Source organism: Dreissena polymorpha, chromosome 11 (genome assembly GCF_020536995.1).
Source record: "Dreissena polymorpha isolate Duluth1 chromosome 11, UMN_Dpol_1.0, whole genome shotgun sequence".
Lineage (NCBI taxonomy): Eukaryota > Metazoa > Mollusca > Bivalvia > Myida > Dreissenidae > Dreissena > Dreissena polymorpha.
The window spans coordinates 21,218,029-21,290,117 of record NC_068365.1 but is presented as its reverse complement, the minus strand read 5'-3'; the positions used below and the strand labels follow the sequence as shown (position 1 = coordinate 21,290,117).

The 72,089-nt window shown below is 35.5% G+C and overlaps 6 protein-coding genes across 7 annotated transcripts in view; 2 read left to right on the top strand and 4 right to left on the bottom strand.

Annotated features, from left to right (window-relative positions):
- LOC127849675 (tryptophan--tRNA ligase, mitochondrial-like) overlaps window positions 1-8,087 on the bottom strand; it is a 15,726-nt gene extending 7,639 nt beyond the window's left edge. Inside the window, exons 1-3 of the mRNA XM_052382421.1 lie at window positions 8,080-8,087; window positions 7,590-7,753; window positions 1,005-1,037 (exon numbers count right to left, since the gene is read on the bottom strand). Coding sequence (XP_052238381.1) covers window positions 1,005-1,037; window positions 7,590-7,753; window positions 8,080-8,087 — 205 coding nt within the window. The remainder of the gene's footprint in view (window positions 1-1,004; window positions 1,038-7,589; window positions 7,754-8,079) is intronic.
- A 4,910-nt stretch (window positions 8,088-12,997) lies between these two features.
- Window positions 12,998-15,598, top strand: LOC127849674 (uncharacterized). The gene is made up of 2 exons (XM_052382420.1): window positions 12,998-13,034; window positions 14,326-15,598. Exons 1-2 carry the CDS (start codon window positions 12,998-13,000, stop codon window positions 14,886-14,888), a joined length of 600 nt encoding a protein of 199 aa, XP_052238380.1. The 3' UTR covers window positions 14,889-15,598.
- A 7,706-nt stretch (window positions 15,599-23,304) lies between these two features.
- Window positions 23,305-37,549, bottom strand: LOC127850300 (tryptophan--tRNA ligase, mitochondrial-like). Of its 2 annotated transcripts, none has more exons than XM_052383241.1 (7): window positions 37,413-37,549; window positions 34,554-34,747; window positions 33,482-33,563; window positions 31,299-31,379; window positions 29,138-29,220; window positions 25,711-25,829; window positions 23,305-23,800 (listed from the first exon to the last, which is right to left on the bottom strand). In XM_052383241.1, exons 1-7 carry the CDS (start codon window positions 37,470-37,472, stop codon window positions 23,343-23,345), a joined length of 1,077 nt encoding a protein of 358 aa, XP_052239201.1. In that variant the 5' UTR covers window positions 37,473-37,549; the 3' UTR covers window positions 23,305-23,342. The 2 variants fall into 2 exon arrangements, with proteins under 2 accessions (XP_052239201.1, XP_052239203.1); XM_052383243.1 differs by having other exon boundaries at window positions 34,554-34,759; window positions 37,413-37,521.
- On the top strand, window positions 37,496-58,002 carry LOC127850290 (HIV Tat-specific factor 1-like). Its single transcript, XM_052383228.1, has 11 exons — window positions 37,496-37,577; window positions 37,855-38,016; window positions 41,880-41,981; window positions 44,417-44,549; window positions 46,705-46,956; window positions 47,975-48,058; window positions 50,022-50,140; window positions 50,796-50,965; window positions 52,415-52,511; window positions 53,703-53,792; window positions 57,200-58,002. The coding sequence occupies exons 2-11, from the start codon at window positions 37,864-37,866 to the stop codon at window positions 57,869-57,871; spliced, it is 1,872 nt and encodes a 623-aa protein (XP_052239188.1). The 5' UTR covers window positions 37,496-37,577; window positions 37,855-37,863; the 3' UTR covers window positions 57,872-58,002.
- A 1,324-nt stretch (window positions 58,003-59,326) lies between these two features.
- Window positions 59,327-66,741, bottom strand: LOC127850295 (uncharacterized). Its single transcript, XM_052383236.1, has 4 exons — window positions 66,282-66,741; window positions 65,322-65,445; window positions 62,635-63,113; window positions 59,327-60,602 (listed from the first exon to the last, which is right to left on the bottom strand). Exons 1-4 carry the CDS (start codon window positions 66,533-66,535, stop codon window positions 60,140-60,142), a joined length of 1,320 nt encoding a protein of 439 aa, XP_052239196.1. The 5' UTR covers window positions 66,536-66,741; the 3' UTR covers window positions 59,327-60,139.
- LOC127850296 (uncharacterized) overlaps window positions 59,327-72,089 on the bottom strand; it is a 186,849-nt gene continuing 174,086 nt past the window's right edge. The window contains exon 5 of the transcript XR_008035190.1: window positions 59,327-59,710. The gene's annotated coding sequence lies outside the window, so the exon portion shown is untranslated. The remainder of the gene's footprint in view (window positions 59,711-72,089) is intronic.

Here is a 72,089-nt window from a genome sequence, read left to right as displayed (position 1 = left end):
AACTAATATTTAGCATGCAGACACTATTTTTGACAAAAAAACTAATGTGCATTATTTTTCAGCTTTATCATGGACTATTTACCTAACCTATTTGCAAACATATATCAGCAAATAATTATGGTTCTAAAGAAGTTGCGTCCATTGGCATTTTCCAAAAAGAAGTTCTGAAAGAATACAATCTATAATTGGTTTGCAAACTTTTGCCTCACATTGCTTTGTTTCTTTTGAAAATCTATAAATTGACATAGGTACCTGCATAATTCCTTGTTAACAAGTGCAGTTGTTTTGTTTTTTTTTGCATTTTTCTTTTAAAATTTCCAGGGTTAACATAAATGTTAATTACAGAATACATAAAAAGATAATGTCAGGTTGCAATTTAAAATAGTTTTAATTGTATTGTACAAATGTACTTGCCAAGTTGGACTAGCATATGATGAATCCATGGCAAGCGGGTGAGTATAATTTTATACTCCTGATTTCAGCGCATACATGCACTTTGTGTTGAAATAAAAACAAGAGCTGTCTCCATAGGATGACATATACCCCCCCCCCCCCAAAAAAAAAAAAAGCTTTTTCAAAACCGAACGCAGATTTCCAAACCTAAGTTCAAGGTCAAAAGGGTCAAAATTTGTGTGCATATGGAAATTAAGGCCTTGTCCATATACACATGCATACCAAATATGAAGGTTACATCGGACGCGACATAACAGTTATGAGCATTTTTCGAAACCTAAACGCAAAGTGTGACGGACTATCAGACAGACAGACGGACAGAAATGCGATCACAATATGCCCACTTTCGGGGGCATGAAAATTAAACAGCATTTGTGTGCATTTCATCCGTGTATTATCATGAAGGAAAATGTTGTCTTATTTATGTATAAATGTTTTTGGCTCCATTGGGCAACTGGGCACTTTAAGCTTAATTTTACAATAAAGTTTTGAGTAACAGGGCCCCTGGATGATAGTGCTCACCCGCTACTGTGGGAGATGATAGTGCTCACCCGCCACTGTGGGAGATGATGGTGCTCCTTGACCTGAATGAACAGGGGATAGTGTGTCATTAAAGCAAACTCTTACAGACAGTCACAATCTGAAAAAACGGGACTTAATGCATGTGCATAAGTGTCACACAGGCTTATCTGGGAAAACACTTTCTGCCTACACTGGATTTGCATTTAGACTTCCTTTAACCCTTTCCCACTCATTCATTTCATTTTAAAATAGTTAATAATAATTTATAATCTATTTATAATTCTTGGTTTATATTAATTTATCTCTGCAAGAAAATGCTGACACAGCTTTGTCACAGACGTGACGAATACCCCCACATGTCGCATTGACACATAATATTTTGCATGTCGTCTTCACAAAAAACAGCGAACACCATGCTCAATTTTGAAAACGCACTTAGTGACCCCGTGACCTAGTTTTTGACCCAGAAATGCCCATATTCTAACTTGGGCTAAAGATCATCACCATAAAACTTCTGACCAAGTTTGGTGAAGATCGGATGTAAACTACTTGAATTAGAGAGCGGACACCATGCTGAATGTTAAAAAACGCATTAAGTGACCCCGTGACCTAGTTAAAGGCCCAGAATGGCCCATGTGGAAACTTGTCCTAGAGATCATTTAGATAAAACTTGTGACCATGTTTTGTGAGGATTGGATAAAAACTACTTGAATTTAGTACAATTTATTTATTCATAATTAAATTCATGAGCACTGTTTAACGTTTATGTCCAATCGTTGTGTATGTTTCATGTTTGAGTGAAAGGAAGATAGAGAGAGAAAGATCGCTATTGGTTTGTTCGTTCACCCTTTTCTTCCTTACCCGCCAAAATCCTTCCTACCACAAAACCCTCAATAACTTTCGCAAGTTAAGTTGGGAGAATTAATTTACTTTTATTGACTTAAAAGGATATTTATAGTTTATAAGTAATCGGACACTGTGGTAAGCAATTTTATATTATTCTTTATATTGTTAATGTATATGTATTGTTTTCCGCAGCGCGTCTCATTACGTTTAATTGTGATATTTAATATGTGTAATCTTTGTAATGCGTGTTAATGATAGATTGTTTTTATATATTTCTAAAAAGATGTTATATCTTTTTAGGCCTGTTTTATACGGTTGAATTATGTTTACGAACTACGCCAGGACTTTGTTGTCTAACGAAAAAAACACCTGTGACATTTCTATTTTTAGTAACATACCATGTGCTCAAGTATTTTCAATTCAGAATGACATTTCCCGGTATTTTAAATTATTCTTGCTTGTTTTGTAAGCAAATTGTAGTGTTAATACAAACTCAAAGTAAAAATTATTTAAAATTATCTGATTCACTTTGAAATCAGTCTTTAATCCACCAGACGTATGTTGTTAATCACAAATAATAGATTTCAGAAAACGAAAGTAATGTTTGCAATTTCAGCAAAATGAAAACTTGTCACGTTACAAAGCGACAGGCTGATGAGAGTTATTTTCATCTATTGTAAGATGCATTTGAAATATTTGAACCCTAAAAAATGCCCCAATGATCATGATGTATTTTTATTTATTCACCAATATGTGTAGAAATGTATCCAAGAAAATGAACTGTCTTTGATTTATAAAGTGACATAAATATGTTACGTCTCTGGTTTACTTTTGCTATGGGGTTCGCTTCAGCGTACACGGTACAGGTCTGTCAATACTGGGACGACACTTTACGCACATGCATTTTGTCCAGTTTTCTCAGAGTGAACACGACTCATGTTACAATCAATGAATACCGATATATAAAGCAATATTCAGATATTAGCTCCGTTATGGCCCTATGAAGTATGGCCCTATGAAGCAAACAAAGACATGTTTCACTTTCGTTACATATGGGACTCGAACATTGTAACTCTGGAGTGATGAAACTATATACTACAGATATGATTTTTTACACAATGTTGGAACATCCGTGTCTAATGGACACATGTCGATTAATTGCGTCGGTTATTATAGATTATATTAACCAATTACCTATAGTTATTGTACAGCCAGTCACACCGAACGGCATTGCAACAGCGCTTGAATGGCGTTCCAAAAATCAGGGACATATACAACAAATTTGTTACATAAACCTGTATGTCCCTGCAGAATTCTATCAGAACGCCGTCTGATCGCCGCGAATTAGGAAAACATTTATGGTGCTCACACAGCGTTCTTCTTTATTGCATCCCCATCGCATGACATACTCCAACGCACGATTTATGTTACCACCACAACGTCCCTACATGATTTTCACAGCATTAGAAGTTGTCTCAGCACCTAAACGACTCGCTCAGAGCGCGCAAACCACGTGCTCACGGTAAGTCGCCATGCAAACGCCGCCCACCTTAAGAGAACCCGCCATTTTAAATTGCCGAGCAAATTGTATTCATATATTGTAAATGTCAACGTAAATTACTTGATTATTCGTGTATCATGTATCACTAGCAAAATATGGATCATACGCATTGGATGGGTTTATTCAGGGCATGCATTTATGTGTTATATGGACCTCTGACCCCTTACACTTATACTATTTTAATGTAAACAAACGCAGGTATAAATATCCATTGTCTTTGTCTCATTTTTAGTGGCCAATATGTTTTTTTCTGGTTTCTACGGTGTTTCGTTATGACTATTTGTTGTTTCGCATTGTCGTGTCCTCTAATGGTGTTTTCGCGTTCTCTCCCTTGTGTCTCCAAAGATCGAAATCACGAAACAGGATGGGAGATCTCAATCTCATAATTGTTCAATTGTTTCAATATTTCGCGTCGTATTTTTGCTCCTTTGTGCATTTGAGAAACCAATTTCATAAATATTAAATTTGATAGTGCATAAACATTGGTTTAAGGTGCGAGGAAAAACTATATTACGGGTTTGGTTGCATTCTTGCGGTTTTAAGTGCATGTTTTGATCGCTTGATTTGACGGTGGTAAACAAAATACATTATATTCATTAAATCTATCGATATCTCTCGCAACTGCGTTCAGGCAATACATGCATAAGATATGTGGGTATTTTGCGCTCATTTAATAAAGATGTTTACATGTTTACTTTCATTCAGCACATAAAATGTGTGACAAGACATGGCCTGCTAATTTATTCTGCCTTAAAAAGATAACGATGTATATTTAAATACACCGGCAGTCGTAGGTTTAAGTCGCTTTGGAATGTACTTCGATACATGTACTTATGTGTTGCTTAAAAGTAACATAGAAATAACATAGAAAATGTTAACATAGGTATGATTTGAACTCAAATGGGGAATACGAAAAATAGATTGAAAAGCGAACACAAATCGATGTCTGTCCTTCCTGATTCATAATGCATAAACGAAAATTTATTTTCATTTCTTTTTTGTATATTTAAGTGTTGAGTGTCGTCGCGCTTATTTATCTATTATGATGTAAAATTTATATTCGATATAGAAAATAAAAGGAAAATGTCATTTTAGTATGTCGTGTTTAACTACATCTTTTGAAATGTTTGCCTAACGACTAACATTGAAAGGTCAAATCCCTTCAAATTTACCATTCTATTTGCCTCTCATGCCATTTAAACTATTCTTCAAATACTGTTTATACACCAAACAGATGATACATTGTCAAGGTGAATTCAGGTAACAAATAAAAGTCCATAAACCTCGGAAAATAGCTATAGGGTCCATTTAATTATAAAATCAATATTCCGATAAAATCGCTGGCAAATCAACAGGTTTCACTGCCCCTTTTCTATCCCTTTAGGCCCTTGTAATTACTTTCCAATTGTGTGCTAATTGCAAATTCATGACCCATTCGCTCACATGTTTTTGTCTCAAAATGTTTACATGCTTTCCATTTATAACATCGCTTTCAACGACACGGCAACAGGATATACATGTAGCGCGAGCATAAACATATTATTGTAAATCCGAATAACAACTTCGATAAAAAAAAAATTAAAAAACCGCGACTCGACTTAAAAACAGGATAAGTTGATAATGTACTTATTTTTCTATGCGTTTAAAGGCCCATAAAAGGTGACACATCCAATTATTATGCATAGCCTGCAACCCGGGAGAGTCGCGGTACTTAAGGAATATTCATTTGCGTCTAGAAACCATCTTCAAATATCAGATAAATAATTTATAAGACAAACATATCTGACTTAACTTCATTGGAAAATAGCCTTTTTATGACGAAAATCCTTCAATTTTAACTGCGGTATCAACAAAAACAACACCACTGTCCGCCATTGTTGTTTATTTTCCCTCACGGTTGACTCGCGGTAAAAAGGTTAAACGACACTAATATTAAATTTAACATGAATAAACATAAAGATTTTACATACCATTCAAAGTAACAATCAATAACGTATATAACAATTAGAACATATGGAATTTAAGACATCAAATAAAATAAATATCACAGTTATGTTCAAGTAGTGTCTAATTTTAATTCTCAATATTCAAATCACTGTTCATGTTCATTCATTCTTCTGCGCAATGGGGACCCCTAAAGAAGCTATCTCGCCTCAAAAAACGTACATCAATGCAGAGACTCAGATGTACCAAATGTGCACACACACTACATTCACGCCATTTCACAAAAACAACCGAAACATACTTCCTCAATGCAGGTGGACTACTTTTCTTACACACACAGCATACGTCATCTGTCACTTTTGAGACATGTTTCTGACTCAAAATCAACGAAGTGTTTATAGAGCCTGACCTATCGAAATAATTTAAAAATCGGTGGTGTGTATCCCTTCACAAAGAGAATAATATTGGTAGTGTCTGACCTAAGCAACCGCAAGCAGACGAACTAAAAAAGTGAAAAAGTTGAAAGGTAATTTCATTTTAATATGGATTTTTACATAATTTTGGTTTAAAATGATGTTTTAAATCGTTTTTGGGTAGATACTTACCAAAAATTTATTCTGCTGGCAGCAAAAGATGTTTTCTGTCAGATTTCAAAAGTAGGTCACGCAGGTTTGTTTACAAACACAATCCAGAGGGCGCTAATGAAATACCGCGAGTCAAAACGACCCGCGACTCAACCGGGTTTGAGTGTACAAACAGGTCTAATTTTTACCGGATTTCAGTTACTCTTGGATACAAAATGATAATAATACAGCTTAGGTGCAACGTTGTCAAGAATTATGGGAGATATACCCGTTTCATAATTGTAAGAAATGTTTACAACTTTGCAACAAACGTTGTGTGTAGCCTCAAAGCGGTGAGGTATGCTAAAAATAGCCAAAAGAAAATTCAATTTTAATTCTATTTGAAACAACTTTTATACCAGCAGAAACTAACTTATTAGATCACTACAAACGTTTTAACCATTTAAAAGAGACCTACTTTGTGAGTGATACCGGAAAACGTTGAAAATCAACGTTATATTTTTGGTGACCTAAGTCAATTTCACTTTCACTTTCCCGAATAAACAGCAATGTAAATAAACTGATTGTTTGTAAACACATATGACTTGGAGGACACTGTATTTTGAGCTCAAAACAAGTTGTATTGCTCTTTTTATGGTTATGTCCAATAGCATATACATATTGTTTTTGATAACCTTTATAAATAAATAATATTAAAAATCGGTAAATAATTACGGATCCTCACCTTGTATGGGCCTTTAATGGATAACAGTCTGTATTTTGTTTACCGAGACGCAAGTTCGGGCGATTACGTATTTGCGCGTCACCGCTATAGAAATGAATTCTGGCACGTGCTATTTCATACTCAAGTGACTTAACGACTCGCTATCTACCGGCCAGGATTTTTTGACGGGGGGCCCAAACGGGGAGATTGTTTTTTATTTGGCACTGTTCAAGGTGAATTTTAATGCGTATACAAACCTTATTTTGTGATATAAAGTTATGGTACTAGTATATTACAAGTAAATCAACATCTTTCTGAAGTCTTAAGATTTCATAAATGTATGATGTTTGATGAAAAAGGAAAAGCAACCTTTGAAATTCAAAAATCTTTATAAAGAAATGTAACATAAAGTATGACTCTAGATGAGGTTTGATTTCAAAGATAAAATACTATTATGGTTATATGTCAATAGTGTCGTGTAGACTCTACACGGAATTCTAACAATGCCTGTAAGTTGCCACAGTGTATGCCTTTGTTCTCAAAGTATTTGGAAGAGTTTTTGTCACCACGAAGTGCCAAGTTTTGTCGTGCACACAACAGCACAGTTTTCGCAATAAATTCAAGAACTGTTTCGTTTTTCTTTTCCCGGGCCCGTAATGCAGTGTCAGTCTGCTTAATCACTGGCGCATTGTTCTTGTGAACACCAAGGAACCGCTCCGATAATGTCCTGGAATTACTATGGGCCTGATAGCCTGCTCCAACGTCCTTTGCGTGTTTCTCTCCGTCAGGATTGAAATGTCCATTTAGTATATCCAATGCATTTTTCCAATTTAGGAATGGTTCTGACACCAGTTGTCAATGGGTTTTGTTGCCAGGAAAGGTCACACAATACGCTGCGTCCTCTTTGACACTGTATGCGAGTCCACGAAATTTCTTTAGCCATGAAGACTGAAAGGAGCGATTGTGTGTTCCTGACCGTGGGAACACATGCTGGTCAGGCCAGCATGTGGACTCCAGTCCCATGTCAGTAACTTGTGTTTTCCTTCATCTGTCAACTTGCCGTGATGTCTGGCATAGAGGCTGATGTCTTCTGAGGTATGTATACTGTCTGAGCCCTGGATATGAGGCGGAGGAGTTGACCTGAAATCAGACAAATATAAATATATACCGGTATATATTTGCAAGAGTTTGTTGGCAAAGAAATTCAAACATACAAGACATAAATCAAAAATAGTTGATTATGGTGACATTTTACCTGATATCCACTACTGCGTCATACTTTATCAAAATTGGCTGAGAAATGTCGTCATCAGTTTTTTGTTCAGATACGTCTCTAATGTTAACTGTTTACGCTTCATTTTAGAAGTGATGTCAAATATCATAAGAAATTTCGTATTGTTTTGAGTTATTGTCGAGTAAAATTAGCGCTAGAATATATTTTGTCTACCTACCTTGTGTTTACCTACGAGAGCATTATCATAAAAGTGCCGCTGTTTTAGTTAATTGGCAATAATTTGTCAACATTTAGGGATAAAAAAACACTAACAATAGAAGGAATGGAACAAAGAAACTTACCGGTTTAAATTAGTGACGATTTTTTATATCACCTCTCTACTTGACATGACGCCTTATCAGTGATCGCTCCGCCCACTTAATCACGTGGCTCAGCGGGAAGAAAACCTAGACAAGCTAACACCAAAATGGCTTCTTTGCCTATAGACTGCATAAAGATTTACGCGATATTCCGGATGATTTTAGCGACTTGTTTAACACCATATTACACTTGTAAAGGGGTTGATGCCATTTAGTTATTCTGCAAATGCAAAACATATACGATTAAAGAGAACATCAGCTATTTATAACGGGTAAATCGGTACATTAAACACGCTCTCAAACGCTTGCGCGCTTACCGAAATCGAACCCGTTATTACGTGTAATGGTTGTATTTGCAATAAATTAACACTTCACCGGTATTTACCCGCGTTATTAACAAAATTATTACCGAAACATTCCCCCTACCCGTGTATTTGACACGAAATAGCGCTTTATAACTGGGAATTCGGTGAAGTTTTACGCGCTTTCTGACGCTGGGTGGGTACCTCAATTCCACATGTTATTGCGTATAAAAGTGATATTAATCATATTAAACATTGCTTATGGGACATTTATTAATCACTATAATTTAAAGCGCAAAAACAACACAGTAAGTTTGCAATTGTCTAATATAAAATTAGCGTTGTACGAAATGGAATACGGTCAGGCTATTATAAATTAATTAGGCTACCAATATCAGACGCTCGCGCAGGTACCGACTTCCCCGAAGTTACCGCATTTATTGGTTAACTAATATCAGTAATAATAACTCTTTTACAATAGCATTTATCGATACGTCTTTATCAAAATAATAACAAAATGGTTTTCACTTGGTTCTGACACACACAGAAACGCGATTTTTAACGGGGATTTCGTAAAGTTACACGAATTGGGTACCAAAATTCTCAATTATTTTACATGCACACGTGACATAATACATAACTTAATAATGCTTAGTTATTGCTTATATGACATTTCAAGTTTGTGAAATAAATTAAGTGCATTACTATCAGAGTAATAAAACACAGCATGAATTAGGCTTCATGCTGGGTTTTATTTCTCTTTAGGCCAGCATTTTTTATTTATTTGTTTTACGGGAAATTTTTAAAAAAAAATTGAGTCGGGGGGGGGGGGGATAAATAAAAATAAAAATAAAATCATGAAAAGTGAGCAGTCTACCAAAAAAATAAAAATAAAACTGTCTAAACTGATTTTTTTTTGTTTTTTTTTGAAAATTTAAAATTAAGCCAATTTAACCTTATGTATACTTGCATTAACCTTTAAGTGTTTTATATATCTTATTACACTGTTATAGAAGCTTTTTATAATAATAGTAAACATATTTTTATATATATTTATATGTAAAAGCACCTTTCACATTTATTATACTATATTGCTTCAAAAGAGACCATTAACCACGCCAGGCGTGTAGTGTATTATAGTGATCGTTAAACTTTTGATGAGTGTTAATCATATGTATGTTTATAACAAATATAGCATGCATTTGACTTAAATAAAAAAGAATTGAAAACTTTTAAATTGTTTAATAGCTTTAAATAACAACCAACTTTGTAACTTTCATCCATGGGTGGTATATGCACACTCAAAAATACTATTTAATATACAACAGACTTGCTTTATATCATGATAATTTGTATCAATCATGAGAAAAAATGAGCCACATAACAGAAAATTGGACCTTAGGGCGATTGCGACCATTTTGGCTCCAAAAGAGCAGTCTGATCAGGATCCAAACTGTTCAACATAATTGTCATTCAGTCAGTACTTCTAAAGATGTTAAGCGAACACTTTGGATCCTGATCAGACTGCGCTTGAATTGATCTTGATCCAAACTTTGTGTAGTGAAAGTTCTAGTACATAAAATGTGAATATTTTATTTAAGAAACCGTGAGTTATAGACTTATAAAAACATGTGCTGCATTTCATTTTATATTCAGAGAGAGTTATGGTGTTTATATATGTAAAGTGAACACAAGAGGCATGACTACAATATTTGGTGTGTAACATCGTTATGAGGTTCTCTTTGAAGTTTGTTCAAATCATGTAGAAAATTTGCCCTCCCTAGGGGTTACTGTTATGATTATAAATATAAACTATATAATCATTCTCTGAAACCGCAAGGCCCTTTGGTTTGTTGCGTTGCATGCCAACCATATAGTGGTTCTTTGCTAAGTTTCCTCAAAGCATGTCTCCGTGGTCAAAACTGTTTGCGCTTTAGGGGTCAACTGATTTATATAGATTAATGTCTTTGATAATCCCTAACAACACAGACCACGCAAGGGTCAGCGGTTCAATATTTGGTGTGTAACATGTTAGTGTTTTCTTCTTCTAGGTGTGATCAAATCATACATTTGGAGTTTAAAAAAAACCGTCCTTGTTTCGCATGCTTAATATTTACTTATATGATAAAGAGTTAAACAATATTATTCTCTCAAAACGCGTGGGTTAGGTGATAATTATTTTGTATGTGACATTGTATGGCGGTAATCTTCGTTGGTTTTGTACCATGTCCATTGGCTTCACATTAGCCCCAACAAAATATTGAGGTAAAAGACACAATTTACCTAGAAACCAAGATTTATTTCATTGAACATTTTCTTACATGAAAGCCGTATAAAGAATTAAATAGCACAAGTAGCAAGGATTTAAATTGTTCTAGTAGAATTACTCTGCTGACTGTATATAACTTACTCGCAAGATTAATTATATATAGAACACAACTTTTGAACTATGTAGTTGTATATTTTAAAATTGTATTTTATTTTAAAAATTTCGTAAAAGACTCGAAGTATTGTCAAAATAAAATGGTGTAAACTTTTGCACACATTATTTTGTTCCTCTCTTATTCATAGTTTAAGTTCAAATGAAAATTTCTATGGAATGTGTTGTCTGTATTATATTTAGGAGAAACAGCAATAACATGTTTTGGATATATAATAAACAGAGAGAGCTATATAAATGTGAAGATAATAATAACCCTTGGAACAAATACATAGAGCCGATTGAGCACCAGGGCCCTTGCTACACTTTGGGGGATTGGGGCCGGGACCCTTAGAGGGGGGAATTTCAGGTCGTTTTCGGCGAAAAGGGGAATTTTACAAGATCTTTTCACCAATCATTCAACACTTAATATTGCTCTATTTTAATGTAATTTACATAAATATACATTTAATCAAAGGTTTATAGCAAGATACCAGCTGGCAACATAGGTATGAAAGTAAAAAAAATATTTTTTTTTGTTTGGGGGGGGGGGGATTTTTAGGTGTAATAGGGGAAAAAAGTATACTATTTTAAGGTGGGAATGGGGCCGAATTTCGGCCCAAAAAACGGCCAAACGAAGGCCCTAAGCACATTTATCAACAGAGCTTGAGGTGAGATAAATTAATTTGCATTCCTTGCAGTACAAATCTTGCAGTATGAAAACATTATTTACAGTTGATAGAAAATCATATTTCGGCTAAATAATAACTAATTTTTGAAAAATAATATCAAGAAAAATAAATAAAACTTTCTTGTGACTTTGACGGACATACGAACATCGGGACCCAATGTTATTTTCTTCAGAAGCTGTGTTGCATACTTTTTTTCTAAATAAAGAATATATATGGGTGGGTGGGGAATGGGATTATTGATGCAAGTACCTGTGGTTCAGTCCTTATGTTCATTATAAAGAAACGAAAAGTAGTACTTCTTGGACATTTTCCGGATGTTGATTTTTATCTATAAAAATAGTACAGGATATGCATTTTAATAAAAACGCATATTTATTAAACCTACCCAAACATTTTTAACACACCGAAAGTTATCGATGGTGACACCTCTGCATCATCTGCAAAAGCTCATTATTATTTTGAATTTCGTATCACATAATATGGAAATGAGGTCAACAATGGTGTTCTGAAGATTATCTTTCCTAATTGAAATTGTTTCTGCTCCGTTTTTAATTAATTTGATTTTAAAATATGCTACATTTGTCTCGTTTATGTTAATGTCCGCCATTTCGGAAATGCAATATGAAAATCATTTTTTAAATACTCACCGATTGCCTAATAGTGTGTGGTATTGGCTGCAATAGCCAATGAAAGTCGCTGACACTTTACAAGTCGAATTGGCACAACGAAACAACCCGTATTATAAACACATTTTGAACAACACTTTCGGCAATCTGCGCAATTTTTTATCTAGTTTTGGATAAAATACCAGGTCAGCGGGTGAAATGTAAATAAAAAAAACGAAATTGACTTTTATTTTTATTTGTATTTGTCGAAAAATAGGGTCGGTCGCTCCCGTAAAACAGATAAATAAAAAATGCTGGCCTTAAGTAATGCAGATGAACCTCGCTTCTGACCTAGTTACTGTCTACGTCTCTGATATTTGTCAACATGTACCGGACACATTTTTTCAATTATTTTACAGTTCAAAATAGTACACGACGTAGTTGTCATTAGTTTTGTTAACACCTTTAGCTCTATCATATAACATGAGAGGAAATTGATAACTGTCAATTTGATGGGAAATCTGGAGAGTGAACATGGCAATTTATTTCAAATGTTTTCTCGTGGTCGCTGCTTGTTGTGCATATTCAGGTATGTTTTATTATGGTGTATTAACATTTGTGCATGAATTTATTATGTCATATTATCACTGGATATACATTTGTTATAGTATATTTAATATTGTGTTTGGATTCATTATAGTACATTTTAAACACTGTCAACACATATTTTTAAAATAGTAAGCTTTGAATAAATCGTTTTTAGACTTATCAAAATGGCAGTGACCAAAACACGCATTGAATTCGGTAAAGGTACAAAATATTGGAAGCTTAATGCCACAACAAATTAATCAGTTTACACCAAAAATTGGAGCAAGCAAGCGCTATAAAAATTAAAATATATTTGTTCCATTTTCTATATAATCAGAGTTGAATTATATATTGTGTCCATAAAATTGAACATTTCTGCCAAACACATTCAACTTTTTGAATATTGCCAATAGTGGCCTATGATAACAATTGTTAAGAAAACAATAATCATCCCAAGTTGTTGTCCTTTAATTTTGTTAGTGATACTTAATTTAAGACTATCCAGGACTTGTGCTCATTTGTACTCGAGGATAACAAACTTAGTGCAGTGTGAACAGCTGTTTACCTGTTCTACAACTTTGTAAGATTTGATAACTGGAAGCCTATTGTCAACAAACTTAGCTAGTATCTGCAATATATTCAAAAAATATTTCTGATCAGTAATATATTTTTTGTTGTTGCTTTTTTGGACTTGATTTTTTTTAATTGTTCGTTTAAGACACCACGGCAAAACTAAGTACTGTCGCGAAGTTCAATTAACCGTTAAACATTAACAATCTATGTCTTGATCAAATGTAAGATTACCAACATGTAAGAAAAATATATCTTCTATGAAAATATTTGGGTGTTTAAGTTAATATGTACACTGCGGGAGAAATTAAAACAAAATTCAATTTACGATTTTAATGTGCGGCAAATCCTACGGTAAATTATATATATGGGTTGGGGTTAATCGTATTTTCTGTACATACACAAGCTAGCGATGCCTCGAAACAAAGTCGCCATGTACATAATTTGTTTATTTCGTCCGTGCTATCAATTTTGAACATAAAAACAAATTCGATCCTCTTCTCATTGATTACCTTTAAATGTTCAGTGAAATACAATTCATGAGCATTTAAACAGTTTAAACGTTTTATGAATACAATTCTAGAATAAAAGATCATATGTAATAATACCAGAAAACGAACGAAAATATAGTTTAAGACAATTGCAAATACTTTTCTTTAGTACGGTCGCACATTTGTACATGTAAAACAAACCCATAAATATGGTTAGAACACCCAATCATTATACGAGTCTTTTTTCAGCAGCTGTTAATAAGCTTTGCAACGTCGTAACGTAATGAACTAAAATTGATTCTGTTGATATTGACTGTCGTTTAAACGTTTACGTTACTGGAATCAAATTAAGGCAGACAGGAAATATAACAATTCGTTTATAAAAAAGGAATACAAGAATAAGCGAGCCTGTTTAACATGTTTCTCATTTAAATATATTCTAATCCATTTAGGAACTGCTGGTGGATCAACTTACACCCGATGGGGAAGAACGACGTGTTCCGCAACCGGGACACTAACCGTATATTCGGGTTACGCGGCAGGAAGTCATTACACGCACCAAGGAGCTGCCGTGAACTACCTTTGTCTCACCAAAGAGCCGCTGTGGAGCAGATTTGACGCCAGCCTACAGCACGGAGCGCCGGTTTACGGGGCCGAGTATGAGTTTGATGGGCGGAACAGGGTCACTTTCTTCGATAGGGAAATAACCGATCACGATGCTCCATGCGCCGTGTGTGAGTCTCCTCGTTCGCAAGTGCTGATGATTCCGGGTCGCAACAAATGCCTGGCCGGATGGACCTTGGAGTACCAGGGATATCTCGTGGCAGGCGATATTGATCATGTGGCCGCTTCAGAGTTCATATGCCTGGACGCCAATCCCGAGTCACTGCCAAATGACTCGGGAAATACTGACGGGAAGGTGTTCTACTTTGCAGAAGCGAGATGTGGAGGGTCCCTGAAATGTCCGCCGTACGTCAATGGGCGAGAACTGACGTGCGTTGTTTGCACGAAATAAACAATATCATGTTTATCTCTTATTCGCATGAACCTTCAGACCGTAATTTTTCTGTGACATAGTAAAACAATTTGTAATTTATTCGTAATCGTTCATGTTCATAATACACGAGTTTGAGTTTTAAATCTCAATATTCAGGTTAATGTTGAACAGTAAAAAGCAAACAAATTTATTTTACAGTTAGAAAATCAATGAAATATATGACAATATATAAACTATTGTACAAATTACGATACTGTCATAAAGTAGCACCCTTCTTATACAAACGGATAAAATAAATGCACTAAATCAATTTGCCTCCCCCCCCCCCCCCCCGGTGAATTCTATGTAAATGTTTTGATAAAGATTACATGGGGGTAGAAAACGTCCATAAGAACAGTTAATCCAAGATACTTTTTGTGTCACTGTATTATAGATTGATTATTGATTCCAACTTAAACTGATAATTTGGAAATGTACTGAAATGTACAAATTGCCCCCCCCCCCCCGGTGAATTCTATGGAAATGTTTTGATAAATATTACATGGGGGTAGAAAACGTCCATAAGAGCAGTTAATCCAAGATACTTTTTGTGTCACTGTATTATAGATTGATTATTGATTCCAACTTAAACTGATAATATGGAAATGTACTGACAAAATTACATGGGGGTAGATAGACTACATTAGAACAGTTCATCTCAAATATACTTCTTTGTAGTCACTGTATACAAGATTGGTTATATATTAAAAATTTGAATGATAATAGTGTTTTTCTTCATAGAAATCTGTTTCTCAAATGGGAAAATAAAATTAAACGATGTTACATGTTCAGAAAATGTGTGTAACACTAATCTTCATTTCATTCCAAGTATATCTAGGGTAGCGGATCCGTGGTCTAGTGGTAACACACTGGCTTCACAATCCAGAGATCGCTGGTTCGATCCCCCGCTGCACCTAACCTACTAACTCGTCTTTCGCATGAGGCGTTAAACCGAGGTGCAGTGTACTGGGTGCTATACACCGGGCACTAAAAGACCCAGGGGGTGGAACGGGGTATCCTGTATCTTGCACTATCCCCCGTAACCAACTAACACGTCTTTCCGGGGGCGATTGCAATATGGGAGACAATCCCGGTGCTCTCGATAAAAAAAGTATATCTAGCAGATATTCACATACGCACTTAGACCATCACGTGACCTTTTAATGTGCATACTTAGATCTTGTACGTGCTCACGCAGACATTCCCGTGCAAGCGTAGATCTCTCACGAGTGTACGTAGACCTTGACTTGCGCTCTAAGACCTTCACGTGCATACATACACCTTTCATGGAAATATTTTCACATTTCAAGTGCTCACTTGGATCGTCACATGCGCACTCATATATAGCACGTATGCACTTAGACATTTCTCGTGCGAATTAAGCTCAGCGCGATAAACAGCCCAGTGCACATTGTTCCTCATTGAATTTCTACTGAAATGCATTTTGAACACACGTTATTTATTTCACTAATTATAATACCCCGGTACTTATTTTTCAATGTATTGATATAATTCTCAGTGCTATGAATGAAAGAGACAAAGCCTTTTACAATTATAAAAAGGATATAAGTGTAGATAATTATAACATATTTAAGACTCTTAGAAATAAAGTTCAGTTACTTGTTCACAATGCTAAAAAAGATTATTTTAACAATGTACTTGATCAAAATAAAAATGATTCATCATCCTTATGGAAAACTCTTAAAAATCTTGGTTTGCCTTCCAAGAAAGGTTCAGCAACATCTGGCTCCAACATGTGTTTAAACATTGATAATAATATTTGTTTTGAAAAGAAACTTATTGCTGAAACATTTAAGGAATTCTATACAACTATTGCATGTAAACTTGTTGCAAAATTACCTGAAAGTGTACACAAATTTGGTGTTAATTTTGTTAATTCTTTTTATGCAAATAAGGGTGTTTATGCTAATAGTTATTCTTTTTCCATTGTAACTGAGAGTAAAGTTCTTAAATATTTAACTTCACTTGGCACAAAGAAAGCTACTGGCTTAGATGGCATACCTTCGCGTTTTGTCAAAGACGGGTCCTCTGTTATTGTTAGTCCCTTAACTCACATCATTAATTTGTCCCTCATACAAGGTCAAGTCCCCGATGATCTTAAGACGGCAAGAGTTGTTCCCCTCTATAAAAAGGATGACAAATTGTCTGTAGGTAATTACCGGCCTGTGTCCATTTTAAATGCTATTTCTAAAATCCTTGAAAAGGTAGTTTATGACCAGGTTGAATCTTATTTTAAAGATAATAAATTATTGTATAAATTTCAGTCAGGTTTTAGAAGTGGCTTCTCCACGGATACTTGTTTAATTCACCTAATTGATTTTATCATATATGAAAATGATAAAGGTAATATTGTTGGCATGGTTATGTTAGATTTACAGAAGGCGTTTGATACAGTCGACCACTCAATTCTTCTCATGAAGCTTCGTGCATCCGGTCTTAGTGATAGCGTTTTAAACTGGTTCAAATCATACTTGTCGGATAGAAACCAGCTTGTTGATGTCTCCGGTACCTTTTCTTCTAAGGCCAGTATAACCTGTGGTGTACCCCAAGGCTCAATCCTTGGACCCCTTCTTTTTCTAATTTACGTGAATGATATGTCAGCTGTGGTTAAAAATAAATTGTTATTATATGCTGATGATTCTGGAATCCTTGTTTCTGGTAAAAGTGTACTTGATGTTGAAAAGGCACTAACAGATGATATGAACTTGGTTAGCCAATGGTTGATCGACAATAAGTTGTCATGGCACTTAGGTAAAACTGAGTCAATTGTGATTGGGTCCAAGCAAAAACTTAGGTCACAATCTAGCATTGATATATCTTGTAATGGTACACCCATTGCTTCTACATCATCCGTTAAGTATCTTGGAATTACCCTTGACCAAAACCTTTCTTTCTGCTGAATGGCCGAGTCTCTTTTGAAAAAGGCCAATCTAGGTTAAAATTCCTTTATCGTAAGAAAGATTTCCTTACTTTGCATACGAAGAAACTTCTTGTAATGTCACTGATTCAGTGTCATTATGATTATGCTTGTTCTGTTTGGTATAATAGTATAACTCAGTCTTTAAGAAATAAGTTACAAACCTGTCAAAATAAGTTAATTAGGTTTGTTCTTGACCTTGATTCTAGAGTTCATATTGACCAATCTCACTTTAAGTCCCTCAACTGGTTACCAGTTCACATGAGAGTAAATCAAATAATGTTATGTCATGTCTTCAAAATAAGAAATGGCCTTTTTCCAGATTACTTGAGTGAACACTTTGTTTCCCAAGATTCTATGCATAATTACAGCACTAGGCTAAGTAAAAAGGGTGGGTATTGTTTACCCAAGGTCAAATGTCATGGTTCCAAATCCTTTTCTTTTAACAGCATTAAACTCTGGAACTCTTTACCTGAGTCACTCACAGAGGTCAACAGGTTAGAAGGCTTTAAGGTTGCCATTAAAAGTCATTTAATGAATAATATTTAATTTTTTATATATGTGTATCTTTTCACTTTTAATAAGCAGATGTTAACTTCGTCTCAGGTTTTTATTTTTAATAAGTATTAGTTCATACTTCATAACATACATTTTAGCAATATATTTAATTTAGATAATTCTTGATACCTCATATCATCAAATTACAACTGTCAAAATATCTATGTGTTGCAATAATTGATAACATTATCAATTGATATTAGTTTCCATTCTCTGTCATATTTTCTGAGCACTACTGTGATAATTAGTTTGATCTCTTTTGAACGGTGATATATATTTTGTATTTCATTAAATAATTATTTTACTATGAACATAGTTATGTTTAAGGTCAACATAGTTATGTTTAAGGTCTGCCTCTTTTTGTCATGCCACCAATAATAAGGACCACAATGGAAATAAGGGCTTGCTCTTTTTTGTGTTATCCTTGGTTTGGTGAGCATGTCATAGTTTATTGTACATGATATAGTTTTTAACAATTGCTTATTATTTTATTCTATGTTATGTTGTGAACTGTGTATATGCTTTCTATGCCGAAATAAATCTATCTATCTATCTATAATTACAACAAAAAACGTACACATAGCCCAGTGCCATGGTATGAAACCATGTAAACTTGTATACTAAGGTCATACAATAGTATGTATGTCTGGTCCTTCTGAACAGTACCTTTGGTTACTTTATATTAGGAGCGGTATTCATTTTTGTCAGGTTATTAAAACGTGTGTTTACGTTCCATCCTGGCAGTGGGTAGTGGAGAATGTCAACTGCTATTCCATTGCAATCTATTAGACTGTGTATATTTTTAGTTAGTGCCTTTACTTTCACACCACAAACATATTCATTTTTTTGTCGATTTATGTGTTCATCATCTTGCACATTAAAGCCCGAGTGTTTATTAAATAAATAATAGTTTGTATGTATTATCTGCCATGGTAAGACACCTTCATGTCCTTCGAACGATATCCCAATTGTTATGTCTGCAAAATAATCATAATTTCGTATTATAGCTGTAATACGTCTCATCTTTCATCGCATATTTCCTATTGTTATGGTATTCTACCCCCAAAATCAAAGATTAAGGGAAAACTTGAACAAACAAAAATGTGCACACATTACAAGGTGCCAACCTTCAATCTTTTTCCCCATCGTAAATCTTAAGTAAACATTCATTTAAAAAATAATTTGATTGCAAAAACAGCAGAGGGAGAATAGAAACGTTAAACACAAAAGTTTCATATGATGTATTATGTATTACAATAATAAGAAACTATTTTAGTTTGACAGCAAACATTTAAATTTTCATCTTTACTTGCACACGCCGGGTATGCGGATACTTTGATGACGGACGGCAATTCGATGACAGTGAACAACAAAAGCCACGCGCGAGAGGTGAGTTCTTCAGCTTTTTTGCATTTATGTTCTGTTCATTTGGTTTTCATACACGGAACATTGTTTGGGTGATTAATGGTATAGCACGTCGTATTGCGAAGAAAGGCATTCGCGGAAAAACGGTGAATTATAAAAAAACGATAAAATGCTATCGATAATCAGCATGAATTGGATGATCAGTACATATTTTAACAAAATAAACATACTTGGAAATAAATCAAGAACGTGCTTGCTATTCGAAATAAACGATCGATATATCCATTAATGTTACAACATGTTACATTTTAGTTAACTAACGTATTTGAGGAAATTCAAATGTTTTAAGAGTCGCATGCACATTTTTCATGGGCATTTCGTTTATCGATCATCTCAATGACAATGGCACTTTGATTCTCGATTACTGGTCAATTTTTCCAGATATAACACACTCTTTTTAGTGAATCAAAAATGCAGAATTCGCTGTGGAATACTGTTTTAGTAAGCAGGCTATTAATAAAAATGTATGTACTTACGTAAATCAACAAGATTTTAAGACAATGCTGTTACGACACGTTTGGTAACGTCAACTGCCAAGTATCTATGATTATATGGGCGGTTCCAGGGCCACGGACCCTAATTTTAATCATTTTTGTTAGTGTTGTTTTGTCGTATTTGTTATCCCGTATGTTATAGGGAGATGAATAATTGCCTTAAATAAAAAAAAATATCTTCTAGCGAGCGGACCATATAATTGCGAATTACGTTACACGTGAATTCGAATTCAATGCTATATTTAAAACTTGATTTGAATGTAGCTGAATGCATAAAGTTTTATATGTAACGCTATTATATATATAACCAAACGCATTTTGATAAAAAGTTCATACTAAGTTGGTGCAAAAACACTGTGCATTGAAATCGAAGTCGCTATACATCAAAGGCTTACCTATGTACTCAAGAATTTTGTTCCGTCATCCCGAATATTGCAATATTGCAAACGCCCTGATACTTAATTAAATTGAGTATTTCACTGACCTAAATATTTCACAAATGTATTCTGATCGCTGAAATATACACCGTCACTGAGCCTCGTATGTATGAATTACGTTCAGCCAATCAGTGAATTACCCTGAAAAATATGGAAATCACCCGCTGATTCATGCACACATTGAAAATAATTTCAGCCAATCAGTAAATTAAATTGAGAAATATGGAAATCGCCCGCCTAGTCAAACACGCATAATCAAAACTTGATTATTTCAAGTAAAAAATAAGACCAAAAAAGGCAAACGATGGTAAACTTCTCCCATCCGTGTACCATATTAAGGCAACGTAAGATAAATTGGGACTTGTTGTTCAATGTTCAATGATGATTCATAGTAAGAAATCAAAACACATCAATGGAACTGATTGTGACAATTCATTCAAACAGGCAAATCATTTTAAAATCCATATCAAGTCATATACAATTATATCAAATTTTGTTTCCCTAAAATGCTGTCATACAGAAATCATGTTTGATGTTATGTTCTTTATTGTTGTTAAGGGGATTTTATAGCAAAAGTTTGGCCGAGTTTCCTTGAGAAAGTGGTTCGTGTCAGTAATCTGGGTCTTTAAGATACAAAAATAGCTTCCATTGAAATGCGCATTGTATAAAGCGTGTGTTCGCATCCGTTACAATATATTATAATATTTAATATGTTTATCCACAATTATATATTGCATCAAAACCAGTAAGCCGTTATTTCTGAAAAAGGAAACATAAATGTGTACAAACTCTCTTCCAGATGGAACCCCAGTTTGCACGTTTGATAATTCAGTAGAAATGGCCAGTTCTATATGATTTGCCTATAAACATGACTCATTTAAAAGGAAGTGCGTTACCTTTATTTCAAAACGCCTTTATTATTTCTAACTCAATCGATAAAACAGGTAAACAAAATAACACGCAACCGGATATGAAGCATAACATTTCTATTTACGAAAGAAAAGGTCGCTATACGTAGCGAGTTGCCTCGTTTGCAAAACATGCCAGTGTTATTAAAGTACAAATGCCACGTTTTCAATCTAGTGAAATAAAAACCAGTTTATTACACAAATTTCTAACCGAGAATTCGGATTTTTAAAAATATATAATATTTTGATAATTTAATATTATGTCAAGGCAATTGGTTATTTGACTTAAGTCATGGTAATATTTCTGGAGTTTCAATATTCATTTATATGTAAATATATTTGGCAACCGCGAAATTGCCTATTCAAACAAAATCCACGGAAATAATGTATGTGGCGCCGCCAGAAGAACATTAACGTATGATGCTAGAATATATTTTGAGAGGAATGCCAATGCAATCAAAACAAGAAATAATTAACCAAGCCATATGCGAAACAATCTTTGGGCGGAGAATATTTTATAATTCACAACTAGTGTTTTCGCAGGCAAAACCAATTTTACAAAAACAACATCTAATATATCCTCATCCCAATAGCTTATGTTGATGCAGTCAATTAGTCGCAAAACCCGTTTTGATCAAATGTCAAATAAATCCTTTCGCAATACGGTACATCAAGTTGTTTATTTGAAAAGTGAACTTGTTTCAAAACTTTAAATGATTGTGCAATGTTGCGGTAAAACTAAAAACGCGTTGCAAAACATGATATCAGTTAATTAAAATGTTATTTTAAAGTGGTATATTCTCCCATGAACTCATCTGTGAATGAACATTTCTATAAATGAAGCATCGTCAAAAACGAATTACCGAAACATTTTCTTATCCTTTTGGAACATATTTATGATTTTGTATTAATGTAAAACAAATTTGATGTCTGATGAGTACAGTCTATATTACCATATTTTTTCCAGCTTAATTGTCACCCGACCGCCGGATCTACGCATAGAACACGAGCTAAAACATTTTTAAATAACGCTCTTTGTGGAGAAACGGTTGATATAAAGCATGTATCTCTATGTCCTAATGTAGGTACTACGGCAATTTAATTATATATTAGATAGCATGTCATGAATAATCACTGTGCTTAAACTGCCTCTCAGAGATTAATATCAGCAGCGATGCAGGTCCGACATTCTATTGGAACGTTTTGGCTCAATGCCAGTAAACTAAATTCAATTATGATTCAATTATGTTCCTGATTTTTCACACCTGCATGGACTGGTAAACATCTGTTTTGTTTTGCACTTGCCTGTTGCTATAATTGTTATAATATATTGAAGATGAAGTCTAACATTGACTTTAACTTTAAACTATATTTGTGTATCATTAGAATGAATACAATCTTGTAATATTTTCCTGTTTGCATTTTCACGTAAATGCTTCATTTTGATAATCCACACAAATGACTAATGCAAATAAGTAATATTTTTATATCCAGGTGTTAATTAAACTTCTTAAAATGTTACAATTCGTGACAAAATGTGGATTGTATTTTGTTTAATAACCTTATAGATATTATAGATAATATCTATAGAAATTAAAATTTCAATAGCTTATAGATATATGATAATTCATTAAATCACTTATAATTCTTTATTCACTAAGTAACAACCACTATCATGAAAGTCCCACTAAAGTTTTCACTTGTTTAATTGTCTCTTCTGCAAGGACACTGGCTCTCTCCTGACCTTGCTTAAGTATTGACCTTAAATGACCTCTGTCACTAAGTATTTGTTGCATCTCACTGCTGATTGGCTGAATTGATTCGTTCACAGTTTCAGTAACAAACTCTTTAAATGTTTTCTTGTCCATTCCTTTGTCCTGCGTTAACTTCACAATGTCTTCTGAGCTTTTACCAGTCAGAGCCGAGCAAATGTCAATCAAGTTAGATATCCCAGGTCGAAGTTCGGGGTCAAATGTTATATCCTTAGAAACAGCATCTGTCACTGCTTTGGCAATTTTGTCTCTAACAGTGCTTGATGAATCAGTAAGATCAATTCTTGAGGCAGCGTTATTGTCCGACTTACTCATTTTACTAGATGGATCTTTTAAGGATCTGATCTTTGGTACATCTCCTAAAACAAAAATCCAAATATACTTGCAAAAGTTGGAATACAATCATAAATAATATCAATGTATCAAAAGGTTTGCGTACCTTTAGACAAGATTATCATGGGTTTTTCAATACTCAACCCATAAACTTATTGTGTAAATATATTACAAATCTGGACTCATTAAAAACCCCAGTGAATTTTACTATTGCCTGATTGGGAGATTAGAAGACGAAATAAAAACAATTGTCAACAAGATATGTGTTTGTCAGAAACACTATGTCCCCTTTTGCGCCGCTTTGAAGCTATATATTTGACCTTTGACCTTGAAGGATGACCTTGACCTTTCACCACTCAAAATGTGCAGATCCATGAGATACACATGCATGCCAAATATGAAGTTGATATCTTCAATATTGCAAAAGTTATTCAAAAATGTTAAAATTGGAGCAAACACACACACAAACAAACAAAGAAACCAACAGACCGGGCAAAAACAATATGTCCCCCACTATAGTGGTGAGGGATATAAAAATAGTTCACAATGTCAAACTAGAGATTTGTTAAATAAAACATGACTATTATCTCAGTACTGCTGTGTCACAGGAAATGCAGCTGAGCCATGACTAAATTCAAGGGCACACAACTTAGAAATAGGTGGATTATTGCTCATGAATATAGTGTCTTTCACATCTACACTTCATATTGTTGACATATTACAAGTTTCAAGTCAATTGCTTAAGAAATGTGTACCGTTATTAGTTTGCTCCACAAACTTATAACTTTTTAAATGGTAGCTATACATAAGACTACGTTCAAGGGCTGTGACGAAACATGAAACTCAATTTTACCATAATTTCTTGAAAAATGTAAAAGAAGTTTGCTCCACGAATTTTAATCCATTTATGCCTAGCGTCTTGGAAAAAGGACTTGGCAAACAGCGTAGACTCAGATGTGATGCAGCGTCTCATCTGGGTCTGCGCTGTTTGCTTAAAGGAATTTCTGTTAAAATTGATATTGCAGCCATGCCCATGGATAAAATCAATCAAACATGACTAAGAAATAAGTGGAGAATTGAAAAATATGTCTTGAACATGTAAACTTCATAGAGGTGGCATATGACTAGTTTCAGGGAAATAGCTGAAGAAATGTAGAAGTAGATTACTACACAAACTCATTAGATTTTAAGCAGACAGACCAACAAACCATCAACCAATAAAGTGTTGTAATACACATTTTTTTTAAACTTCTTTGCAGGATGTACATAAGTTGGCTTTCAGGGGTCAACATCATCGATGAACTACAGAGGCTTTCTATTCTCATTGTAAGAGCCTATTGATTTTGGGAAGAATTATCAGTAAAATAGCTGATTAAGGAAATCAAAAGAAGCTGTACATTTTTATTTAAGGCAAAACTGTATGATCTTGATGACAATTTTCATTGCAAATAGACTTTTAATAAGCCTCTGTTATATAAGGTGAAAACCCTATGCATAAATTTGACTCAAAATAATTGACTTTTAAAAGAAGAAGTGGCTATTAGCAATGTCATGCACAAATGGGTCTTATGCAGTAGTCAGCAAGCATAGCTCCATACCATCTTGCACATTCTCAATGTTGGGTCAGGAGCTACGCTGTCTGCTATTAAGTCACACAAGGATTGGTGGCCTCATTAGCTTAAAGGGTAACTTCTGACTTGACTTCATGGATACGCTAACTAGACTCGTCTGGATCTATCTTGGCCACAAATAGCCTAAGAAACATTTTTGAATGACCCGAGTCATATGTCCATAAATCAGTGTAAGAATATGCAATAAAAAAACTATTAACATCCTTGTTAACGTCCTTTAGTCCTTACTCAAGTGATCAATGGCCTTTACAATACAGAACATCACATACAATAAGCATTACAAAGAGGTCACTGACTCTAGATACCTATGTAAGAGTTGCAGGCAGGGAACAGTGTCCCATACTGGCGGTTGAACGCCCTGGCAAGGTCACGAGCTAGCTCCAGATGTGTCAGTTGATCCTCTCCCACTGGCACCAGGGTAGACCTGTGATATGGATATAAGCCTTGTTCTAGGAAAGTGGGGCTTTATGCATTTGCATAACGTGTTGTCACAGATTATCCTGTGCAGTCCACAAAGGCTAGTCAGGACTGACACTTTCTTCCTCAGCTAGCAAACTTGTATTTCCAAGAGACTTTCTTTAAAGGAAAAATACCATAAAAGCGGAAGACATCATCCTTGAATGCTCATCTGGGACAATATTTTACTCACATATGTAAATTATAAACATGATTTCATTGTGGGTTTTTTAAATAACATTATGCATAACTCAAGCAGATAATTTTGTGTGCAGCCCTTCTATTTTTTTAGAGAAGGACCAGTTAAAGACCATAGATATATGGCAGAAGGATGCTGAATGGTGCAAAAAGAATTAAATTGAAATTAATGGAGCCAGTGTGGACAATTATAATTTAAGAGGCAATAACTCCCTTCAAACTTTCTGGAGCTGAACTACATAACAGTATGCCTCTGTTTACCCTGTAGGGATACTGCATCTAACATATCAACTTTATTATTAGACACAGAAATGTAATTTATTTCCTATAATAGTTTATAAGAAAATGTAATATCAATCAAAGGGCCATAACTGCCAGAAAATCATAAGGGTATGTTCAGTGTTTAAGATCAAACTCCAAAAAGAATTATAAACTTATAAAACTTACCGAACAAAATGAATATGTCCTTACTAAATGGAAAATGCACATAAATTTGAATTAAATACAGATCATTAGATCATGAGATTTTGCATGGAAACACAAAGATATATTTGAAAATTTATACAGTGATTATTTTTGCCCTATTGGATAAAGTACCTGATTTGTTCACATTGGGAAAATTTAGCACAAAAACCCTGAAATTGTGAAAATTTGTGTTGTGAAATCTTCAGAATGGAATAGTAGGTCGTTTTAAATGTTTGGTATAAATTGCACAAATCAATTCAATTATTTTCTTACCGGTACATGCATTTTGGCTTGAAACGTTCAGTTTCTGTGCTCATTTTATTGTTTAACTTGCAGATAATGCACTTTTGGTACAAAACAAAATTTCCCTTCTATTTTTGAAATCTGCAGGCGGTTATTTTGAATTTTGTAGTTTTTACTCAATTGGGAAAGTACCTTTAATTGGGACTTATAACTCATGGAAGAGCAATAACTCCCTGAAAAATCATTTGATTGTATGGACCCAACAATGATGCAAACGTCCACTATACAGGAATACTGCATATTAAGTTCCATCAATCACTAACCAAGTAAATAGCTGGTGAAAGCTATAGTTTGGTCAGTGACTGTATATAAAGACCGTGAACACCCATGAACAGTTTTAATTCAATATCTAGAGTAGACATAGAGATATAGAGCTGTTGCACACAAACATTAAATTTAATTGTTTGTACAACAATAGCTGTCAGAAGACAGCGCGCTTGACTTTTCAAGTGCTTAACAGTGTATCGTTAGCCATCATGGGAAAATTGTTCATATGCAATAATGTCAAGGTAATATAGTCATATTTTAACTGGAAGAGGACCATAATTGAAACATATTTATCGCTTATGTTTTAAAGAAGTGGTACATTATAGACGATTCTGAGTCAGGTATACATGTATTTTCCACAATCTATTGAACATTTGTAAAGACATAAAACAAACTAATAAGATTATATTTCAAGCATTATAGCATTAGCTTAGGTGGGATGGTTGGACGGTCTTTCAAAAATAAAATAATAAAAATAAATATTTGAGTTTTTTTTACCATGTTTAAAAAAATATTCTTTTTGTGTGTGTGGTGTGGGGGTGGAGAGGGGGAATAATGTGGGTGTGTGGTCATTTATTAGATGATATTTCAAAAATAAGGAAAAAAAAGGGATAAAAGGACAAATTTATTGGGGGGGGGGGGGTTCTGGGATGGGGCATGGGGGGTGGTTTGGGTGGAGTCCATTGCGGTATGTCAGGAAAGTGTTGTTTTGTCAAAGTATGAATCAAATCTGATCATAAGTAAAGAAGTTATGGCAATAAACACAAAATTTATTTATTTGACCTTGAGATTCAAGGTCATTCAAAGGTCAAGGTAAAATTCAACTTGCCAGGTACAGTACCCTCATGATAGCAAGAAAGTAATTGAAGTTTGAAAGCAATATCCTTGATAGTTTAGAAGTTAAGTTCATCTAAACACAAAATTGTACAAAATATTCAAAGTTACTAAGTCAAAAAAGGGCCATAATTCCATCAAAATGCCAACCAGAGTTATGAATAGTAGTATGATAGTTAGCGAGTGTTCCAAGTCTGAAAGCAATAGCTATTATACTTTAGGAGTAAAATGGACCAAAACACAAAACTTAACTAAATTTTCAATGTTCTCAGTATAACAGGGGCCATAATTCTGTCGAAATGCCAGTCAGAGTTACATAACTTTGCCTGCACAGTCCCCTTATGATAGTAAGTAAGCTTTGCAAGTATGAAAGCAATAGCTTTAATACTTTAGGAATAAAGTGGACATTAACACAAAACTTAACAAAAAGTTTAATTTTCTAAGTATAAAAAGGGGCATAACTCTAAAAATAATGCTGACAGAGTTATGCACTTTGACCAACACAATCGTCTTGTTGTCATAAAGAAGTATTCCAAGTTTGAGTTAATTATCTTTGATAGATAGTGTTTAAGCTATTTGACTTTATAAAAAACTTCAACAAACAGAGCGTAATCCTGCTCAAAAAATGGAAATATGTATAGGGTCTTTGTCAGTGAAACGTTCATAAAAGACATTGTAAACATTTGTTTTTTCAATATCTGCAGTAATTATACATGTAGATATATTGAGTAGTGTCAAAAAGGGACATAATTCTGCTTTATAACAGGTCAGAGTTTAGGAACTTGGTCAGTTACCTAAATCAATAACCCAAAGCACATGTGTGAATCATCAATCAAATACCTGTAGTCGAGACAGTTATATGGAGATGCTGCATGCTTACCTTAACCAAATTCCTAAAAAATGGTCTTACTACTCAAGGTCAAGAGTTAAGGATTTTCGTCTGTAACCTCAAACAAGGACCCCAAGTACATGTGCAAAGTTTAAATTAAATACCTGTACTTAAAAAAGTGATATAATATACTCTTTTTAAAGTAAACATATGGAGACGTTACATGTTTACTTTAACAAGAGTATAATACAGATACAGATGCTGTCATTTGGGAGTGCAGAATAGCTGACAATGTAATCAATAGATAACCTACCAATGCATGGCAGGTACCATTCAAGGCAAGCAAGATAACTAACATCGACTACCCAATGTGTACCTACTTGTACAGCATTATGTCTGCCGACTGCAGGATGGGGTAAGTGTAGAGACCAACTTTAGGGTCGGACACCTTCTTTGACTTGTCCTGAAAAAAAAATTAGGATGACACTTGGAATAGAGCAACAACAAGAGATGTGTTTGTCAGAAACACAATGTCCCTTTCTGCGCCGCTTTGATTTATAATTTTTTTTATCATTTGCCAGGTAGAGATAATAATCTCCCTTTGAAGCTTATTAGTTCCCTTGGATTTGTTTTTTTGACCTTTGTCCTTAAAGGATGACCTTGACCTTTCACCACTCAAAATGTGCAGCCTCATTGAAATACACATGCATGCCAAATATCAATTTGCTATCTGAAGCGACATAGAAGTTATGAGCATTTTTCGAAACCTAAACGCAAAGTGTGACAGAAAGACAGACAGTCAGACGGACGGACAGTCCGATCACTTTATGCCCTCCTTCGGGGGCATAAAAATATGAATTGTGTTGTGCTAAAGTGGGTATGGGCCTTAGGACATATGCAGTCCGTGTCGCTTCAGACCAGCCTGCACATGCGCGCAGTCTAATGAGGAACTTTTCTGTCCATTATAAAGTCTAGCAAGGTTTCTCGTTCTTATTAGTGGACCATTTGACTCCTCTTCAGACTTCTGGTGCTTCAATGCTTGGATATGTTCTTAGAGCCCTTTAAGCACAAAGCCGCTGAATAATAGCTTATTCTTTTATAATTGTATTGCCTATGAAACTTTGCATATAAAATTTCAAAACATCACAATTAGTGGCAACCTAAACAATTGAACACATCTTCTGCGGCCTTGAGAAAGTAAACATTAATGGGGTATAAATTACCCCAAAATGCTAGTCACCATGTAAGTCTAGTCAATGCCAAGTCCTAACTCGCCCTTAGGAATCTGTACTCTCCATACAAAAACACTTGATGATTACAAAATCAAGATAACAATATGGTCTTTGAGTGAAATTAATCATGTTTTTATATGATATTTATTATTATTAATATCTGTACATTTTTCTTAGCAATATCAGTACATGATTACTAATATGTAGCATGCAGACACTATTTTTGACAAAAAAACTAATGTGCATTATTTTTCAGCTTTATCATGGACTATTTACCTAACCTATATGCAAACATATATCAGCAAATAATTATGGTTCTAAAGAAGTTGCGTCCATTGGCATTTTCCAAAAAGAAGTTCTGAAAGAATACAATCTATAATTGGTTTGCAAACTTTTGCCTCACTTTGCTTTGTTTCTTTTGAAAATCTATAAATTGACATAGGTACCTGTATAATGCCTTGTTAACAAGTGCAGTTGTTTTTTTGGCATTTTCCGTTTAAAATTTCCAGGATTAACATAAATGTTAATTACAGAATACATAAAAAGATAACGTCAGGTTGAAATTTAAAATAGTTTTAATTGTATTGTACAAATGTACTTGCCTAGTTGGACTAGCACATGATGAATCCATGGCAAGCGGGTGAGCATAATTTTATACCCCTGATTTCAGCGCATACATGCACTTTGTGTTGAAATAAAAACAAGAGCTGTCACCATAGGATGACATATGCCCCCCCCAAAAAAGCTTTTTCAAAACCTAACGCGATTTCAAAACCTAAATGCGGACCCTTAGTTCAAGGTCAAAAGGGTCAAAATTTATGTGCATATGGAAATTAAGGCCTTGTCCATATACACATGCATACCAATTATGAAGGTTACATCGGAAGCGACATAAAAGTTATGAGCATTTTTCGAAACCTAAACGCAAAGTGTGACGAACTTTCAGACAGACAGACTGACAGAAATGCCATCACCATATGCCCACCTTTGGGGGCATAAAAATTAAACAGCATTTGTGTGCATTTCATCCGTGTATTATCATGAAGGAAAATGTTGTCTTATTTATGTATAAATGTTTTTGGCTCCATTGGGCAACTGGGTACTTTTAAGCTTAATTTTACAATAAAGTTTTTAGTAACAGGGCTCCTGGATGATAGTGCTCACCCGCCACTGTGGGAGATGATAGTGCTCACCCCCCACTGTGGGAGATAATAGTGCTCACCCACCACTGTGGGAGATAATAGTGCTCACCCGCCACTGTGGGAGATGATAGTGCTCACCCACCACTGTGGGAGATGATAGTGCTCACCCGCCACTGTGGGAGATGCTCCAGCCGAGGCAGACTGCACAGACATCCCAGGATCCAGCACAGCTCCGCATGTTCCTTGACCTGAATGAACAGGGGATAGTGTGTCATTAAAGCAATGTCTTACAGAAGTCTCAATCTGAGAAAACGGGGCTTAATGCATGTGCATAAATGTCACACAGGCTTATCTGGGACAACACTTTCTGCCTACACTGGATTTGCATTTAGACTTCCTTTAACCCTTTCCCACTCATTCATTTCATTATAAAATAGTTAATAATAATTTATAATCTATTTAAAATTCTTGGTTTATATTAATTTATCTCTGTAAGAAAATGCTGGCACTTAAATCTTTTATACACACTTCCAATAAATAAACTAGAGCTTTGTCACAGACGTGACGAATACCCCCCACATGCCGCATCGACACATAATATTTTGCATGTCGTCTTCACAAAAAACAGTGGACACCATGCTCAATTTTTAAAGCGCACTTAGTGACCCCTTGACCTAGTTTTTGACCCAGAAAGGCCCATGTTCTAACTTAGACTTAAGATCATCTCTATAAAACTTCTGACCAAGTTTGGTGAAGATCGGATGTAAACTACTTGAATTAGAGAGCGGACACCATGCTGAATGTTAAAAAATGCATTAAGTGACCCCGTGACCTAGTTTAATGCATCGAATGGCCCATGTTCAAACTAGTCCTAGAGATCATTTAGATAAAATTTGTGACCAAGTTTTGTGAGGATTGGATGAAAACTACTTGAATTAGAGAGCAGACAACATGGTGAGGTTTAAAACGCACTAAGATACCCCATGACCTAGTTTTTGACCCGGCATGACCCATATTCAAACTTAACCTAGACATCATCTAGATACAACTTCTGACCAAGTTTGGTGAAGATTGGATGAAAACTACTTGAATTAGAGAGCAGACAACATTGTGATGTTTAAAATGCACTAAGTGACCCCTTGTTTTTGACCCGGCATTACCCATATTCAAACTTGCCCTAGACATTATCAAGATACAACTTCTGACCAATTTTGGTGAAGATTGGATAAAAACTACTTGAATTAGAGAGCGGATAACATGGTGAGGTTTAAAACACACTTAGTGACCCTGTGACCTAGTTTTTGACCCAGCATGGCCCATGTTTGAACTTAACCTACACATCATCTAGTTACAACTTCTGACCAAGTGTGGTGAAGATCGGATTTAAACTACATGAAATAGAGAGCGGACACCATGCTCAATGTGTAAAACTTACTAGGTGACCCTGTGACCTAGTTTTTGATCTGGCATGGCCCATGTTCGAACTTGGCCTTCAGATCATCTAGATAAAACTTTTGACCAAGTTTGGTGAAGATCGGATGAAAACTACTTGAATAAGAGAGAGGACACCATGCTGAATGTTAAAAAATGAACTAAGTGACCCCGTGACCTAGTTTTTGACCCGGCAAGGCCCATGTTCGAACTTGGCCTTAAGATCATCTAGATACAACTTCTGACCAAGTTTGGTGAAGAACAGATTAAAACTACTTGAATTAGAGAGCGGACAACATGCTGAATGTTTAAAATGCACTAAGTGACCCCGTGACCTAGTTTTTGACCCGGCAAGGCCCATGTTCGAACTTGGCCTTAAGATCATCTAGATACAACTTCTGACCAAGTTTGGTGAAGATCAGATGAAAACTACTTGAATTAGAGAGCGGACAACATGCTGAATGTTTATAATGCACTAAGTGACCCCGTGACCTAGTTTTTGACCCCGCAAGGCCCATGTTCGAACTTGGCCTAGACATCATTTAGATACAACTTCTGACCAAGTTTAATTAAGATCGGATGAAAACTACTTGAATTAGAGAGCGGACAACGGCTAAATGTTTAAAACGCACTAAGTGACCCCGTGACCTAGTTTTTGACCCGGCAAGGCCGATGTTCGAGCTTGGCCTAGACATCATCTAGATACAACATCTGACCAAGTTTGGTGAAGATCGGATGAAAAACTTGAATTAGAGAGCGGACACTTAATACGGACCGACAGACAGACCGACCGACCAACCGACCGACCGACAAGTTCACTCCTATATACCCCCCTAAACTTCGTTTGTGGGGGTATAATTATTAAAGTTGATATAAAGTGAAATATTATTTAGACATAAAATGAGAAACATATAATTACAGAAGACTGTTGAAACAAGATGGTCTTATCTGGATTGATTCCACATGCTATAAGACAGGCAGCCATCACTTGAATATTCTCCCTGGAAAACAAGAATAATTATAATGCAGGGGACAAAAATCTATCAATAATGCACAAGTCCTGCTGCTCCTGCAGAAGGAAAGCATAACATTTCACTTCTACTCCACACACATGCACCTGTCTTTCAAATACATGTATGTGTGAAATAAAGAATGAAATGGGCTGATATGACTTAAAAGGTTTTTGATAAGTCAAGAAGCTACAGTTCTATTATATTGCTCTTCACTAGATCCACAGAATGTGATCTTGATATATCTGGATCGCGAAATAATTAGTCAGGTCATTCATGCATATATATAATATAAAAATTATAATGTATGTATATGCATAAGCATACTTTTGCAATCTTAAAACACAATAATTACCTCCCTTATTGCATTATATGTAATATCCATAATATGATATACATTGGTATAACTATGTACTGATCTAAAGCATGTTGAGATAAGTCTTTATGTAACATATCACATCATTCTTCCTTTTGGAAAGCATGGGCATAAATATTTGATTGCTGCATAAAAACTTGGTAGCGCAGAGAACCATGAGATCTTTTAGATAAATAAATGGTGGTGCATTTTTTTATGTGGCCACTTTTTCCCTACATTAAAAACAAGTCTTTTACATTCTAAATTGCAACAGTTTTTGAGATAGGTTACAGTTATTGTATACACCTTCTTGTGGGGACTGTGTGCACTGATTGGCTTATATGATTACCAAGAAGAATGTGATTGACAGCTGGCATCATGTCTTTGACGTTGGGCAAGTGGGGTTAGTGTTTGTTGCACTATACAAGGGTGAATGTGATGCACAATGAAGGCATTTATTTACATGTATTAACTTTTGTCTTGACTTCTTTTACTTAATACAGCTTATATAAAATTAGTAAATAACACTGCTAAGAAACTAGCATCACACTTATATAGACAAGCTTATGATTTAGAACACTGAATCTAACAATCCTCAATTTGATACTCTTTGTTGACTGAAGTACCTGAGCTCAGCTGGATTTTGTTGGACGGTGATTGAGTGCAAGTCGACTATACTCAGCAAAATGCTGTCATATCTCTCCTGCATTCGTACCCAGTTACGTATGGCGCCCACATAGTTCCCAAGGTGGGGTACTCCTGTTGGCTGTATACCAGAGAATACTCTTTCAGGACACTGGGCAAAACTGTCGTCTTTTCTCTAAAACAATATCTAAAAATATAGAATGTCATATTTAAACTATAGGAGTATTCTCAATATCTTCCATTAAGAAACACAGACAAGATCGCCATTGCGTAGTGGATATGGTGTCCAAATAGCAACAATGAGGTCATGAGTTTGATCCCTACTGTGGGAGTGTTCTTTTGATAAACCCTAATATCAAAACCTGGTTCTACACAACTATGAAGGTTGTTCTCTTGCTCTGAATCCATCATTTGAGTCAATAAATTCCATAACTCAGAGAAATATTTGCTTACTCGAATATTTCGACTATATTACATAGTCTTCATCAGCGATTTGCTGGTCAGTTGAGCGAGTCACGTGACGTAGGATGGTCACGTGACACGAGGAGAGAATTGTACACAGGCGGAAGTTCAAGCCCCTTGTCCCTGTTTAGCGACAGTCTTCGTTGTTTGATGTTAATTGCCTTTTTGACCCTCCGTTTGATGTGCAAGTCCTCGGATGCTAGTATTTTTGTGTTGGTTGTATCAATCTTGTGTCCTGTGTGGGAGCCATGTTCATATATGGCCGAGTTGGATCTGGCTACATGTTCTTTCAGTCTTATGTCCAATGATCTTCCTGTTTTACCTATGTAATCCTTTTTGCATAGTTCACACTGTACGTAATATACCATCTCACATTTTTCAATTTGTCTGTTTTATCTTTAACGTGAGATTGAGTTATATGGTCGATAGTATTACTTATTCGAATAAGCAAATATTGCTCTGAGTTATAAAATTGATTGACTCAAATAGTTCTACAGGGTCAATGGATTCAATTATCCTTCAGTTTTCGATGTAATTGAGCTAAAATAAATAGGTTTATATAGCAAGAAACACAGTGCTTAGTTTTAACTAGGACATGATCTTGAGAGATGTCAATAAGCATTATGTTAAAGATCCAATAGAATACTAAATGAGGTTCATAATGCTAATTGTGTGATACTTTTGATAAATTTAATTAACTGGATTAAATACTGTTGAACAATAGATATGGTGCCTGCCTAGTGACAGCAGGTAAAGGTTTGATCCCCACTTTTGTTAAAGGCAGTGGCTAGTCGTATGGCCCCGTACGGCTAGACAAGAGGCTAGCTATACGGCCCCATAGAGCTAGACAATAGGCTAGCCGTACGGCTCTGAAGGTATAGCCTGTCCTATGGAGATTGTCTTGCCGTACGGCTTATAAAGTATAGAATTGTCATTCAGTGCTGTTTCAGTGCTGTCAATCAGTAATAAGTTTGTTTAAGCTCATAAGATTTTTTTTTTTTTTATCTGTTACGGCTTCCTTTCATGTAATACGGTTGCTTATTTGATTCTATAATTAGTCGACATTCCTAAGTAAGGTGTGAAAAACTGTTTTAATGAGTTGCGGCATCGACATTATGAAATTCAATGACGGCAGCCATCAAAGTTAGGTCCTAGAAATTGAGTTACACAAATAATTTAATTTGGTTTCTAATTTGATTATTTAATTAGTCGACATTCCAATGTAAGGCGTGAAAACTGTTTTTTAATTAGTTGCGGTATCGATATTATGAAATTCAATGACGGCAGTTCACTGAAAATTTCCGAGTCTTTAACTGTTGGGGAAATTTTTTCCACTTATGGTGCATTAATAGGCAAAATTGAACTGTACCAGCGTTCAAATTGTGTACAGGTTTAGAAACGTAGTTCAAGGAAAATTGGGGCTGCTAAAAGCAGATCCCCTATGAAAACTTTCAATGAAAATCTTAAAGTACATGTCGTAAAATGGTGCCTCATATTGTGAAAATAGGGTATATAACTACATGTTGTATATGCTTTTGTCAAGTGCTATTATCTGAAAGCAATAAAATCATACTATTTGTTTTCGTTCTATAATACTTTTTTAAATTTCTGTTAATTTACGTTTCCCATTCTCTTATATCGTTTTATCCTTTTCACGTTAAGTTTCCTTTTATTTGTTTTGTTATAAACTTTTCTTATTGTGATGCCGCAATTTTCATTGACTTAGTTAAGATTATTTACTAAATATTTATTGTATACATTTGATATTTGCATTGCAATGCGTATTTATATAGTCCATAACTGTGATTTCTATTGATTGCTGTAATTGTTGCTTGGCGAAATAAATTTACCTGTCCATATCTCCCTTGTTTACACCCTTTATATACTATACACGCATCGGATTTGAAACCACGAAAAACATAAACCAGACTGCAAATTCTGTGACGACGACTACACACGCTAGTCTAAAGGCTAAAAAATTCGGAATCTGCACGTAGATCAATAATCTCCACGGGAAAAGCTATATGTAGAGAGCCGTACGGCTAGCCTATTGTCTAGCAGTACGGTGCCGTACGACTAGCCACTGCCTTTGTTAAATCATCTCCAAAGGCACCTAGCACTATTTCTACTACGGTAACAGACTCAACAGCATTTAAATATGCCTTATAGAGCTTTTATAAATAGGTTTTAACTGAGTATTTAAATATGTTTTAAAGGAATAACTTATTTTGCATGAAAGCATCTGTGATGTGATCGAAAATAGTTTTAAATCAAACTGTAGTGTAAATACAGTAATTATAATGGCCATGGACTTTCTAATTTTTCTTTCAACATTTCGCGATGAAAGTTGCTGTATCTACACACTGCTGACAAAATACCTGTGAGAAAACTCTGTGGCAATGTCTAAAATTTAGAAAATGTCTCAATAACTTTGACATTTTTATAAGACAGCCAGTCGAGCTTTTTTTACAGGACGTTTTTACTCCTACACCGCCGGTACAAGCGTTCAAAGGATCGAGATGAAAATTGAAATAAAACGTTAGGTAGATACACGATTTGTTTGCAATTGTTTTTTTGTAATTTTGAATTACTCATTGCTGTTTAAAGAAGATTGGATTGATTATATGTTAAACAACCCTATTGTTTTTTTTTTCATAAATTATTCTTCAAATGTCTTTGTTTTAGTAACACAACTAATTTCGGATGAAAATATTCGGATGACTCGCGTTTTCTTGTTGTACCATTTGTTCAAACCATATATTTATAGCTATGACTCTTTTATTTCGATATGTGAATATTATGTTATTTTCCCAATAAAAGTCTTGCAGAATGGGGGATATTGATTTTGAGGAGCAACTAGAATTAGAGCGACTGGAGAGAGAGAAAGCGGAGAAAGAAAAGCAGGCACCACCGGGAGTCAGGGAGGACCCAGATGGCACCAAATATGAATGGGACCCAGACAGGCAGGCGTGGTTCCCTAAGGTGAGAAAGAAATATCAGACAAACAATAAATTCTGTGCATCAGGGTTCGACAAGAACTGTTTTTACAGCAAGACCAACGGACCAGCTCCTCTTAAAATGTACTAGCCCGAATCTGATGTCTACTTGACCATAAATAACATATCAAATAAACACAATTGTGTCATGTAACTGTTTAATCATGATTTGCCAGTAAATAACCAGTGAACACCAGAAAGTTATTTTGATGCATATCGTAGAACGATAAAATAAAACAAATTTCTCACTTTCATATTTTTGCTTACGGCATGTCTTTTATGTTGTGTAGACAGATTATGGCTTTTAAGTGCATCAATTTGAAAATTATCTGTTCCTTCTTCAAACCGACCGACCCTTCATATGCTTTGCCTGGGATGCGTCAAATTCAAGCCATGGGAACTTGATTTTTCATTAAGGATAAAATTGACGTTTTCATTTTCCTTCATATTTACATTTCCTGTCAGTTTTACCTTCGGATTCTTCTTTATTTACTGATTTGTCGGTCGAAAATCCAAAGGTGAACACAGTTATTCTTAACATTACATTCTCGCGTCTGCTACCCGAAAATGTTTACATTGTCGATACCGATTTTCAATAGAAGTTGTAGAAACATGCTGTAAAGTTATACGATGCTGCAGAAAATCATTAATATTCATGACAACTTGACCAATGGAAACAAGTTATTTCTGCGGGAAGCTCGCCTTCGCATCTAAAAATAGCGATGAATCATGTGAATGCTCCGCATTTATTTATATACACCAGTTTTGTTCTGATGTAAATAAAGAATACGAGAGTAATTTTACACGTTATGAAAATAGGTTTTCATAGCAGTTAGTTATAGTTATATGAATCAGTATAGATTTTTTATGTACTACCAGTCAGACAAGCTTACCCTCAGTTTTACTAGCCCGACCACCGATCTTACTAGACAATGTCTGTCGGACATGCCTTAGTGTCGAACCCTGTGCATGGACATAATACCAGAATGGTGAGTTCAACAGTATTCAAAGAATATATACCGTAATAACTCTATGTTTTCGCACACTCTAAGTTTTAGGACACCCCTTTTTTTAGCAAAAATAACTATTTTTCGTGACTCTTAATTTTTGGACACACTAGTTTTCGTCCATAATTAACGTCTCTAAGTTTTCGGACAGTATGTTTTACAGCGCTATTTTACCAAATTTTGGTCCTGTTTTTGATATCTAATGACACTTCGATCATGGGGTTTTACAACCAGATTAACATCATAAAACATGGCAGGTGCATGCCTGAGGGCAACCGACCATTTCATTTGTGTTGTTGGGTAAAAAACCATGTAAACCGGTATTAAACAATGGTTTCGCCCGATAGCATAAGCGTTATGACAAGAACCAGGGGTAGTGCCAATTAACAGTTCATTTATCTAACGCAATGGTACTACCCCTGCTCTGTAAAATAACTGTGACAAATACTAAACGCTTCAAGTGTAATGCACCCTATAGCAAGTTTTACAAACAATGGAAGGTGTTTGACAACAACTATCGGAAATGAACCAACAACAAATTCATAGTTTGCTTTTTTTTGCGTTAATTACAGGTTAATACTAGCGAGTATCGGTACATAACATGCTCATCTTTGAACTCCTTGGTCAAAGTACAACCTTGTAGTAACTTTCTGTCAAATAAATTAAGCATTTAAAATCATTTAAAATGCATTGCAAACATATATAACTGTAATTTATACTATACGACATGATACTAGTATTTTACAAGCGCATGCTATTACCGGTTGTCGTTGATACAATTGACGCTTTTTTCTGATACTTCAATTTTCCACTCTTAGTTTTTGGACACCTGTATTTTGTGAATGATTTTCGTATCTAAGTTTTCGGACACGAAATAAATTAATTATTTTTAAGTGTCCGAAAAACATAGAGTAATTACGGTATGTAATAGTCAGATTCAGGCATTTAAATCTAAGTGATTATAATACAGAAACAAACACTACTTTATGAACATTGAATATATTTAATATATTGCTTTAAAAAAAATTAACATATAATTATATGTCAACAGCATGGCACAAATTAATCAGGAGCCATATTTTCCTCTCTTTATAAGACCTGTTCTTCAAGTTTTGTTTTGCTACTTCATAAAAGTAAAGTAATATGCCTGACAAGTCGGTAGTTTTGAAATACAAATTTGGAAGTCTGCAACACAGCTTACAAAGCTAGCAGTTGTCAAATAAACATGGCTAATACTGAATTGAACATTTACTAAGATTAATTGACTAGCCCAAGCCAAGAGATTAATTATGCTTTTGATACGGGGCCAGTCCCTAGTTTGCAAATAACAATAGGATTTAAAAACTTGTGTGTTCCTGGAATGCATTGTGGTAGAAGTTAATCAAAAAGTGATACATGTATTACATTTTGATAACAGCTGACTCAATTATTGGAAAAACATCATAATTAAATTAAGTTTATATTATTTTATAAGTGCTTTATTACAATACATCGGTTTATTGAAAGAGATTCTTTCCCCTTTTTTTTTCTTCCCAAATAAAATCTGAACAAATTAAGGTGAATACTGCATTTTTATCCAGAGCATTTGCTGACTAATTGCCCTAAAATTGTCCAGATTATCTGTATTATCACTGTCTGGATAAGCAGCAACTGTAAGTCCTGACGTGTGGTATTAATTTTTGTCACACCTGAAGAATGAGTTTCCATGAACCAGTGGATCATTTATTTATTTTTAAGATGATCTGAGCACAAAATGCTCTTAGTTTAAGCCTTTGTGAATGCTCGTCATGGGTGTGCATACATCAACTTTTAATTTAAACACTTGTTATCATTATTCACTTCCTGTTTTGCACAAATTGAAACTTTACAGGGCCCTCATTTTGCACTTTTTACCGCAGAATATCGGCGGCTTCCCCCATGAAAAAAGTATACTTTTTCCCCCTATTTCAGCTAAAAATTCCCTTTTTTTAAAAACATATGTTGCCAGCTGGTATCTTGCTACTAACCTTTGATTAAATGTATATTTATGTGAATCTTATTAAAATATAGCAATTTTAGGTGTTGAATGGTTGGTGAAAAGATCTAAAATTCCCATTTTCGCCCAAAACAACGCGAAATTACCCCCTCTACGGGCTTCGGCCCCAATCCCCCAAAGTGTAGCAAGGGCCCTGCTTTATGAGGAATAGAATTTGACCAACCTAAAAAATATCATGTAATCTGTTTAGTTGCTGCAAATATAAAAAATAAATAAGGCTTGAGATACCAAGATTTGAAAAGTAGACAATAAATAGAGGATATTGGTTGGATTCGATGGATTATCAATTTTAATTCACGGGTGATCATAGAAAATATGTATTTTCTATGATCACTAGTGAATTAAAATCAATATTCCACACAATCCAACAATTTTTTTATTTTTTCTATTTTTTTTTTACCGTTTATATACATTGTTAAACAGTTTAACTAAAGAATTTCGCTGGGATAATGACGTCATTTTGTAAAAAAAATGACGTCTTTCACAGTCAAACAGTGAAATTATCAGTTTTAATTCACTGATATTTAACTATAAACCACCGGAAAGCATAAAATAAAACAGTATTATGATACTACAAGTCTCAGAGCTTTAATATTTGATTGTTTGGTGATTCATGTTGTGGGGTTCTACAAATTGTGATCCTTTTATTTTTCATTGGGTCAAACCTGAGATATATATCATTTATATTTAAAACATTTGCGTTTTACATTTATATTCACTTAATTCTTCATTTCATTAGTGTATCAGCACCGGTATACAAGTACTTGATTGTGTTGGAAATTAATGACGGTTTAAAAATATTCACAGATTGATACTGACTTCATTGCCCAATACCAAATGAATTATGGAGTGGCAGAGGAAGCTGGTGGAGAAACTGACAAGGAAAAACAGAACTATGAATATTATCAGGTACATTGTATAATAAACAGTGTATAAACCAAGTATCAAATCTAAAATTGGGTTATACAAAAACGTTTGTCTGAACATTATTGTGTTTCTTAAGCACCTCGTTTTGAGTAAGAATTATAAGATTGGGGTATGGTAGGCAGAGTCAAACAGATTGTGACCTGTCAATAACCTGAGTTTGCATTTACCAATCTAAATTATCTGTGTATTTGGGTTAAGGTTAAGGTTATGGTCAAGGTAACTCTTTTTAAAAATACAAAAATGGTTAGCTCAATAGCTTCAGTTCAGATTTACATATTGCCCAGAAACTTTGTGTTTAGGTAGTTTACATGCAGACTTATCTTGGGATTGTTTTTGGGGCACTGTTTATAAAAACTGTTTCTGCATAATACTTTGAGTTTGGATGGAGGATCTGAACTGAAATGTCATGGTAGCTTTTCATGCAAACCAAGCTTTTGATGTATTAAGTAAAGGTCATGATAAAAAATAGAACAACTGATACCTGCTCAATAACATGAGTTTTGATTTGTGTATTGTACTTGAGGTGTATGTGTTTGTAGTTGACATTTGAGGTTGCATTTGAGGACAGACAGTTTTAGGTTACACTCATTTTAACTAAAAATAAAAAACAATTTATGCTCAATAACTTAAATTAGGAAAGCAGTATTATGCATTTTTAGCTCATCTATTTTTTTTTTTTTAAATTATGAGCTATTGTCATCACCTTGGCGTCAGCGTCCGGTTAAGTTTTGCGTTTAGGTCCACTTTTCTCATAAAGTATCGATGCTATTGCATTCAAACATGGTACACTTACTTACTATCATGAGGGGACTGGGCAGGCAAAGTTAGATAACTCTGGCGTGCATTTTGACAGAATTATGTGCCCTTTTTATACTTAAAAAATTTAAAATTTTGGTTAAGTTTTGTGTTTAGGTCCATTTTATTCCTTAAGTATCAAAGCTATTCCTTTCATACTTGCAACACTTACTAACTATTATAAGGGGACTGTGCAAGCAAAGTTATGTAACTCTGACTGGCATTTTGACAGAATTATGCGCCCTTTTTATACTTAAAAAATTGAAAATTTGGTTAAGTTTTGTGTTAAGGTCCATTTAATTCCTAAAGTATCAAAGCTATTGCTTTCATACTTGCAACACTTACTAACTATCATAAGGGAACTGGGCAGGCAAAGTTATGTAACTCTGACTGGCATTTTGACAGAATTATGTGCCCTTTTTATACTTAGAAAATTAAAAATTTGGTTAAGTTTTGTGTTTAGGTCCATTTTATTCCTAAAGTATCAAAGCTATTGTTTTCATACTTGTAACACTTACTAACTATCATAAGGGAACTGTGCAGGCAAAGTTATGTAACTCTGACTGGCATTTTGACGGAATTATGGGCCCTTTATACTTAGAAAATTGGAGATTTGGTTAAGTTTTGTGTTTGGTCCACTTTACCCCTAAAGTATCATAGATATTACTTTCATACTTGGAACACTCGCAAACTATCATAAGGGGACAGTAAGTTGCATAACTCTGGTTGTCATTTTTACGGAATTATGGCCCTTTTTTGACTAAGTAACTTTGTGTTTAGATCCACTTAACTTCTAAATTATCAAGGCTATTGCTTTCAAACTTCAAATTCTTTCATGCTATCATGAGGGTACTGTACCTGTCAAGTTGAATTTTACCTTGACCTTTGAATGACCTTGACTCTCAAGGTCAAATTATTAAATATTGCTAAAATTGTGGTGCTGTTGTTAATGTTTAAATAGCTTACATGCAGACATAGATAGGATTGCACTATAAAAGGAAATAAAAAATACACAAATTCGTTGAATTGATATCCCTGGCAAAATTAAGTTTGTTTATATATGGGTGCAAATCCATGATATATGGTATAATGAAAAAATATATTAATGTGTTTTTATGCACTGCAATTCTTCTCGTTGATATATATAGGCCCATGCAGTTTCAAATTGAAATCTTGAAGCATATCCGAGATAAAGCCTTAAAATTTACCCGAAACAAAAACAACAAATGGCAATAACTTTAAGGAACTGTAGGGTTTATGTGCACGGCACTTCTCATTATTGATATCAATACACCCATCAAGTTTCATGTTGAAGTCTTGTACTGACAGTTACTTTGTATCTGATACATATCCCTGAAAAGATACATCTTAAAAAAAACACGGCAGTAACTCTTATTTAAGAATGTGCATGGCACTTTTCCTCATTAATATCTATACACCCATGAAGTGATATCTTATAAAGTTTCTTAAAAATATAGCCATTAAAAGTTTTGTAACAGACAGACGGACGGATGGATGGACGATGGACAAAGCCAATTCTATATCCTGCCCCCTTTGGCGGGGGGATGAAAATAAAATGGCATACAATGTTACATGACTGCATGCCATATTATCTCCCACAGAATTACTATGCGGCGGCCATGCGGGAGGAGCAGCTATTGTCATGGAAACCAAAGGAATCTGCCGAGGATGAGAGCCATGAGGAGACTGTGCAGAAGCTGGAGCATCTAGAGAACACCTGGCAGGCAGGGGGAGGTAAACTGAACATCTGGAAGGTAGGGGGGAGGTAAACTGAACATCTGGCAGGCAGGGGGGAGGAAAACTGAACATCTGGCAGGCAGGGGGTAGGTAAACTGAACATTTGGCAGGCAGGGGGAGGTAAACTGAACATCTGGCAGGTAGGGGGAGGTAAACTGAACATATGGCAGGCAGGGGAGGTAAACTAAACATCTATCAGGCAGGGGGAGGTAAACTGAACATCTGGCAGGCAGGGGGAGGTAAACTGAACACCTGGCAGACAGGGCAAGGTAAACTAAACACCTGGCAGGCAGGGCAAGATATACTGAACACCTGGCAGACAGGGCAAGGTATACTGAACACCTGGCAGACAGGGCAAGGTATACTGAACACCTGGCAGACAGGGCAAGGTATACTGAACACCTGGCAAGCAGGGCAAGGTATACTTAACACCTGGCAGACAGAGGGAGGTAAACTGAACATCTGGCAGGCAGGGGGAGGTAAACTGAACCTCCGGCAGGCAGGGGGAGGTATACTTAACACCTGGCTAGTAAGGCAAGGTATACTGAACACCTGGCTAGTAGGGCAAGGTATACTGAACACCTGGTGAGCAGGGCAAGGTATACTGAACACCTGGCAGGCAGGTCAAGGTATACTGAACACCTGGCGAGCAGGGCAATGTATACTGACCACCTGGCAGAAAGGGAAAGTTACCTTGAACACCAGGCAGGCAGGGAAAGTTAAACTGAACACCTGGCAGACAGGGCAAGATATACTGAACACCTGGCAAGCAGGGCAAGGTATACTGAACACCTGGCAGACAGGGGGAGGTTAACTGAACATTTGGCAGGCAGGGGAGGTAAACTGAACATCTGGCTGGCAGGGCAAGGTATACTGAACACCTGGCCGACAGGGCAAGGTATACTGAACTCCCGTCAAGCAACGCAAGGTATACTGAACACCTGGCAGACAGGGCAAGGTATACTGAACACCTGGCAGGCGGGACAAGGTAAACTAAGCACCTGGCTGGCAGGGCGATGTATACTAAACACCTGGCAGGGAGTTTTCTAAAGAGAAATCCGGTTTAGGCAGAAAGTGCTGAGGCTAATCGTGGATCACACTTTATGGACATTCATTAAGCCAGGTTTTACAAGACCGCAGCAAACTCATATTTTGTAAACTCTTGAAGTATAGAAGGGCTGGCTTGGAGTCTTAAACATTCTTAGGATTATTTTAAGAGTAACTTGATGAAGTAAATTCATATTTATGCCTCCTGCTTTATTATAAAGGGATCAGTGCGTCTGTATGTCTGCCCATAGACACAACATTGTGCGAATGCTTTCTCCTACAATTTACCTACAACATTTAAACTTGCAAGCATTCTATCTTATGATATGAATTTATACATGTGCATCACTGTTTCAGAATGGAATGGCCCTTTAGCTTTTGGCCAATAAAATTTGAAAATGCCAGAAGAAATTCAGTGCGCCTTTTGGGTCAACAATTAAACCGTTTGTCAGGCAATGTGACCGGTTTATTTCTGTAGAAATATGTATAGTCTTTTTAACGATCAAATCTACGGGTATTTTGTTTTTCTTCTTCACTGCTAATGGTCAGGTTTACACATACAGACGCTTATTCAACATAGAGATGCTTTCTAATCATACAGGCGCTCAGGAAGTAATGTTCATAATACTTTGCCTTTTATCATTCACTTATTTAACTTCAATGGAGTTCTCTATTTAAATATCCGCGGTTTAAAAAATTCTTGCGTAAAATAGCGGACAATTGTGTTTATGAAATTCTTAAACACATTTATTGTCCAGATTGACTATATTTTGGAAATTGTTTTTACCGGTATACTGAATTATGGGGTAATGAAAAGAATTGGAACGCGTATGTATCTAGCAATCAACACGTATTGTAGAGTTATATTTATGTTAGTATTGTATGGTAGGTTCTGGTTGAGATGTTTAAAAATGGCCACTTATTTTTTATTAACATATTTTGTATAATGCCAACTTGATGAATATTTTGACATTAGATGTTGGGGTTATCTTTGTTACAAGCTCTAGTTTTAAACTGATGAGTTTCTGTAGAGTTTTGATGTTTTTGTTGACAAAGAAAAGTTCTTAACTTCAAAATTAGAGTAAGTTTTATATGTTGGATTTAGATGAGTCCGAAGAAGAAATGTTGAAATACACAGATGAACAAAAGAAACAGTATAACGAGTACTGGTCATACTATTACGGCTCCGACTACCATGACTACTATGCTGACTGCATGGCCCAGTATGAGGCAGGGGCCAAAGGGGGAGGAGTCAACACTGAAATGGATGGAGTCATTCAAGAGACAAGCAGCACTCAAGTTGATGCTGACAAGAAGAAGAAGGCTAAGAAGAAAAGACCACCACCCAGAGATGAGGGTATGAGGACTAATTTTGTTAAGCTCACCTGAGCACAATATGTCCATGGTGAGCTTTTGTGTTAAACTTTTTACTGTCTTTTTTCCTCCAAACATGCATTGTCAATATTTGCTAAGTGAAAACTCCAGAGGCCATATTTATTGCCCAATCTTCATGAAACTTGGTCAGAACATTTGTCCTTGTGACATTTGGGTCCAGTTTGTAACTGGTCACGTGGGATTCTGTATTGTTATAATTACTTTGGCATTTAATGAGATTGTACCTGCTGGGCTTTTGTATCAGTGTCGCCATTTTTTAATCGTTTAATTTTTAAGTTAAAAACTAAGTTGCTTGATCAAATAACAGAAACAGCTTTTGACACTCTAGAGGCAACATTTGTAGCCCAATCTTCATGAAACTTTGTCAGAGAATTTGTCAAAATTATTCTTGTTTGTAACTGGTCACAATTGCTAAAAACGTAGGTAACTTAATGAAATTTAAGAAAAAACTTGTGAACACTTTAAAGGACACATTAATTTCCCAATATTTTTAAAAATTGGTCAGAACATTTGATGGAGTGATATATCGTCAAGTTAGAACCTGATTCATTTGAGGTAAAATTAAAAACTAGCTTATTAAATAGAATTTTTGACTCATAACATTTTTCCAAATAGTTCTAGGCTGAGTTTGAAACTGGGTCACATGGGGTTCAACATATGTAACTAGGTCAAATGAAAGAAAAAACTTGTGAACACTCTACAGGCCACATTAATTGCCCAATCTTCATGAAACTTAGTCAAAATATTATTATATATATATATATATATATATATAAATTAATAAATATATATATATATATAATATATATATATATATATATATATATATATATATATATTTTTTTTTTTATTTTTTTTTCATATATACATCCCGATGTTAACTTGACTGAGCTCACAACTGGAAAGACACTCAGAAACTAAATGTGTGTATGCTTTTGTTAGCCATTAATCTTTTCATCAGTTGTGTTTTCTCTGCCCAGGTTGGTTTGACGTCAATGATGAACACAATACAAATGTCTATGTATCAGGATTGCCGTTCGACATCACACAGGAGGAGTTCAAGGGTAGGATAATAGCTCTGTAGACGTTTGTTTTTGTTCTCTAAACTCTTTCAGTGCTGGAACCGTATTGTTAAGGCCTTTGCAAACAGTTTGGATCAAGATGAGACGCCACAGAACGTGGTGTCTCATCAGGATCCAAACTGTTTGCGATTCTGATAGTATTCTTTGAAAAACAAATCAAAGAAAAAACTAATTTTAGAAATTCAGCAGACGACATTTTAGCAGACAACAAATTTCCTAGCATGCAAAGGGTTAACAGAACACTTTGCTACAAGTTATCCTACAGTTTAAATACTTTGTAAATGAAACTTAACAATATAATGTTAAGTGTGTTTACTTAACAATATAACAATATATGTGTGAACTTAACAATGTAACGATATGTATGTATTCTTAACAATATAATGATATATGTGAATATTTAACAAGATAAGGATATGTGTATACATAAAAAAGTAAGGATATATGTGTATACTTAACAATTTAAAGATAGGTGTGTATACTTAGCAATAATCACGTCACAATATATGTCTATACCTACCAAAGAAACAATATATTTGAATGGTTAATATTAAAACAATTTAGGTATATATTGATAGTTTTGCATGAAGACAGTACTCTTCTACCATAAAGAGATTGTAAAACATATACAAACACAATTGGTCTCATTATTTGTTTTTCGGTCCAAGTTAATATTACTAAAAAAGTCAAGTGGAAGTTTTACATCATATAATTACTTTGTATTACCCTTTGCCTTGAAAAACATCCATCAGACAATTTTTATTATGGATTTAGTGGTTAAAACAAACAAAAATACTTATTCCTGGACTATTTGTTTTACATCTGATTTTTCTAGGTTATAAATATTTGTAAACACATTAAGACGGTTGAAATTGCCCAACTAAAATATAGCTTGTTTAAGACATACATGCTATATCACATTCACTATATTTACACTTGCGTATTGTAACATAGATCTACACATTCTGCTCAACATGAAACATGTAACAGTTTGAAACATAGAAATCATATGCTTACATTGTGTTTATATTTTAGAGGCATTCTGGGAAATCTGGGCTTTATCCACTTGCATAAAGTGTTGTCCCAGATAAACCTGTGAAGTCTGCTCAGGCTGATTCGGAACAACACTTAGCGCTTTTGAATTATTTTTATGCCCCCGGATCGAATGATCGGGGGTTAATTGTTTTTGGCCTGTCTGTCTGTCTGTCATTCTGTCTGTTATTCTGTCTGTCATTTTGTCCCAAAACTTTAACCTAAAACTTTAACCTTGGTTAAAGTTTTGCAATATTGAATAACTTTTGCAATATTGAAGATAGCAACTTGATAGTTGGCATGCATTTGTATCTCAAGGAGCTTCACATTTTGAGTGGTGAAAGCTCAAGGTAATCCTCCAAGGTCAAAGGTCAAATTTATGGCTTCAAAGTGGTGCAATAGGGGGCATTGTGTTTCTGACAATCACATCTCTTGTTTTTGTGACGTTTCCAAACATGCCACATTTGTTTGTTATTTTTCTTGTTTAGTAAAAATGCAATGGGATAAATAGAATACTAGGATTTATTGAATAGAGAGAAGTTTATGTTGCTCCTGGCATTCTAAGCATCGCAGTATAAACTTCTCTCTATTCAACGCTCACCTTGTATTCTCTATGTACATCGAACACACTGTCATTGAAACATGCTTTCTTGTAATACTCTCTTGTTAATATGAGCTTCATTCTGTGGAAACTGGTGGGGGGGGGGGGGGGTTTGTGCATGTCTGCACAGGCTGACCAGAGACAACACTTTCCACCCGAAATGGATTTAGGCAGAAAGTGTTGCCTCTGATTAGCCTGTTGGCACTGTAAAGGCTAAACTGGCATGACACTTTACGCACATACATTGACCCCAGTTTCCCCAGAATGTGGCTAATTGTAAATCACCATGCTTTATTTGCCTGTCACATCCAGAAATGATGACCAAGTACGGCTTGGTTATGTACGACCCCCGCAGCAAACAGCCGAAACTGAAGCTATACCTTGATGAGAACGGACAGCCCAAGGGAGATGGCCGCTGTTGCTTCATTAAGGTCAATAAGTTTAAACCTATTTATTTAAGCTGGATTGCATCAAAGACATATGGCTGATTGAAAGGCTATTGAGTCCAATTCCTGGGTAGAACCAGCAGTGGGAATCAAACCTATCACCTCCCGGTCGCTAGGCAGTCATCAAATACACTATGTCATGGCGACCTCAAATAATAATTTATAATTGGGTTAATCAAAGCAGGTTAATCCATGTCCTTCCAAAATGGTAAAATAGTAGCTGTGATTAAAACTTACCTCTTTTTATCATGGTAAAATCATGTTTATCTGTATATGTATCATATTGTGATATGCGTGTCAATAGAACGTTAAAAATATCTTGCTTCAGGATTATTTTTGTAATTCTTTCGTCGATTGAAAACCATTTGTTTTACAATAATGGTGATTGTCTAGTAATAATTCAAAGTAACAATGTGAAATTTACACAGTCTGCACAGGCTGAACAAGGATGACACTGTCCGCTTTTCTGTAATTTTTCTTGTACATGAAGTCTATTTCAAGCGAAAAAATAGTCAAGGCAGAAAGTCTTGTCCCTGATCAGCCTGTGCTGGCTGAACAATTAACTATTATCGCACACGCATTAAGCCCTATTTTCTCAGAACAAGGCTCATACCTCTCAACCCTATTGAAATACTTACAGAAAGAGTCCGTGGATCTCATACTTAACCTGCTTGACGGGGCCGACTATAGGGGCCACACAATAGCAGTGCAGAGGGCCCAGTTCACCATGAAGGGGAACTATGACCCCACAAAGAAAAAGAAGAAACTGTCCAACAGGGAGAAGAACAAGTTGAAAGAAAGACAGGCAAAGTATGTGACTTATTGGTGTCAATATGCTCTGAATTTTTACTACAGCTTAATACCTTATATAATATTTACAAACAGGAAATAACACTTAAAATTGTACAGTTTTGGCAATTGTATATATTTTTAACCAGGTTTTTAACCAGGTTTTCCGAAGGAAAAAACTGGTTATTAGATTGGCGAATGCGGGCGGGCTGGCTGGCTGGCTGGCGGGCTGGCTGGCTGGCGGGCTGGCGGAACAAGCTTGTCCGGGCCATAACTATGTCGTTCATTGTCAGATTTTAAAATCATTTGGCACATTTGTTCACCATCATTGGACGGTGTGTCGCGCGAAATAATTACGTCGATATCTCCAAGGTCAAGGTCACACTTTGAGTTCAAAGGTCAAAAATGGCCATAAATGAGCTTGTCCGAGCCATAACTATGTCGTTCATTGTCAGATTTTAAAATCATTTGGCACATTTGTTCACCATCATTTGACGGTGTGTCGCGCAAAATAATTACGTCGATATCTCCAAGGTCAAGGTCACACTTTGAGTTCAAAGGTCAAAAATGGCCATAAATGTCCCTTGAGATATAACCTTCATATTTGGTATGCATGTGTATATGGACAAGGCCTTTCCATACGCACAACAATTTTGACCCCTGTGACCTTGACCTTGAAGTAGGGGTCTGCGTTTAGGTTTCAAAAATTTGCGTTTAGGTTTCGAAAAATGCTCTTAACTTCTATGTCCCTTGAGATATAACCTTCATATTTGGTATGCATGTGTATATGGACAACGCCTTTCCATACGCACACAAATTTTGACCGTCCGTCCGTCCGTCCGTGTGTCCGTCCGAAAACTTTAACGTTGCTCATAACTTTTGCAATATTGAAGATAGCAACTTGATATTTACCATGCATGTGTATCTTATGAAGCTGCACATTTATAGTGGTGAAAGGTCAAGGTCATCCTTCATGGTCAAAGGTCAAAAAAAATAAATTCATGTGCATATCTCCAATGTCAAGGTCGCCACGACTAAAAATAGATTTATTTTAAAACAAACTTACAAAGGGGGTTAATTTTCTTTGTTCATTTCAAAAGTTCAGTTTGAGTTGTCTCCCTTTATCAGATTTTTTTTCACAATGAAAAACCTGGTTTTGTGACAATTTTGTCCCTTGTCTGCATTTTGTACTTGTGTATTTTTCAGATTAGCCTGTGCAATGCGCACAGGCAAATCAGGGATCAACTTTTTCCTCTAGACCCGGCTTTCCTTTAAAAGAGACTTTCTTTTAAGGATCAATTCCATTAAAGCGGGAAGTGTTGTCCCTGATAAGACTGCACAGGCTAATCTGGAAAGACACTTTACGTACATGCATTATATAGTATTTCCAGAACCGGGCTCATTTATATGTTAGCTGTGTTCAATCCCTTTCAATTATTGTGATTATGATTCTAATACATAATCTTTCAGATTGTTTGACTGGCGCCCAGACAAGCCTCGAGGGGCAAGAGAGAAGCATGAAAAGGTGGTCATACTGAAGAATGTCTTTGACCCCAGCCAGTTTGAGGTAGGTCACCAGTAACTAGGCTAGGAAAGCATGTTTAAACAAGAAACGTGTTTGTCAGAAACACTATGTCCCCTTCTGCGCTGCTTTGATTTAGTTTTTTTGACCTTTGACCTTGAAGGATGACCTTGACCTTTCACCACTCAAAATGTGCAGCTCCATGAGATACATATGCATGCCAAATATCAAGTTGCTATCTTCAATATTGCAAAAGTACTTGCAAATGTTAAAGTTTGCGCAAACCAACAGACCAACCAACCAACAGACAGGGCAAAAACAATATGTCCCCCACTATAGTTGTGGGGGACATAAAAAATAATGAGCCTTTTTCAAGGAAAACTTGGCTTACTGTTTGTGGGTAAATTGCCAGCCAAGATTAGCCAGTGCAGACACTAATCTGAATTTCCGGTGCGTACTGCAAAGGCAAATTAGGGATGAAACTACAGGCAAATGCATGAAGCAAAGTTTTCCAGAATGCAACTCATAGATTTTTCATGAAATGAAAAATAACATTTGCAGACTGTTAAGAGAAATGGGCTAATTAAACAATGCTTAAGATTAGAATTATTCAGTTCAATTATAAACCTATTTTCATAAAAAGTAGATCTTCTCTAAATGTGTCTGTAAAGAAAAAGAGGAAAAAAAGGAAATCCTTTTCTAGTTGGTTTGAGTCTTGGAAATAATACCACAACTGGTGTTTTTATTTTTCATATTAAAATTGTGAGCAACAAATAGAGGATATTTGTTCATGTCAGTGTAAGATCGTTTGTTATTTCACGATAGATATTTCTTTTATTCCCCTTTTTCAAGAAAATAATTAACAGCTGTTTCCGTTTCGCTGAAAAGTTACCCTTTCTCCCCTGGCTTTCCTCGATACATTTCAATACACATCATTAGTATTTGCATCATCCTCCGCCGAAAGAAAAAGTCCAATATTTGATGGTTTACAAGTAAACAAAGCTAAAAGGTTTTAACATTTTAAGGATCTTGCTTAAAATAAGCAAACAAAGATTTCTAAGATTAGAGAAAATAGAAAAATGTGTTTTGTGTCATTGTAATTTCTAAATACATGTTCATGTCTACTTTGAATTTTTATATGGCGATTGTCAGAAGAAAAAAATCGATAAGCTGATAAACAATACTGACTAATACTGTATATCTAAAATTGCAAACTGTGCTGTTTGTTGACTGCAGGATGACCCAGTGAAGATCCAGACCCTGAAATCAAACATCCAGACCGAGTGTGGGAAGTACGGAGACGTGAAGAAAGTGGTCGTGTATGATGTAAGTACTCGATAATAGCGTGTTGAAATTATTTAACTGAATATAGGTGCATCTTTAACAATGTAGTGCCATGTTTTTAATGCCCGGGGTGGAGTGGCATATAGCAGTCACACTGTCCGTCTGTCTGCATTCCGTTTTCTGGAAGTTTTTTTATGCAAGGCTTTTGATATTGAGCTGATTTTTTGGTATGTAAATCAACCTACATGACCTACAGATGAAGCGTAAAATTCCTTCCAGTCTGTTGATTTTTGACGAAGATACAGGCCTTTTACTGATTTAAATTTTTGTCAAGGAAAGTAGTTAGCTTTAAAGGGAGGTAATTTTATTTATCAGTTGGCAGCTACAAGATCTATTTTTGACATGCAAAGTAATATTTTTATGCCCCTGAAGGAGGGCATATAGTGATCGGCCCGTCCGTCTGTCTGTCTTTCCGTCACACTTTGCATTTAGGTTTCGCATTTAGGTTTCGAAAAATGCTCATAACTCCCTTCACATAGCAACTTGATATTTGGAATGCATGTGTATCTCATGGAGCCTCTAATTTTAAGTGGTGAAAGGTCAAGGTCATCCTTAAAGGTCAAAGGTAAAAAAACATGTATCAAAGCAGCGCAGAAGGGGGCATTGTGTTTCTGACAAACACATCTCTTGTTTTAGGGATATAATCCAAGGTAGAAGCTTCTATAAATAGAAAGTAAAAGGCATAGAGATTTTAGACAAAAGTCGAAATAGAAATTTTCAGGATGTTTTTTATGCAACGCTTTCAGATATTGAGCTGATTTTTAGTTTGTCAATCTACCTACATAAGCTACAGATGAAGTGTGAAATTCATTCCAGTCTGTTGATTTTTGGCAAAGTTATGGGCCTTAGACTTGGCTTTGTGCTTTCAGATAATGAGCTGATTTTTGGTATGTTTGTCTACCTACATTACCTACAGATGAAGCGTGAAATTTCTTCTGCTCCATTGATTTTTGGCAAAGTTATGGGCTGGGACCTTCTCATTTTCTGTGTAGTAATTTGTTTACCCCTACCGGTTTCACGGGAGGGTACTTATGGTTTGCGCTCTGTGTATCCATCAGTCCGTCAGTCTGTCACACTTTTCTGGATCCTGCAATAACTTGAAAAGTTCTACATATTTTTTCATGAAACTTGAAACATGGACAGATGGCAATATGAAGATTATGCAAGTCATTTAATTTAGTCCCTACGTAAAGAATTCTGGTTGCTTTGGCAATAATTAGACTAGAAATACTGCTGAAAATAGTGGATCCTGCACACTTTTCTGGATCCTGCATGAAACTTGAAACATGGATAGATGGCAATATGGACATTATGCGCGTCATTTCATTATCTTCCTACATCAAAAAATTTGGTTGCTATGGCAACAAATAAAAAATATATATTTCTGACAATGGTGGAGTCGGTAGGGGACATATATTGCTTGGCCATAGTCTTGTTCTGGATGTTGTTTAGGGAAACACTTTCAGATATTGAGCTGATTTTTGGTATGTGAGTCAACTTCGTTACCTTCAAATGAAGTGTGAAATTAATTTCCGTCAAATGATTTTTTTGCGAAGTAATGGGCTTTGGACTTCGAAATTTTCTCTATAATAACCGTTTTCCAGAAAAAATTTTTTCGCAATGCTTTCAAATATTGAGCTTACCTACATGATTTACAGATGAAGTTGGAAATTCATTCCAATTAATTAATTTTTGGCTAAGTAATGACCCTTGGAGCCATTATCTGTGTTATAACCTTTCTGGAGGTTTTTATGCAAAACTTTCAGATATTGAGCTAATTTTGGGTATTTTAGACTAGTCTACCTACATGACTTGAAGTGTGAGTTTCAGTTTAGTCCATTGAATTTTGGCTAAGTTATGGGCCTTGTTTTCTCTGAATTAGCTGCTGTAGGGGGCCTTTGTGTTACACAAACACAGCTCTTGTTTAGTTTGTATTGGTGATCATATCAAAATGAAAAAATGAAACTCAATGAAATGGAAGTAAAAATGGAAGTTATTTTTTGTTGCCCTCTGCTATTTTTTTTTTTATATATTTTAATGGAATTTCAAGGTCAGACTTTGAGGTCTAAAGTTTAATTTTGCCATAAAATGCTTGTCCAGACTGTTACGTTTTCTTTCAAAATGCAGTTAAAAAAAGTTTTCTACAAATGACTATATGAAAAAATGCATCATATTAGTTGTAACAGGTGTCTTTCTACTTCAAAGGTGAAGGTCACAGTTAGATTCCAAAAGTCATAATAAATAAAAGAAACAGCTTGTTTGGTCTGTGATGTTTTCATTCATTATGCAATTTTATAATAACTTACGACACATTTCCAACATGAGTCCTGTGTAACATCGTTTTTTTTCTACCTCAAAGGTCAGGGTCACAGTTAAGGTTAAAGGTAACATTTTTAAGATAACACATCTTTTCCAAACTATAAAGTCATCATTCATCATGCAAATTAAAAAAATAAATGTGTCATGTGTAATTACCCTCTACAAACCCCAAAGGTTAAGGTCACATTTTAAGGTAAAATGTACCATTGGCCTGAAAACAGATTACCCAGGCTTTAACATTCTCATTCATCATGCAATTAAAAACTTGTGTACCTCAAATGTTCATTATGTGAATATGACTGTTTCCAATCCCAAAGGTCAAGGGCAGACTTCCTGTAAGACTATCAGAGGTCAAATCTCAGCATAATACTGTGGGTACACAGCGCAAATGTATCATTCATCACACAATGTAGCGCATTTCAAATGATTCCCATAGGAAGATGTGCTGTTGAATAACTACACAGGCTTGATTGAGATTGTGCTTGACATGTAGGCTTCTTGTTTATGTGTAATGTTGTGTTGTTTATATTGTAATGTTGGTCAACTGCCTTAAAAAAAAGTTCAGGGAGGTTAACAATATTTTTCTCTTGATAATGTCTCTGAATTTTATTTTTCTTTTATTTTATTTGTGTAATGATACAAATTTTATACTCTTAGTTTCATTTAAATACATCCCATTTCAAGACATGTTCTATGAATATAAATGACAGGGCTGTGTCTGATAAACCTTTTCTGGCATGTGAAGCAAATGTTTACAAGACAAGACAAGAGTTTCCTTCTTTACAATCTTTGAAGTTATTTAGAAGTTGGAAAATATCAAAATGCGGGTTTGATTTTGTTAAATGCACTGTCTATAATCTTACATAAAACTGCTCAATGTTACATGGCGTAGTGGATATATTGTCCGCAAACGTGAGTTCCAGGTTTCGATCCCCACTTTGGAAGAGTTATTTAGAGCCCCAAAATACACCAAGTACTGTTTCTACCCAGCAAATGGACTAGAGACAGTTTCAAGAAGCCTTTGGAAGTCAATGAAATTGAGCTAATAAATACAGTTTTACTGTTTCCAGAGACACGAGGATGGTGTGGTCCAGGTGCACTTTTCGGAAGCAGAGGAGGCTGACATGTGTGTGGAGTACATGAACCAGCGCTTCCTGGCGCTGCGGCGCCTCCTGGCTGCCACCTGGGACGGCAAGACCAAGTACGAGGTGCTCGAGTCTGAGGCTGAGAGGGAGGAGAGGATAAAGAAGTGGGCAGAGTTTCTGGAGACGGGTGGGGAGGGCGGAGTTAAAGCGGCAGCTGGGAATGGTGCAGTTGGGGGCGAAGTTACTGGGGTTACTGAATCAGGCAGTAGTTCAACTAATGTTGGCGATGGTGTTAATAAACACTCGGAAGGAGATGGTACTGTTTCTAGTGGGAATGGAGTGTCTTTGGATGCTGAAAACAGTGCAAGTGCTGATGCTTTACCAGAAACTGATGGTGGTGCTTCTACTGCCACTGGTTCTGATGATTACATCACCTCTACAGGAACAGATACTGATATGATTATCAGTGCTGAAACTGCACTAGATGTGGGTGGTTCGGCTGAGGTTGAAGTTGATTTACAGAGTGAAGCTCTAGACTCTATGTCTGATAGAGATGCAAACGCAGGGGATCAAGAGAATGATATGGATCAGGTGACTAGTACAACGGCAAACCTGGATAATTACAATAGCAGTGAGAATGTGGAAAACAGCACATAAAATCTTAAATGTGTTGTTTGGAATTCTATTGAGAGCTTCAGTACCTGACAATGAAATTTCACGTTATGCAGTGTGTTTAATGGTAATACTTGCTATGTTTTGGAAGTAAAAGAATTATTGAATGATGAGAATGGTTTTCTTGTTTGTATTACCCATATATAAAGTATATTTCTTATACATTAAGTCTTAAAAAAGCTCTGTTTACGTAGATTAGTATGATGTAATGAAAGCATGATCAATTAAATATCAATGAAAACTATGTTGAATACAAACATTACGCAATATGAAATTGAGGAGTATTGAATCCTCAAAGTCATACCCATGAGAGACACTCTTGTCACAATACGAAATTTACCGATTGGCTTAGACTGAAAATAAATTTAATAATTCTGAACAGATAATAATATTTCATACCGGCTCCATTAGTATGTGATCGAGGAATATGATGAAGCCTATCTAATCGATTGTTAGGTCAACCAGAGTCAATCACCCCTATCGATTGTGAGATCAAATAGGTCAACCAGAATCAATGACCCCTATCAAGTGTGAGGTCAAATGTCAAAACTCTCGTGACAATTCACATATTGAAAACTTGTATGAGAGTTGGATGACTAGAAAACGTAAAACTATTGATTTTATGCTAATATGTTCAAACATGGTGTCCAGCGTCTATGATTGCGGTGTGGTAGCGAACATCAAGTGGGTGATTATCAACGAATACAGGGTATTCAAAGTTGTATTTAGTGAAATCGCATGCCAAAAAGCCCGTGTTTCACTTTTCAATAAACCTGGCAATATAGTGCCTGGCATGGTAACACTTTTATTAAACGCACATGAATACGGTCGCTCTATACTAATAAAAATAGAAAACAAACTGAAGTTTGTGTTTTGGTTTGGTCTAAGTATGGCTGTCATTGGTCAATAATTATCAGTTCGTTGTCGGTGCCTTACTTACGGTCGATTGTTCATCGTCGGCCCAGATGTTACTTGAATGTATGTCGGTACGCTTAAGTATACTCCCATATACCCTTGATATGGAAAGTGTACTAACAAGTATCGCGAAATATGGCCGGATTCATTCAAGCTTATTTTCCGTACCCGGGTAGTATACTGGAGAGTAACCGGGCAACTTTAGCAAATGTTTTGTAAATGGAGTTAGTGTCATGCCGTGTACTGGTAATAGGTAATACATATCATTGATGCTAATTGTTTACTCATAATTGTATGTTATGCATTGTCTTTATCGCGGTTTGGTTTTCTCTTAACAAGTTACCAAGTATTACCACGTTTGAGCGATAAAGGTAGTCAATAACATTTTGCTATGTGTATTGGATCATAACAACATGTTTATTAACACTGTTTATCATCGATATTGTTTTCAGGTTACAAAATTAAAACACGTATGATAGTCACGGTATGGGGACACATTTATATAAAACAATGAAAACAAAAGGATTTTCGCAATGGTTGTAGATAATGGTATATTTGTTTATTCAATAATTTAAGACAGCACAATACGCTTTAGCTGACGTGAATACCCGGGATTTTTTTCTATGAAAGATTCACGTGATGTAACACAATTTAATAATAACGAAAAGAACCGATGAATTGTTGTTTAATAGTATTTCGGTAGGTAACGGTATATACGTCGTTATTGTATTTTCGCTCCCACCTATACTTTTTTCTAAAAAGGTACATGCAAGATCTATGCGATGTAACACAATTGAAAAAATAACGAAAAGAACCAACGAATACATAAAAAGAGTATTTCAGTAGGTAACGGTATATACGTCGTTATTGTATTTCCGCCCCCACCTATGCTTTGTTCTTAAAAGGAACCTTCACAGCTGTTTGAACAGTCCGGGCCTTCCTGAGTTGCTTGCGATACCTGAGCTTCTTTAGTATTGACAATCCGTATTGTTTGCCAACACAACTGGCTAAAACAATTGTTTCTTTAATTTTTTTCACACAGCTGCCGTCGCGTGTTCACATCGACGAATTTCGTCAAATGGTCCATTGTAACGTTTACGTTATTTTCTTGCGTTAAATTACCTTGCACAGCTGCACTCATTTTGCGGCATTACAGATGTCGCAAGATAAATAGCACGCAATATCATGATCAAGTATAATCAGTATCACATTATTATTGCATATACATAAATACACAAATAAATAAATATATGAGTGCAACGATATGAGAATGTGACAGGATACATCGTAATTGTACGGTCTCGCGCCCAACGGTACAAATTACAACACGTACATACACTACGTGCTCATCTCGCTCACTGTCCGTCGTTTTTGTCGCTCAACTGTGCTGATTCGCTTTCCAACAAAATATTTCAATGCACTGTGCAGTAGCAAATTGAGCGATTCTGGTTCCCGTTCATATGCGTGCATTATTGGAACCATCGCCAGCGCAAAAATTAGAATAGAACTGTTCCGCCAATGGGATATCACGCCCCTTTCTTTTGCCCAAAGGTAAACGGCATATAGAGTGTGCGGAATTAGAAACAGCGAAAGCTCCCGACGTCTGTTGGTTCTCTCAAATAGCACACCCAGACCGGCGACTATTCCGGCTAAGGCGGGGATCCAGCCCGGAAGTGGCGGTGGCGCGTGCCGGAAGTTGCGCAATAGGCAGATGCCATACTTTGCTAGCATGACCATGGTGGCGAGGAAGGCGGTGGAAAAGACGATGTTCTTGAGAAATGCTTTCAGTAGTCGCATTGGTCTGCGAATTATATCGAAAAATATCAGGCGTGCTTTGGTTTATATATATATATGGGCCATGCTCTGCGAAAAAGGGCGTTTTATGCATGTGCTTAAAGGGTCGTCCCATACTTGCCTGTGCAGTCCACAAGGGCTAATCAGGGACGAAACTTTCCGCTTTTACGGTATTTTTTGTTCACTGAAAATCGTTTCTTAGCAGAAATCCAGTTAAGGCGGAAAGTGTCGTCCGTGATTAAACTATGCGGACTGCACAGGCTAATCTTGGACGACACTTTACGCACATGCATTAAACCTTCTTTTTATAGAGTACGGCCCATCATATTATACTTATACCGTGTATGCTCATATTTTAACCTCAGTTTAGCATTCAGACCGAATACGGATTTGGAACGAACCATCAAGTGCTAATCACAAGTGTCTTGAATAAACCATCGCATCCTTGACGAACTTTGTTGCCAGTTGAACAAGATAACATGTAATAAATCTTATGGGTTAGAAACTATGCGTTACGTTAGCAGTGTTCGACACTAACGGGAGTCCAACGGGAGTACGGTGGTCCGAAACTCCAGGAAATGAGACTTGGATTCCATGTTTTTGTGTCAAGGAAGTCCGTCGGACTCCTTCCAAATCATCTTTTTAATTATAAAAAAAATCCCTCTGTTTCCCAAACTCGGAATGTCTGTACAAAAAACACCTTACTTCGTAAAGTTATTATCGAACACTTTCTCTAAAAAAATTAAGTTGCATTTGTTTATTGTCACATTAAAATTGTAATAATTTAATATTCACCCTCTACATACTGCAGAAGGAAGTTTTTAATACCAAGTCATAACCGCACACTTCAGCCACTGCTTGAGAACTGTAACTTTTTCTTAACAAGGAAGATTATAGACAGCTGGTCTATTGATATTTAGAAGGGTTCAATCAAAACTAAGTAATGCATATACACAACCAGAACAATTCCATCATTTGGACTTTGCAATCGAATAAGTATTTTTCTTTCATCCCATGAAAACCTCTATCTGATCTACAAGTTTGTTTTCAGAAGATGCATTGTGTATACTTATAATTGTATTACAATGATGGCAATATTTTAATTGTTAATTTTATAGTGTTTGTACATGTACGTAAAACAAAGAAATTCCATTTACTAGTTCAGTGAAACAACTTGGAATGCAAAGGACCCCAATCAATTTATGATTAAGATGTGTCATATGCCGAAAAATACGGTATAAATACGGTATAAAACAAGTGTCATAATTTTTTGACTACCTGAAGTATGGTCGGACTCCAAAATTTCAGAAAGAGAGAGTCCCAAGAACTCCTTACTCAGAAAAAGTAGTGTCGAACACTGTTTAGCAAATGGTAAAGTAAGATAATAAAAATAACACACACAGTGATGATGTTATACTCATATCTGGAGTGTCTTTGAAAACCTTTTTGTTTTCCAGATAATGTTTTATATTTTAAACTGATATTTTATTACGTAGAATTAATATATTTGAAACAATAGTTAAACAGTCTTCTTCAATATACCTTTAACTTTTAACAGTTGACATAAAGGATATTTGTTATATTTGATGGAATATCGAATATAATTTACGAGTGATCATAGAAAATGATATTTTCACGAATGGCGCAGCGGCAAGTGAACATATATTTTTTCTATGATGACGAGTGAATTAAAATCGATACTCCACCAAAATCAAACTAATTTTCTTTTTATTGTATGCTTACAAATGATTATTTCTGTATAATTCCGGATAATATAATTCTCCGTTTGGCGCCCCTTGTATTTTAAACGGAAGCTCATCCGTATGGTTTTATAAACATCAATGCAGAGTAGTCGCCCTTGGTAAAATCGCCTTTAATTGGGGGTCACAATGGGGATACCAAAGATATATAAAAAGAGTTCGGTTAAACAATGAAAATTATCGATAATTTTCACTGTTATTTTTCACCTTTTTAAATAAAGAAATATCAGTTTTAATTTACTGATTCTCTATAAACCATCAGAAAGCATAAAATAATACCTTTTCAGAAACAGCTTGTATTTGAAGAATATGATAGGAGCTAGATGAATGGGCAGGTACAATTTCGCGAAAGCTGGAAGGCTCCGAGTAAAGTCCGTCACCGCGTGTCGCATACAGCTTCCCTCGTGCAGCCCCACGTCAGAGCACGTGAGAAAATCCGGCCCCGGCTGTCGGAAAAGCGTTGTCAACTTTCGGTCAGTATAGTCCCTTGACCACTTGAGCACGGACTTGTAGTATCCGGTGAGCAGGTATTGCGGTTTAAGCGCCGTGCAATACACGAGAAAGGAAGTACACGAGCAGAACAGCATCGTCTCGCTGTAAGGCATGGCCGGAAGTAAGCCTCGCCTCACCAGGGTGCTCACCACGGCGCCTATGGCCCGGGCGATAGCGAACAGGCAGTATATCCGACGACGGGTTCGATCCTCCACCACAATGGCTAGGCCGGCGAGACCGCCCGCTAAAGCGCTATTCCAGTCGTCCTAGAAAGATGGCGTTCATATCATCAAATTCATCAACTAAAAAGTATCATACAATACTAAACTTAATGTGAGTTTGAAAGCAGGCATTAAAGCATAATCGACACACGTGAAAATGGAGACAGTGTTCTAATTGGTTCAATACCATACACGGAAATGAGGTAATTAGGGAATTGGCATATTATCTTGAAAATTCATTTTATAAAGCTCTCGATGGTAATATTATCAACATCTTCGAAAATGCGATGATGAACGCAGTATCTCTACAAAATATTGATAATTTGTATTTTGATTTTATTCCATGCAATCGGTGTGATTCAAGATAAAGAACGGTATCTTGTTACAGCTTTTAATTAAATGTGTCTTGTTCTGAGAAAACTGGGCATAATGCATGTGCGTAACGTGTCGTCCCAGATTAGCCTGTGCAGTCCGCAAAGGCTACTCAGGGACGACACTTCCGCTTAAACTAGATTTGTGATAAAAAGGGATTTCCTTTAAACGAAAAATACCATTCAAGCGGAAATCGTCGTCGCTGATTAGCCTGTGCGGACTGCACAGGCTAATCTGGGACGACACTTAAGGCACATGCATTTTGTCATATTTTCACAGAACAAGGCACGAATAGTCCTCATATTTCTACCAAAGATATCTATCCGACAGTGTTAAAATAGAATTGATATCATATCGTATGTGAGTATTTAAACTATGAAAAACCTACATCTTTTCGCAAATGACTATTAATTACTTTATGTCACGCCTTGTGATATTGATTTTGTATATGTATAGAATTTCATCGAATGACTAAGGCTTATTCGGAATGCTTTCGCGTCCGTTTACTGGTACTTGGTGTCTAAGGGTGGGGGGATCTAAATAACGCTCTCACGGGTGGTAAAGAACACCAATCGTGATACATCGGCTATCTCGGATTCCTCCGTAAGATAGGCTTATTTATGAAATAAATCGTCTGCTGGTCCAGAGTGAAAGAACACGTGACCCTCCCCCAGTCGGTAGGCGGACACCATATCCATAACGCAACGGCGATTATATCGTTTATTCAATTATCATACCTGTTTTAATGGTCGAGCATCACAAATAACATATTTTAATACAGCAATTATGCACAGTATGTTGCCGTTACTGTATTTATTATTATTCCAAGACATAATTTGGGTTTTAAGCGTATGTTTCAGTCATTTTCTTTCTTGTGTTTGACTTGAAACCAGAACAATTCGAAAATGAAGGGATACATACAATGTAGCAAAAAAGGTAACACAGATAAGATAATTTTCTCAGCGCGATCAAAGGATCTACTCTGCCAAGGCTCGTGGTTTGCTTTTTCTAAACATGCAGTCGCCACGCTATTCGCTTATATTTTCTAAACATTGCGTGGTAAATGTATTTGTGTTCAACACTTTGCAATTATTTTTTATAATAAACTCAACCAACAATTCATAGCAGTTCATCAATAAAGTAAACTAATGTATTGTAAATCAGACGCAAACAGTTTGTGATGACCGTCTTTGTGGTACACATGTCGATATTATTGATGACGATAGTGGTGACAGTTACAGCAATGTATGACCTTCGGTATTGCTTATAGCAATGTACATGTATTCGTAGTATGTTGCGTACACGTTGCGTGTATTTACTATAAAAAAATTAATAACACGAGCACACGTACTAAACTGACAGTTATACTAATCTCTAGCCACGACCATTTATGCATTCACTCGTCAAAGGAACTTGTTCACAGCTTGTTAAAATGGCGATTTGAAAAAAATGAAATATATTAAAAGTACATTATGTTTGAACAAGCGGAATAACAATACTGACTAACACAATGTCTAAAGTATTGGCTCACCAATGGAAAATCAATATTCGATATTCCTCGATATCTCTGAAACTACATGAAGAACAAATATCGCGCATATAATGCATTGCATAATATTAAATTCAACGTGGCGCATTGACATCAAACATATTCCAGCGCCAAAATTGAAAAGAAAGAAATCCCTATTATAAATAGGAAGGACATGTAGTAGTTTACATACACGTGCTGAATCAGACACGTTACCAGTCAAATCCCTTGTTAATACATCTTATGGACCAAGTTGTATCAAACAAGTTCCCATCGATCGATCAAAACAAAGTCGTTTTTGAACGAACATGGTGTACGACGATGTGTTGAGTGAACCGGAAAGCCACACCTACCCTTTTCCGCCTGTACTGCTCCAGCAACTCTAGCGCCAGGTCGTACAGGCTCGGGTACAGACCCAGGAACGCAGCGAACCGGAAACTGTCCTTTGCCAGAAGCTCTGTTCGGATGATAGGTAGGCTGAAACAGCAAATGTAGACAGGAGTTGCGAAGGTATTATTAAACACATGAGTCGCGTTCTGAGAAAACTGGGCCTAAAGTATGTGCGTAAAGTGTCGTCCCAGATTAGCCTGTGCAGTCCGCACAGGCTAATTAGGGACGACACTTTCCGCTTTTATGACATTTTCCGTTTAAATGAAGTCTCTTCTTAGCAAAAATCCAAATTAGGCGGAATCTGTCGTCCCTGATTAGCCTTTGCGGACTGCACAGGTTCATCTGAGACGACACTTTACGCACATGCAATATGCCCAATTTTTTCAGAACACGACTTATATCTGCAATAAGCTTGCTTCAAAATTAATCTTACTAAATTCCATCGCCAAATTAACGATACCTTTAAATTATAATGATGTTATATCATTTGTTTTATTTAAATTCTGCATTTAAGGAACTTTGACAAACTTTATAGTTTGAAGCTACGATAACTTTAAGATAACTTGCACTTGTCACAAGATCTTTAATTAGATAGGGTCCTAACTATTGCGATAAATAAGCCTAATGACTGATAGGACCGATGTATGTGAAAAATAAGTCTTGCATATAATTGCTTTTGCATATTGCAGAATATATCTAATACATCACATTCTATGTCAGAAATACACGAACATGGAGGTTTTCTTATGCAAAAAGTCACATTTGCGCGTTTAGATTTTTTATGTAGTAGACTTATTTACAATTAAATTACGATTAATTAGATCACATTCGTGCATAGTTTTGTGAAAAATATTTAAAATTTTGTCTCTTGAAAACGCTTTGCACTGTTTTTCACACAATACATATCTTTCACGCATGTTTACCTTTGCCGGAAAGGGTTCCGCATTAGGGCAGTGACGATCTTGATACCGGAATAGACACCCAGACCGCTGGAGAATCCTTTCAGGAATCTCCCCAGGAATTGTCGCGCCCTCTTGGAAACTAGGTCAAGCGGAACGTCCTCGTCAGCATCGTCGTCGTCGGTTGTTTCCCCTGAATTATTCATTGGTGCTCCCGCCGGAAACACTCGTGGTTCACGCGTATGTTCGCGGATTGTCTCCAATGATGTCATATCCATAAACTGATCCGTCCACAATAAGACAAATGTTTGAATCACATATTGCAGTACAGCATATATTTTTCGCTTATGTGTGTTTGAACGTTTTCTTTATTTCAAGTACACTAACTTATCATACTATTAAACATTGCGAATCGACTATTAATGGTGCATATATAGCTCATGTAAACAGGACGGACTTGTACTATCACATGTGATGATAAATGTTATAATCAAACAGATAAACGCTTCGATTGCATTTCATAGCAAATAGCATGATAAAATGTACCAGATTCAATGTTAACTCACGTGAGCTGTTAATGTCCTGAATATTTTGTGAGGAATTGTATGTCATCAAACGCGTTTGATTTGTCAATATCCTTTTAAATTTTGTTAATGTAATGCAAATATCTATTATCTTTTCTTCTTACTTTTTATGAGCGTTTAGTAACATTTTAGCACACAAATGTTATCAAACGGGCAGTTTTAATAGTATATACTCATAAATTAGTCCGCGCTTGTTATCTCTATATTAATAAGACATGGACACATATGAAAATGGGTACACTATAACAATGCCATCTAATGTTAAACGCACCAGAAAAAAGAGAATGTTAGGAAAGCATTAATATATCAAAGGCATTGTTAATATATCCTTCAATAAGTTATTATTGTTAATGTATCCGTCAATAAGTTATTATTGTTAATGTATCCGTCAATAAGCTATTATTGTTAATGTATCCGTCAATAAGCTATTATTGTAAATGTATCCGTCAATAAGTTATTATTGCTAATATATCCGTCAATAAGTTATTATTGTTAATGTATCCATCAATAAGTTATTATTGTTAATGTATCCGTCAATAAGCTATTATTGTTAATGTATCCGTCAATAAGTTATTATTGTTAATGTATCCGTCAATAATCTATTATTGTTAATATATCCGTCAATAAGTTATTATTGTTTATATATCCGTCAATAAGTTATTATTGTTAATATATCCGTCAATAAGTTCTGATTGTTAATGTATCCGTCATTAAGTTATTATTGTTAATGTATCCGTCAATAAGCTATTATTGTTAATGTATCCGTCAATAAGTTATTATTGTTAATATATCCGTCAATAAGTTATTATTGTTAATGTATCCGTCAATAAGTTATATTGTTAGTATATCCGTCATTAAGTTATTATTATTAATGTATCCGTCAATAAGTTATTATTGTTAATATATCCGTCAATAAGTTATTATTGTAAATGTATCCGTCGATAAGTTATTATTGTTAATGTATCCGTCAATAAGCTATTATTGTTAATGTATTCGTCAATAAGTTATTATTGTTAATATATCCGTCAATAAGTTATTATTGTTAATGCATCCGTCAATAAGTTATTATTGTTAATATATTCGTCAATAAGTTATTATTGTTAATGTATCCGTCAATGAGTTATTATTGTTAATGTATCCGTCAATAAGCTATTATTGTTAATGTATCCGTCAATAAGTTATTATTGTTAATGTATCCGTCATTGTCTTCCTCCGGCATGAAAGAGGTCTGGAAAAAGGGTTTCGTATTGCTCGATGGAGCTTACTGTTCTAATGAATTGCGATGTATATCAATTTATAGCGCATTTTGTGCTCGAAACGGGTCTATAATAAAATAATTGCTCAATATTAATGCCCACCTTAAAAACAATAACGCATTAAAAACGATTTGATTAACATTACTCTGCAATTACCAGTTCCTCATTCGTTTTAATAAACAATACGTTCCGTATTTCCTTCTTCAAACCTTATAAGGAACTGGGTTATAAATACATAATACAAAGAAGAAAGATATCGCAATACATATTTAAAAAAAACAACCTACATTTACAATGATGTTTATTTATATATGGTTCAAATAGGTTCAATTAAAGAAATTTTAAGTAAGACAATTTCCTTTTATTAAGAAAAAATAAATTGTTTCCTTTTCATTATTCATCGACGTATAGGGAATTGGGTTCCAGAGAGTAAATGACAGACGAAATGAATTGCAATAAATATCTTTTAGAGACAGCCTACATATGGAATGATTTGTATTTATAAGTTGTACACATTTGTTCATGTACACTTATATTTTAAGTAAGACCCAAAACATTTCTACAAAAGGTATTTTAACTGATCCTTGTAGGGTTTGAGGAACTAAATAACAAATTACCATCATCGAACTTCCGGAATTTTGTTTTTCAAGATGGCGTCCAAGATGGCCACCAAACCTGTTAATAATTCTAACTATCTGACTATCCACTCAAGTTTGATGATTTTGGTGTCTATACTTAGGTTTCGGGGGACATAGAACACAATACGATCATTCAAAATTATATTAGAATCTTACACATCATTAATAATGAACATGTTGTCCAAATGGCGCCTAACAAAATGACCACAAGTGCATAAGTACGGACTCAATGTTAACGATTAAGAAAATGAGCCATTTTAAGGTAACTCAAATATGTTTGTCAACATCGACATACCAAGCAACACACCTTTTAGTGTAATTGGAATTAACCTGGGTTTAGACCTATAACCTGGTTTTAGTCGGCTGATAGGCCTAATTGAGAAAGCATTTCAAATTATAATCACATGTTGCACTCGTACAAAATAGCTATACTTGTATCTAATCATACGTTTCCTGTTTCAGAATATGTCTTTGTCTTATAAAAGACATTTTAAAAAGTCACATCACTTGTTGATAAGTACACCATTTGATTGCATTGAAAATAGAAGACCTAATTTAAACAGGCAATGACAAAGTGAAATCAAATTGAGGTAAAGAAGCAACACTTTTAAAATATCATCAGCATTACTTTGAATTTATCTTTTTTAAGTTATAAGCAGTAAAGATTAGCAAATGTTAGTGACTAGGTATTGGGACAATAAAGCAGAATAATTTATATGTGTTATTATTTGTTATCGTCATTTTGCAATAAACCATTGTTTCAAGTTGTGGTTCCCAGTACAACTGTTCATAAAGTATCCATTCCGATTTTGAAACTTGAGTTTAATAAAATAAACACAATATAAATACAGAACACCGTTGTACAAATATTTTAAACAACACATTATTAATACGGATCACCGTTGCACAAACATATAAGTCCTACGTATACTAAAAGCGGCCTCACACATATTGTTTTTTCACAAGTTTGTGTCAAAATTGACATATATTGGGCCTATTCTGCTTATTTTGCAGAACTTCTAATCAGGGCAGTAAGTAAGTTAGTAGTGTCTCTTATTTTCATTGATGATTTAATAATGAGTGCGAACACATTCAAGCAAGAGTTGTAACCAATATGCAAGGAGGATATTGAGTATTCCAGCAATGATTGGATTGCTATTCAGTGGGAAGAATTAAAGGAAATAAATGGAGCTATAGTGAAACGGGAGGACGATCTTGTAATTGAGGCTGATACTAATGTTCGTAAAGATATGTCCTCAGCAGAACAGAAATGATAAAAGCATTACAAGTCATGTAACAGATCAACAGTGTAGTTCTGTAAAGAAGGGAACCAAGCGGCAATCAAGTGGAGGTTTTGTAACTCATAAAGACCGCATACTCTGTGGTCGTATTGTTGAATATGACATAGGGCAATTAAGCTGGGTACGTACTAACCAGTATGTTGAGACTATTTTAGAGGTCTGCGATTCCCGTTCAGATGAGTGGAGACATGCTGTAAAGGGACTGATTTAATACTTTTTACGAGATTTACATGCAGCAGACGTTATCATCATTCATGTAGTGGACATTTTCGGTCTTTCAAATCTGTGCAAATAGAGTTTTCAAAATGCCCCCGGTATCAAACGTAGAAAAGTAGTCCTAACGATGAAGATAAGTATGCCAGTGAAAACTGATCAGAGGGCTGTGAGGGGCCATTTTCTTGTTGACAAGTGTCTACCCCTCCAGCTTATAGCTGTAATGACCCTGAAATTACGATACTGCTCGATCAAGCCGATGAATTGTACTCTTCCCTTCTTATGGGCGCGACGACGCTAGCAATGTCTACATATTCTGAGATTTTGTTTGAAACTCAAGATGGCTTCAGAAGAAGAAACATGAACTTCCCTGACCTTAAAGACAAGCCAATTATGGCTGAACTTACAGCGTAGGGTTAGCATGGCAATGATCGCACTGGATGTTGGCTGATGCCTTTGCAGACAGTGTCCGATTGTCTAACCGTCTTTTCTGAAGCAAGGCACTTCCATTACCTGCGATCTGCTTATTACTATCTGCAGCAAATGAGCAACCTTAAGGAAACGCATCGATACATTTATCGAAAGTTCGTTTGATGGGTTTCCCGTTGTTTGTAGAAGCACTCAATGTTGGGCTGGGCTAAGCAGCAATCTGATCATTGAGCAAACATTGAGCAGTGGGATGATGAAGACAATGCAAAACACTTGGACCGTATCTGCACCCTGTAACAATCCGAGTACAACAGTGTGATGCAGGATTTCCAAAGCGCAAAAACTCAACTCATGCGGCAGACGCATGAAGTGAGGCTGTGAATAAATGTATCCAGATACATACGTGTTTGATGTGTATCTTTGCTCAATTGAAACTTGAAACTTGAAACTTGCTAATTGATGAAACGCCTATTTATATAATTATATTCAATGGCGTTGTACAAAACATATATATGTACATAAATTGATAAAAAATAAGAGTATTGATAATATTATGCAGCATTAATTAAAAGATTAATGATCTAAAAATGTGTGATATAAATAATATGCTGTAAGGAACTTAAGCAATAAAAACAATACCGGCTACACTATTAAAACACAGGAAAAGTAAAATAGTATGTAATAAACTGATATAACTAGCGTTAAGACATAATTATAATGATAATATGAGCAAATATTTGGCAACAAAAAGACAGTGTTTTTCGTTAACTAAAAGGATACGTAAAAGGATATTTCTGCACTCTGGCTGTCAGATCCCGCAGCTACCTGTCATACCTTAAGGACACTTCTTTGGGTTTTAACCTTATTTGAACTATCGTGACTACAAGTCACAAATAGGCTGACCCAAGTGTGGACTACAAGACACAACTTGAAGGTTAAAATTTACAGTGTGACTTAACACACAACTAGAAGGCCTAAGAATGACTAAAAGACAGCTTGTTTTATGTAATTCAATCATTGAGCAAAGAAGCCCTAATGATTTTTGATTACCAGTCACTTGTACAATAATATCCTTTTCGAGCAAGAAGCCCGCACAATTCTTTAATTGCTTGGTCCTATGAGTCCTAGTGACAAATAAGCCTTCACAACTGAGTCTCGATTATTTTTTTATTTTTTTTTAAAGGTATTCCAATTAAAATAGGATGTAAAAGTCTCTGAAGAGAAATGTTTTCAAATTCCTTTTGAAAAATGTTTATTGATGCGAAAGTCCGGATGCTTGATGGAAGGTCATTCCACAGTTTCGGACCAACAACTCCGAAACTCCTGTCCATGAAAGTTTTTCTCTTTGTGCTTTTCACATCATAACATCCGTCATACGAGGACGGTAGATTCGTAGGTCACGTTGCTGGTA

Bases quoted from the DNA above. Each gene is read 5' to 3' on its own strand.
- LOC127849674 (XM_052382420.1), top strand. From the start codon at position 12,998: ATGGCAGTGACCAAAACACGCATTGAATTCGGTAAAG. The intron at 13,035-14,325 runs GTACAAAATATT...TAATCCATTTAG, and splicing joins ACGCATTGAATTCGGTAAAG to GAACTGCTGGTGGATCAACT.
- LOC127850300 (XM_052383241.1), bottom strand. From the start codon at position 37,472: ATGTCAAAGTTATTGAGACATTTTCTAAATTTTAGACATTGCCACAGA. The intron at 31,380-33,481 runs GTAATTATATGT...CTGTTCATTCAG, and splicing joins TCTTGTTTCAACAGTCTTCT to GTCAAGGAACATGCGGAGCT. The intron at 25,830-29,137 runs GTAGGTACACAT...TCCATATCACAG, and splicing joins GCAGACATAATGCTGTACAA to GTCTACCCTGGTGCCAGTGG.
- LOC127850290 (XM_052383228.1), top strand. From the start codon at position 37,864: ATGGGGGATATTGATTTTGAGGAGCAACTAGAATTAGAGCGACTGGAG. The intron at 44,550-46,704 runs GTAAACTGAACA...TGTTGGATTTAG, and splicing joins CACCTGGCAGGCAGGGGGAG to ATGAGTCCGAAGAAGAAATG. The intron at 53,793-57,199 runs GTAAGTACTCGA...TACTGTTTCCAG, and splicing joins AGAAAGTGGTCGTGTATGAT to AGACACGAGGATGGTGTGGT.
- LOC127850295 (XM_052383236.1), bottom strand. From the start codon at position 66,535: ATGGATATGACATCATTGGAGACAATCCGCGAACATACGCGTGAACCA. The intron at 65,446-66,281 runs GTAAACATGCGT...TTGCTGTTTCAG, and splicing joins CGGAACCCTTTCCGGCAAAG to CCTACCTATCATCCGAACAG. The intron at 60,603-62,634 runs GTATTATTTTAT...TATAATTCGCAG, and splicing joins TACAAGCTGTTTCTGAAAAG to ACCAATGCGACTACTGAAAG.